General features: G+C 39.8%; 2 protein-coding genes across 2 annotated transcripts in view; one reads left to right on the top strand and one right to left on the bottom strand.

Moving 5' to 3' along the window:
- Window positions 1-19,105, top strand: part of ACE2 (angiotensin I converting enzyme 2) — a 25,028-nt gene extending 5,923 nt beyond the window's left edge. Inside the window, exons 5-19 of the mRNA XM_018084005.2 lie at window positions 1,320-1,432; window positions 1,968-2,076; window positions 2,772-2,869; window positions 4,327-4,496; window positions 5,542-5,768; window positions 6,554-6,698; window positions 8,279-8,377; window positions 9,037-9,159; window positions 9,515-9,687; window positions 10,603-10,661; window positions 14,943-15,043; window positions 16,045-16,161; window positions 17,420-17,614; window positions 18,271-18,396; window positions 18,786-19,105. Of these exons, the coding sequence (XP_017939494.2) occupies window positions 1,320-1,432; window positions 1,968-2,076; window positions 2,772-2,869; window positions 4,327-4,496; window positions 5,542-5,768; window positions 6,554-6,698; window positions 8,279-8,377; window positions 9,037-9,159; window positions 9,515-9,687; window positions 10,603-10,661; window positions 14,943-15,043; window positions 16,045-16,161; window positions 17,420-17,614; window positions 18,271-18,391 (1,850 nt within the window). The 3' untranslated portion in view covers window positions 18,392-18,396; window positions 18,786-19,105. The remainder of the gene's footprint in view (window positions 1-1,319; window positions 1,433-1,967; window positions 2,077-2,771; window positions 2,870-4,326; window positions 4,497-5,541; window positions 5,769-6,553; window positions 6,699-8,278; window positions 8,378-9,036; window positions 9,160-9,514; window positions 9,688-10,602; window positions 10,662-14,942; window positions 15,044-16,044; window positions 16,162-17,419; window positions 17,615-18,270; window positions 18,397-18,785) is intronic.
- A 2,747-nt stretch (window positions 19,106-21,852) lies between these two features.
- On the bottom strand, window positions 21,853-52,916 carry BMX (BMX non-receptor tyrosine kinase). The gene is given in 20 exon segments (XM_018083936.1): window positions 21,853-21,929; window positions 22,924-23,076; window positions 24,943-25,053; window positions 25,972-26,035; window positions 27,757-27,846; window positions 27,848-27,965; window positions 28,817-28,979; window positions 29,697-29,783; window positions 30,182-30,205; window positions 30,208-30,287; window positions 32,527-32,565; window positions 33,336-33,395; window positions 34,724-34,792; window positions 36,759-36,935; window positions 41,449-41,528; window positions 45,033-45,174; window positions 46,430-46,530; window positions 47,506-47,573; window positions 47,740-47,798; window positions 52,909-52,916. Coding segments are annotated over 20 exon segments (1,770 nt in total).
- Window positions 52,917-72,089: the final 19,173 nt, after the last annotated feature.

The raw sequence follows: 72,089 nt of genomic DNA on the forward strand, positions 1-72,089 counted from the left end.
TTTTTTTTAATAATTTCTGTTTTCCATAAACTAGCAAACATACTGCAGTCTTGCACAATTTGCCCAGGAATTCAAAACTCATACATAATTTGCACATAATTTGCTCTTGGTATGCACGTCCCAAAGTAGGACGCAATGCTGACAGATGCCATTGACCACATCAGAGGTTTCTTACCAGCCTGGAACACCAGACACCTTTTTGTTGGCACCCTTCTTTGTGGCACTTTTTCCAAAGGCCATAACGTATCAGTGCCCTTCATTACATACTGTCTTACCCAGAACTACACTGCTTGTAACTTATGGCTAAGCATACTTGATTTGAACAACTTCTGAGTGCTGTTGAGTTTTGGGAACATCTCCTCTTTCCTATGGGCCTTGACCTTCTTTCTGGAGCCACAATCATTGGTAGCATTTATAAGCATTATTCCTGAGCTGGAATGATCAGATTTGGTAGGCCTGGGCCAGCATATGCAGCTGGGTGTTTAAAAAGGATTTTGGACTAAGTGTGCTTCCAGTCTGAGATCTCCACACAAATCATAGGAAACTGTCTTTTCAAGGAACAATGGCAGGTGGCTGCTAATTTTCTTTTGGGGTCTTCTAAGATACCTTCTGAAGTGGCTACATCATCTGTCTTTTGGACAAACTGCAGCTGTATCACCTGCTTTCCTATACTCCTTGTGTTGCAAAACTTGTCAAGATGGAGCTAGAGACAAGGGATAAGAAAATATAGTCCAAATAGTTAGACAGGGAAAAACCCCAAATATTAAGAAATGGTCATTATGACTTTCCTTCATACCACTAAGGAAGAAACTTCAGCAATGAGCCACTTCTACTCCAGGCTTGATAGAGCTCTGTGGACTGGAAGATTTAGTGGAACTGGGAGCTCAATTTCAGTTGTGGTATCTCCATCTGTCCTGGTGGATTAGTTGCTGGAAGAGGAGGCCCATATTTAATGTTCCCCAGCCTATACCTTTGGTGAGAACAAACCCCTTGATATCCAGCCTGAGCAGAGGCTGTTGTCCCTCAGGAGCTTCAGTCAGGAGTGATGATTTCCTCTGACCTCCATCTCCAGATGGAATGACCCTAATTAGCAGAAAACCATGACTGCAATTTCTGAATTTCTTGGAAACCTCCCATACCTGCATGTTCATGGGACAGAGCCTCAGGGAGCTCTCTACTTCCTGCTAGACCCAAACTATCTTGCACTTTGCCTTTTTGCTTTGGGGGAAGGCTGCAGGTCACCATGGGATCAGAAGGGAGCTGCAGACCTAAGCAGTGCCACATGTGGTGTCCTGATGTGATACATCCATGCTTTGCAGATTATTCTGACTATGGAGATTACTGGAGAGCAAATTATGAAGCCAGTTTTCCAAGAGGTTATGAATACAGCCGTGACCAGCTGATAGAAGATGTGGAGAAGACATTTGAGCAGGTAGAGGCAGAAGAAGCTCTCACCTGGGTTGTGTTTTGAAATGGTGGGCTCAGATGTTGATGTTATGAAAAATGATGAGACCACCTCTAAACTGGCTGATTGCAGTCTACCTGGGTTTAACAGATGTTGGGAGACACACATGAGATTTTTATCTCTGCAGCCATTCTAGGACCAGCTTGGTCCCCTTGGGCTGCATTGTCCCCGAAGGCTGAGAGAGGGAGCTCTGTAAGTCTGTGTCTCTCATCCAGGTAGGGCCCATGGCAGGAGGTATGTCTCCTGTGGGGTAGATGGCATCCTTGATACTCTGCATTTAAAGTTAGCAATGCTCCCTTCCTCATACCTGAACATGACTTCTGGGGCTAGGATCTGGACTCAGTGCTTGAGCCCTGAGGCAGGGGGCAAAGCTCAGCTGCAGGTTTGGGGTGCACTTATCTGCCAGGACAATTTTGTCAGAGGCATCTTCAAGGCTTTCTGTTTAGGAGTGATGAGTGGCAAAGTGAAAATAATTAGTTTCCTTCTCCTTCTCTGCCCCCAGATAAAACCTCTGTACCAGCAGCTGCATGCCTACGTGAGACACCACCTGGAGCGAGTGTACGGCCCCAAGCTCATCAGCTCCACAGGATGCCTCCCTGCTCACTTGCTGGGTATGTCAACATGTCCATGTCACGCAAGCCTGACTTTATACTCAGGACAGCCACCTTCGAGGCATGAGGGAAGAGAGTAATTTGATTGTTTAATCACGATAGTAGCAAAAAGGTTACAGATAAGAGAAGGGGAGAGGAGAAATGGAGAAATTCCTGGCAGAGATGACACGAGTGCTTAGCAGCAGAGGCAGGAAGAGAAGGCAAGTTGTCCTCATCCTCACCAGAGCTGGCAACACACAGCTCAGAACTCTAGCATTGGGCTGGGGCATTTCCCTCCCCTTTGCAGCACTGGTCATCCTTAGAAATGAGAGTTTCAGAGAGAGTTGTTTTTCCTTTCAAATCTTAAACTCCCGCATTTCACGACTTTGCTTTCAAAGCATGCAGCATCAAGCTGCTGTAATTGTTGTGTACTTGAATATAGCACGGGAATCACATAGACTAACAACGTGGATGTTCAGTTCTGAAACTATATTGTACAAGAATATCTGACATTGGGTAATAAAAGCATCTTTGATGTGAGTTTGACCTATGCATGACTTCCCAGAACTGCTCCCCTCCACATCTGGATCAGACCAGTTTAGATATATAGAAATCACTATTTATGACACTGCACAATTTATAGAGCTGTCTGGCACTTTTGGACAATACATAATAAATAATTGAAAGTATTTCTATGTTTCTCTCTTTTTATGAAGGTGATATGTGGGGTAGGTTTTGGACAAATCTGTATGCCTTGACTGTTCCCTATCCAGCCAAACCCAACATTGACGTAACTGATGCAATGGTTCAAAAGGTAAGACATGCATTTATGCATTGCATTGTGTAACAAATCTAGACAGTATAAAAATTATGCACCAAGTGTCAGCTGCTCTCTAGAAAACCCTGGCTTCCCTCAGGCAGACACACTGCCAACAAAACATTGCTTTCTGCATCCTTTTTTTGCTTTTCACCTTAATGTGTTTATGCATTTTTCACTGTACCTTTCCCCTTAGCTGTTCTCTTTTTTCCTACACCCAAGGCTCCAAGTCTATTTTCCTCTGAGACATCTATCCATTAAGAGATATATTTTGAACATATAAATATTTCAGGACTCCTGGAGTTGGCCAGTATCAAATATGACCTTTGCCAGTCATTACCATAATAAAATAGTTTGTACATCACAGTTTGTTTCATTTTTGTCAGTCTTGTTTATTTGCATACATCTAGGAAACTGCAATGCTGCCTGTTATCTTTTGATAACTGCATAGCACCATAAGGTCTGTGTTTGAGATCTGTAGTGCTAAAAGCTGCGATGGCACCTTTACCAGACCAAGAATAGGGGTGAAGACAACTCTCTTCAGTCTTACCTAAGCTTCACTTCTTTTAAAAAATAAACAATGATAGGTGGAATTTGATTTTTGAAATGTGCTTATTCACCTGGAATCTAACCTTCTGTCATAGGGAGCACTCCATGCAGATGTTATGCTGATAAAAGAAAAGAAACAGCTAAAGGTGATTCATTAGCAGTTTGCACAAGTCTGCATCATTCTCACCTCTATTTTATGCTGCTGATCCCCCGTCAAAAATCTGTATCTGTTGAAGTATCACCACAAGGAGGGGCAAAGGCTGAGCTCATCCTTGTTGGTTGATGTCCCCAGTTAAGAATTCTCATCCACCTGAGCTGTTTGCCACCTAGATCTCTGTGAAAGCTAAAGTCCAGTAAATGCAGAGCTTCTGATATGTAGGATAATAAAACTGCTGAATGGCAAAAATATCTTGGGCATTACCACACAGTCACAATCTGATAAGCAACTCCCACAGACACATTTGCCAGGTTTTATAGTTCTGGCTGAAATCTGTCATGCTCGTCTTCTGGGAATGTAGCTCCACTCCCTCAAACGAGTTGACCCAAGTTGACCAAGTTGACTGAAGTGGCTGAAGGGTCAGATCCCAGATCTGGCATGCTACTGACAGGAATGTCTTTCTTATCTTACCTTATCTTTTATTGAGAACTTCTCTGGTCTGGGTCAGGTGCTATCAGCTGAACCTCTGAGTGTAGAAACCTATTTTGTTCTCAGGGAAAACACTTAATTCCAGTTCCAAGCAGAATTTCCAGAAGTACCAAAGGCAGACACTACTATCTTACTCTCAGTAAACCAGGTGCTGATCTGAAGTTCCTGGGAGATAAAGTCAGCTGCCCTGCATTAAGGAGGCCATTGGGAACAGGCTCCATGAAGAAGCAGTGGGTATTGGTGGCATTTTCTCTTTCAGGGATGGAATGCAAATAAAATATTCCAAGCCGCTGAGGCCTTCTTCACCTCCGTTGGCCTTTATAACATGACTGAGGGCTTCTGGACAAACTCTATGCTCACAGAGCCGACTGATGGCAGGAAGGTTGTCTGCCACCCAACAGCATGGGATCTGGGGAATAACGATTACAGGTACTGAAATTGCTATGATCCCCTTTTATACCATCTCCTAGAATAAACATATTTTCACTAAAGGTGCAACATTCTGGTTTAAGTTATAATTTCTCCTACTTTATTTTTTTTCTGGTTGATAAGAGGGGAAAGGAAGACAAGATCCTGTAGGACTGTTAACTTTTCTGTGTAACTTTTTCCATGAAGGTCTAAGAACTACTCTCAAATTTTAGCTGAGAAGTGACTATTATTTATATGATTTAGAGAAATAATGACTATATTCTAGGGCTTAAGGAATAAGCATAAAAGCAGGTGCTTGTGGATACCAGTGAGATTTGCAGACAACTGCATATTCTGCATCAATGGCACCAGGTCCCTGGGTAACGAGAAAATCTCCTGAGGGCCCACTGTCATTCTTTAGCAGAGAGATCCAGTTTCATAAAAATCCATCAATCTCTTCCATGTTTGGGAAAGGAGAAGGATGACAAGTCCCCACACAATGAAGTTTTTTGGCAGGAATTCTGTCCCCTCTTGCAGTCCCCACAGTTACCAGGGAAAGAGCCTGGTCCCCAGCAAAGCCTTAGTGAAAGTCATCAGCCTCACACCTTAGCACTCTGGGGAAGGTGAAAAGAAACCCGATTTGGAAGAAATTCCTTTATTAAAAAGTACCTACAAGAGGATGAAGTAGCAGGAGTCACCAACACACAGGGTTTTTCACACTACTATCTCCCTAAGATTGGTGGTGCTTACTCATTCCCACACACACAGTGAGTTTATTGCTAGGTTTCAGGAAGCAGCTGCTTTCTCACAAAACAGCGATTTTCTCTTACTCTCTGCACAATTTCAAGGTGACTGAAGGTGTTCTGCTGAGTTCCCCTCAAAGTCTCACTCTTGCAGGAGGAACTGCACTGCATAGCAGGAGGTAGCAGCCCAGGTTTTGTGAGGGGCAAGGGGCATTAGCAAGCTCTGGAGAGGCTTTGCCCCATGGCTGTGGCAGACAGGGCTGAGGCAGCCACTGCCTAGGCTACTGTCTCTCTAACCACAAGCACTTTGTTCCGGTGTGCAGGATCAAGATGTGCACCAAAGTGACCATGGATGACTTCCTGACTGCACACCATGAGATGGGCCACATCGAGTACGACATGGCATACTCTGCACAGCCCTACCTGCTGAGAAGCGGTGCCAACGAGGGCTTCCATGAAGCAGTAGGGGAAATTATGTCACTTTCTGCAGCCACTCCTGAGCACTTGAAATCTCTTGATCTCCTAGAGCCAACCTTCCAAGAGGATGAAGGTAAATAAATGCATAAATATTATGTATTTAAATGAAAGGACTTGCAGGCCTTATTATGCCTGTGAACTCAGCAATCAGCTGAGAAGCTTCTGAAAATCTTACTACACTAATTTGCCAAAAATACTATTTTTTCCCCAAATCACATTGTAGAGCAAGGATCATGGCTTTACAATGATACTACATAATTCAGAAACAAATAGTTAGCACTTCATTATCTTCGATACTGAATTCGTCCTTAAATCTTCATAGTTCATTTAGATGAGTCTCCACAACACTTTTCAATTTTTGTTGCATGAATCCGTACATATCTCTATCAAGGTATGTATTTAGCAGTTCAAATGAAACTGCAACCTTGAGATTTACATCTCCCATTTGAGTGAATATTGAGTGATAACATATGTCAGCTCTTGTTATAATGCAGTTTGTCTGGCTTCCCTGAGTATTGCCTTAGAATGAGGATGTACATTTTTGACATTTTTAGATGTCTTCAACTCAAAATTCCCCAGAGCCTGGGAAGGCTCTCAGTGAAGGATAATGAAATGCAAATGCCAAAGGCCAAGGTTATTTAAGAGGTTGGGTGAAAGAAAGAGGGATAAAACTGCATACAATACGTAAGGATTTTACCTTATGTTTTTTCAGTTGTATTCTTCCTTCCATGTTTTCTTTAGTGAAAATCTGTGATTCAAACAAGATGTAAGCATTAGCTGTAAAAGGAAGCAACTTTAGCCATCAAATCAGATACTAATTGTTACCATAACCATTACCTTAACTGCTTCTCTCTTCAGAAACTGAAATCAACTTTCTGCTCAAGCAAGCACTAACAATTGTTGGAACAATGCCTTTTACTTACATGCTTGAGAAGTGGAGGTGGATGGTGTTTAGGGGTGACATTACAAAGGAGGAATGGACAAAACGGTGGTGGGAGATGAAGTAAGTTTGTGAAACAAAGAGGATTTTTTTCAAATGAACCTGCAAAACCAACCCTTCATAGTTACTCAACATATTGAGGAGTTTGTGCCCCCATAGGGCAGGATCTGTTTTTCTGGGTGTTTCTACAAATCTCTGTAGAGTGCCAGCTAGAAACACCCAGTGTGGTTCACACAATATCTCACAAGCCACGTATCCCCATTATGACTGTGTACAGCCCCAGGCCATTTACCTTGCCTCTCAAAATACTTTCCCCACCATTTTTAACGTCAGTTTCCTGATAAACACAGCACACGGGATGTTCCAGATCAACACTGCTGTCCCCCTGATTCATGCCCCAAGACATCTTTGTAGCTTAAGTACTTAAGTACAGCCCTTCCCTAAGTCTCATTGGTCATGTGTTCTGGTGTGCTCCCCACATCTTCAAGGACAAGTGGAAAGTGAAGTTCATCACACTTGCCAGCCTCAGAAGCATGCAGATCTCAATCTACCAACTATCTGTGCACACTTCTTTGCTTTGTGTTTCCTCCCCACTGTCTAGTGGGTTTGGAGACAAATTGTCTGAAAGGTTCCAGACTGATTCTTTCCTTTCTTATATATTAAGATCCCAGCTTTATTTGTCAAGAAAATACAGTTCCCTTGGCAAATAACATCCAAAAGTGCATTATCAGATTACGCCCACCAGTCAATCTATTTTCACCACCTTGGAGCTCAAGATTTAAAAGTAGTTTGATTCAGACTACATTTTGGAATTTCCCAGGTTGGTTATAATATGGGGACAGAAAAAGACGAAGAAACCAAACAAGCCCCACACTGAAAATGGAGCTTGCCCTCTGACATGAACATGAACACTAAGCCTCTGTCAGCAAACAGAATCTATAATAAAACTTGATATATGCAAGCTTCCTGACCTACTGTAAAAATCAATCAGCTTCAATGTATTCAAAAGTAGCAGAGATGTCAGATAAACAGAGAATGATAAATTGTTCAGGGAAGCTTATCACATCTGTTGCAGTGGCACCGCAAAGCTCTGCTGGAACAAGAACTTGAAATATGAGCTTACAGAACATATTTCCATGAAAGCTTACTACCATTTTCAGAACTTAGAGCATGGGTTTGTTTCTGTAGTGCTGCTCAGGAAACACACTTTTAGGAGAGGAAAATAAAGAGAAACCTCCTCTGCAGCCCAGTGGCACAGGAGGCCATCCACCTTTTGGGTCGCCCAGTCTCTGCATGCACTTACCCAGAGCAAAAACACAGGTCTCAACTTGGGATGGCCCAGGGCATGAGGTGTGTGTGTGAATCTCATCTTGTAGATTCTTTTATACCACTAATTTCTCCTGCACACCCTGCTATTATACAAATAATTTCCTTGCACTCTTAGTTTCAAAGCAGCTTCCTCTCTGTGGTCTCCAGCTGTGGACCAAAACTTGCTTGGGGTTACTGGAAGCTGTATGGAATTCTTCTGTTTGGAAATGAGAGAGGTGCCCATACATAACAGACAAAACAGAAGAAAAGCTGAGTTAGATTATTTTTCTTTATTGTCTCTTAACAAAAACCCTGTGTTTTTCCTTCATCCCCAGGAGACAAATAGTTGGTGTTGTGGAACCAGTCCCTCATGATGAAACCTATTGCGACCCTGCAGCACTGTTTCATGTGGCCAATGATTACTCCTTCATAAGGTAGTGCAATGTTTAATTCATTACTTAAATTCTGGCTACAGAACAAGCCCCAGCTACCTGAAACATCTACTGGAAAGTCTCAGGACTGAATCTTATTTTGTTTAAAGTCCAGACTGAAGGTCACTGATTTCAATGGAAGTGTTTCTGTGGACATCAAGGGCTGCTCCACAATAATCTCTGAGCAGTGAGGAGGCTGCTGAGCTTCTTGCTGAGCAGAGAAGCTTCATGCTGCCATCAAACCAGCAGAAACATTTCTGTATGAGGTGTTTACCTCTTGGGGAGTCACAGTGCTTTGTGTCACTTGGGCCATGCACATGCAGCCCTGAAGCAACTAACTCTGAACATCCCTCTGTGTCCCATCCATTACATTTTAGAGGGTTCAGCCAGAGTGGAGAGCTGGGCTTAAAAACCTTACTCTCTCCTGTTTTTTGTGGCAACAAACAGATCTGGGGCTCTTCTGCTGCACTTGATCATGGCATTTTGTTAGACTTGAGCAAGCTTAGCCTACAATATCAGCTGGCCTCTCTCCCTGCAGTGCAGCCCTCCACGTAGGAGTGATGGCTGACACAGCAGAGCTTCTCGAAGGCCAAGGGCCTGCGGGCTTCCTTGACAGACAACTAACAAAACCTGTGCCTCCCTTTTCCTTGCCCTTCCTTTAGGTATTACACCCGGACCATCTATCAGTTCCAGTTTCAGGAGGCACTTTGCAAGGCAGCTAACCATACTGGCCCTCTTCACAAATGTGATATAACCAACTCCACTGCAGCTGGTGAGAAGCTGAGGTAATGAAGCAAATTTCTCACACGTGTAAATCAGAGTATAACAAAGCCTAAGTCATCCTCGAAAGCTTCTAGAGTTAATGGGGTTGCATCAAGAATGAACCTAGCTTGGAAATTTAGCGTGTATTTGCTTAGTTCATTTGGGCAAGTTGACTAGATTTATGTACACTGATGTTCTAAACGTTGAAGGTTTAATTAGCTGTTAATGGAAATAAAATATTTTTATTAATAGGAATAATAGGAGAAAAGAGGGAATTCAGAAGCAAATAAGAAAATTTTTATAGTGATCACAGAGTATTTTGCTATTCTAGATGGAATGTGGCAATAACATATATTACCTCTCATTTCACATACACAGACAATTGCTGTCATTAGGCAGATCCAAGCCCTGGACTGAAGCACTGGAAAGTGTAACAGGAGAGAAATACATGAATGCAACACCTTTGCTCCACTACTTTGAACCTTTATATGAATGGCTGACAAAAAACAATTCTGGAAGATACATTGGTTGGAAAACAGACTGGGCTCCATGTACGTATGGCTTGTCAGTGATTTAAGGACTCTTGTTAGTCCTCACAACTCTTGATTAGCAAAGTCCCTCTCTCTTGTAGCTGTTGAAGGCTCTTCTCCATAGAGAAGAGGGTTATGGGAAGTACAAACCAAGCAGTAAGTTTTACTCACAGGAAAATGGACTGGCTTCCTCATGGCCAGAGCTGGAGAAGTCATCACGAGGTTTGTCAGAGCCCCGCCCAGTTTTCAGAAATTGAGGTGGATTTGGTTTTTTTTTTTGTCATAGAGGCAGCTCTCAGAGTGTGGGATGGCTGTACAAAAGGAAGAAAGATCAGAGGCTTGGACTTCTGTGGCACTTGCCTGAAAGCAGCGGGCCTGTTTGGTAGGGCTGGCAACCACTGGTCCTGGGAGCCAGCAGACCCTGACCTGGGGGAATAGGGACAAACCAGTGCCAAAAAATTAGTACTGTGTTTTTTTACTGTCATGTGTTAGTCAAAGATGGGAGCTCAAGGGGAGGAAAAGGAGAAAAATGCATTTTTCAGCCTATTGTGGAGACAATAATTGTTGAACCACTCAGGTTATATATGTGTAATCACTATCTGTACTTGAGAGTACCATAATTCTTACAATGCTGTGCTAGTCGCTAATGCTGGGATTCACCTAACCAGACATCAACATCTGCATCTAAGCTGTTCCTCCCCAGTGGTGGGAAATAGGAATTTTTCTTCTGTCTACCACAAAGCCAGGCTTGGGGACTGAACAGCTCACATGCATGTCTGCAGTAGTGGTAACTGAAAGGAAACAAGATCAATCCCACCAAGCTCTCTAGGAGAAGCAGGGGAGCCCATAAGGAAACTTTAGCCACCCCAGTGTTTCCCAGGGACAGACTTTCTGTTAATGCAGCTCTAACAAGGCCCTTGTTTCTTTTTAAACCAGATTCCAGTGATGCCATCAAAGTGCGCATCAGCCTGAAGTCAGCGCTGGGGGACCAGGCGGTGAGTGTGTTTGTGCTGTGGCTCCCTTCCCATTGCTCGGGCAACAGGGATGGTGTACTAATGGCTCTTGGAAAACAAGGCAGGATATAGCTGATCTTTGTGTCTGAAGAGTGGCATCATCTCAGGTGAAAACTTATCACATACAAGATGTCTTGTCTGAGTTTCTGGTCAAGGCTCCCTCTAGAATCAGTGAAGGGACTTTTTCCAGAAAGTGATCTCACCCATTTTAAGAGAGACATCTCAGCTAGATGAGTTACTCCATGGAGATACCAATCACAGTTATTCACCTGCTACAGGACAGGCCTGGAGGGCTAACATAGGGAAACCTGTAAGCCTGAAAAGGGCTGTGTTTTTCCCTGCTATGTTGATTTGTCTAATAAGGCCTCTACCTAATTTCTTCTAATATTAGTTATCGTGGCTATGGTGTCTGACTTCAGAAGTTATTCCAGCCGCTACTTCACATTTAATGTGGGGCTAAAGCAGAGGGGTTGATTACAACACTCTATTCTTAAATGCTCTTGACTTCAAACTAAAACACTGCTGTCAGCCTTTCTTTGTAGATTTTTCTTTGCCTGTTTGCTGTAATCTTTCTGGGCCCTGATATATTCGACTGCCTCCCTGCCCTCCAACCCCTTATGCAGAGACAGCTTTGTTATTGAGAGGGGGAGAGTGCAGTGCAGCTGCTTCTCTTTCAGATGAGAAGAAGGGCTTTCATTCCCAAGAGCTTGTCTGCTTTTCCCAATTATACCAGCTGGTCCAATAAAATGTATTAGAGCAACCAAAAAAACTCATCAAAGCCAAAGATGGCTTTTACAATTTTAACAGAGCATTGGCTTAGCCCATCTGCTTAACCCAGGCTGAAAATTTGCTCCTTATTCTAGCTGTTCCTTTATATGCTAATCTCAGGGAGGCAGTGTAGAAGGCTTAAGTGGAGACACTTCATTCCTCTTAAGAGCCATTTTCACCTTGCAGAAAATTAGTAATTTTCCAAGAATGAGTATGTCATCCAGCAGGTTATTTAGACCTGCGTGTTGGAACCTATTGCACTAACTAGGACACAATAACATGAGCTCATTTTTCATATGAATTGGTGCTCTTGCTTCTATCGCTCTCTCATATGTAAGCCCTACTGGAGTTTTATTGCTTCCTAGACTGCTGAGTTGAGTTAGATACAATTCAAAACTGATATCAACAGCATGAAAAGGTTCCATATTAAAAGACATTTATTACTCATTATGGTTAATGTTTAGCTTAATACCATTTTTATGCCTGCCTTTTGCCATCATAGTCTTTTGTTGTGCAATTGAGCAGCTGTAAAACAATCTCATACAGATTACTTAATTTGAATTCTTGTATGGACAGTAGGTTCGTAAGCTATGAAAAGCAAGCCATACATTTTCCTCTCAGAGCCTGTCCACATCACCAACTTGCAAAAAACCTTTTCCATTCCATTTCTTTCTGCCTCCTCATGATTTTCCCTTATGCTGGGCCCCTGGGGACATGACTGAATGCTGGTATGTCAGGAGCAGGTAGTGGTACATGCATGAACTGGCACAGAGAAAAGGCAGGGGGAATCTCGGTTAGGAATCTCAGCCCAGCTACACAGAGCAATATGTTTTGGCTGCTTTACATGGCTCACAGTGCACAGAAGCTGTGAACCCAGTGCAATCATTTGTCTAAGATGAATTTCGAGTTGCTTTGCACTGTCAGGGCAGTAGAAAGCACTCTGAGTATGCCGGTAAACCTATTTGTATTTCTGCTCTGGAGAGAGCAGAAAGGGAACCATTCCCCCCTTGAGCAGAGGCAGAGCTGCGCTGGGGCGGCTGCAGGGGAGCTGCAGCTCATGCAGGCAGTTCTGTGCCTCTCAGCTACAGATCTCGACCCTGGCTGCTACCAGCAGGAGAGTTTCAATAGCCCAAAGTTCTGGCAAATTAAGCATCCAGACTCATGGATGGGCTTAATGCCAGCTGTACCAGAGCGTGCGCTGCCGCAATTACCCTGCTAATTGTTTCCAGGCCGATGAGATTAGAGCTGCATCACTGGATCACCAGTGTAGCTGATGAGTCTGAAACACCCATGGCTTTGCTTCAGCTGGGGCTTTATGGAAGTGTCCTCCTAAAGGAACCTGCTACAGGATCCCCACTAAATCTCTTGGATTATGTCTTATTTAAAATAAAAGTTTCCAGGAGGATCAGTCCACCGACCATCAGTCCTGAAAACAGGACTCCTCTTCAAGCATTAATTCAAAATTCCCCACTGGATCAATGCCATACATGTGATTACATTGTAAAAGGCTGGCACACAAGACAGCATTAGGGAATGGAAAGCTGTCTGCCTGCAGGCATTTAGATGTATTTTACAATGAAAAATCCTTTTTGAATCAGAGGCCAGAGTTACACGGTCTTTCAAGTCACACGTGGGATATTGGAGGGAAAACAGTAGGAAAGAGCAGAGGCACTTGGCAGAGTTTCTTTCTCTCTGAAAGCAAAGCAGCTTCTGTAACAAACAGTGTAAGGTGTGTTTCTGAGATGCCTAGGGAAGGAGTGTGGATAGTTTTTACTCAAACACAGATCAGAAGCCAGCCAGGTACTTCCCATCCACACAGCCCATAATGTCTGGGCATAAATAGAAATTTGAGAAACCCCCACGACAGCATCATAGGCTGTTATGGTGAACAGTGCCAGCTGCCGGAGACAGCAGAGGTAACAAGAAGTGCTTCAGTGCAGGGCTGTGAAAGCAGGAGAAAGCCAGGGGCATTTGCCTGGCAAAGGTGACTCACAGCCTCAGCCCTTGCTGGTGGGAGCAGCCAGGGCTGGCACAGCCCTGCCCTCTGAATGCCACGGGGACTGCTCTGATTGCAGTGGCTTTGGGTCACCTGCACCTTTCTTTCCTGGTCCATGATCCTGCATGGACTGACAACACCAGGCTCTTTCTGCTCTTTCCTCCCTAGTATTTGTAGAATCACAGAACAGTTTCGGTTGTGAAGAACCTTTAAAGATCATCTAGTCCAGACCCCCTGCAATAAGCAGGGATATCTTCCATTAGATCAGGTTGCTCAGAGCCTCACCCAGACTGACCTTGAATGTTTCCAGGGACTGAGCATCCACCACCTCTCTGGGCAACCTGTCCCACTGCTTCACCTCCCTCACAGTAAAGAATTTCATCCAGTAACTAAATCAATTCTCTTTTAGTCTAAAAATCTTACTCCTTGTCCTATTGCAACAGACCCTACTAAAACGTTTATCCCTGTTTTTTTTATGTTTATACATATTTCTCTCTCTTCATTTTATATCAGTATCAAGAGGAGGATAGGATTGAAAACTGTAGCTGATTTTTATAAAGCCTGTTACAACAGAGCTGCCTTCTACCACACCTTCCTGAATGATACTTAATAAGGTCAGGAGCTGTGTAAAACTATCAATGACAGCATTTATAGGCATTCCTGCCCAGGTACCATAAACATAATCAAATCTAGGCCTTAGGGGGATAAAAAAAATTGCCACAATTTCAGTTGGGAATTTCCCCTTTGTGCACATTCACTGTTGCACAACAGACCAGGCTGAATTATCAGCTCCTGTGGTGGTTTTTGCCCCCTGTACAGCTCTTAGTTCCTGCTTCAGAGAAGCTATTTTTGACTTCCACTGCAAATAACTTTGGACTCATAAGGTAGGCCAGGAGAAGCCTGCACACAGGCAGTACATTTTTTATATCACCTATCTATTCTCCAGGGAAAAACAAGAAATTGGTGCCTGCTGCAGAAATACAGATGCAATGAATTTTTTTACCAGAACAAACCCTCCCAAAAAATCCCAGCTCATCAAGCAAATAAATGAGCCACCTTCGTATGACACCTCCACCCCAAAGATTCTCCTCCTTAAAAGAACAGAATAAAAGAATCTAAATTATGAAATCATTAGACTTCAAAGAGAATTCACAATATTTGTTAGGAATAGTGTTGCTCCTGACGCCTTTTCTCCTTGTAAGGCAGGGAGATGTGCTGGCACTGCAGCATCTTCAGCAACCCCATGTAAACTTACCAGAAATTACAGAAGGCCACCATGATGTCTGGCAGCAGGGATGCCTGCTTGGTTATTCTCCTGCAGAGAGCCAAGATTAACAGAGCTAAAGTGTTTGGGTAGGTTTCTGATGTGCTGTAATGGTACAAATAAATAATACTGAAGTGCATGCCAAGCCTTACAATTGCTATTTCTTTTTAGAATGATTTCTTAGTGTCAGATAACTTGCCGTCTCTGATGAATTTCTCTTGTGCTGTTTCTGCAGTATGAATGGGATGACAACGAGCTCTTCCTGTTCAAGTCATCCATCGCCTATGCCATGAGAAAATACTATGCAGATGTGATGAAAGAGAACGTTAACTTCCAGTGAGTGGCTTGCTTAATTATGCCAGCTATGTCTACATTGCTTCTGGTTCACTAAACAGCATGGACTGATGGAATTAATTGTGCCTTCTGTCAAATGTAAGGTGATAGCAAACAATGTCAAACACCAGCTGGTTGCAAAAGGCAAGATGCCAGCTTGGGTACATGGTGTCTTTTCGCTGAAGAGTCTGAAGTTTAGGAGTAATATGCTAAAGTTAGATAAGAAGGCTTTGACTCCCACGGTGTATCAGCAGTGCAGGTGAGCCTTGAGAATTTGTGCCCAACACCTGCATGGGAATATCAGGGAAGGTACATTGATTGGAAATAAAAATCTCTAGCAATGTATGTGTTTGATACTGGATATCCAAGAGGTTTTGGGCCAAGAAAAGATAAACTTGTTGATTAAAAAATACTAGAATTTGGTGCAGTTACTAATCTTATCTAGATTCAGTTACAAACACAAAATCTTTCACATGAAATTGATTTTGGTACGAAACCCAGTCCTTTTTATTAAGTATCTTCAAAAATTTCCAGAAGCTATCTACTTAAACTATTAGATATTATTCTATAGAACATCAGTCATGTAATATCTAGATATTACTTTATAGAACATCAGTCATGTTATATCTAGAATCTACTCCCAGAAGAAAATAAGGAAGAACACTTTTTTTTCCACTTGGTACTTCATAAATCACCTAATTCGTGAGACCAACCCCAAACACTTTCTGTTCTGCAGGTGATTATGTGCTGAGGAAAATTACACCAAGGATTATCTTAGGTATGGAGTAGATGCTCTCCAACTAAAGTTACAAATTAACACGTAGAAAAAGAAATTCTGTCAGGAAAATTGATTTCACTTCCTGGTTGATTTCACTAGAAAGTATTCCCTCAGCATAAACTAAGCCCCTGGTACTGCCAATCAAACACAACTGTTCACTTGCCTGAATTTAAAGCTAATGTATCTTAACAATGAAAGTAACCTTTCTCTTCTCTTCCTCCTTCAGGATTACAGACGTTCATGTTGGGGAACAAACACAAAGGATCTCTTTCTATCTGACTGTCAGCATGCCAGGTAACATCAGTGATACTGTGCCCAAAGCTGACGTGGAAAATGCCATCAGGTGAGATTTTCCTCTCTGGGAAAAAAAACCCCAACAAAACAACCAGACGAGAGGGGGGAAGGGGAAGCAGTGCTCAAGTCAGCTGAGACAGAAGGGATGACAAGAAAGTCAGTTATATAGTTAAAATAGAAATAGTGGGATGAGAGAAACTAGGATGAGAACTGTTATGATAGAAAGAAAACAGTCCATCTATCTGATGTGTCTTGGACAACAGCCAATGTAAAATGCTTCAGGGGGCATGTAAAATTGCCATAACACATCTCATTGCATCACACCTTGCTGGAAAATATCATTGCTCAAACTTTAACAGGAACTATGTTATATTCTGAAATACAGAATACAGTAGTGGTGTGTGCATGCACACGTGTTTTCTTCCTCTCAATAATGAAAATTCAGTGAAGGAATTATTGTTAGCAAGGACTCCAGAATAATGGTGTACTAGGACAGCCAGATGTATTTGATTATACAGAAGAGGTCAGAGCAGGAGCTAGTTCCCACTTACAGGCCAATGAACAGCTCTTTTATAGCACAGTGTGACACCACTGTAAGTCATTGCTATAAAAATGATAAGTAAAACTGTAACTCTGCAGATGAACGTGAATAATGTACAGTGGGAAATGAAGAGGGCACATATCTAAAAGCAGCAGCAACATGAAATGGAGTTGAGAAAGCAGTGAGACAAGTTGGTGAGCCAAGGAAGAAGAATATGCCTGTGAAAGTCACTGTCCAGTTAGCACTCAATAGCAGATGTGGAAGTTCGGGGAAAAACAGGGCACAGAAGATACACCAAGGAAAGGGTGTTTAGGGCAGTGAAAAACACAAGATTCAAAACTGCAGAAAACTGTAGGGGGGAAACAGGTAAAAAAATGTCAAAGCTGTGGTTTTATGTCACATATCTAAGACACTTTTGGATAGCCAAAAAACTTAGGGTAAAGAGAATGAAGAGCAAAATGCAAATAGAGAGGGAGACCACAAGGCTGTTTGCCTCATTTTGATAAATGTTAAGACTGAGTTTAAGAGTCCATACAGTGTCTGATCATGTCAGTGAAGCTGCAATAGGTTAAGGGTTTAAGTTACTGTGGTTGTCACTCACCACCCCATGCCAGAAGCAATATAGATTTAGCAGTACCTCCTGTGCATCCTTTTCAATTGAGCAGTTCAGAGGATGCTTGGCACACTAGAGATTTAGAAAACAACTGAAAACTTTCTTTTCTTCCAATAAGTGTGTGAAACTCTTTGAATTTGCATTTGATGGCAGGATGTCTCGGGGACGAATCAATGAGGCTTTCAGGTTGGATGATAACACGCTGGAGTTTGTGGGCATACTTCCAACCCTGGCCGCACCTTATGAACCACCAGTCACCATCTGGTTAATTGTATTTGGGGTGGTCATTGGTCTGGTTGTCATTGGAGTTATTGCCTTGATCATCACTGGCCAAAGAGATCGCAAAAAGTGAGTAATATATTTTGATACTACGATTATGACGACTGGGAGATGTCCCAATAATTGAATCATTGGGATTCTTACAAACTGGGCTGCCAAATCTAACTGAAACAAGCTAAAGAATGAAAGCTTATTATCCCTCTCCCATCAACAGGGATAGCTAAAGGTTCAGCCCCCTGCCTTTCACTGCACGACAGCTTTGGTAACTCAGTGCAATTCCCCCATCATGAGCAGTTTAACCAAGGCAGCTGGATGCTGTGGCCACAGGGAGCTGCAGGGTGGCCAGGCTTCTGCCAACCCTGCTGCAAGGTGGATGGGATGTCCTGCTGGGAACACAGTGCCTTCTCTAACAGCAAAGTTGTCCACATTCATCAGCACCTCCAGTTTTCTATAATCTTATTGCAGGCTGTCCAGTAATGTCATTTTCCTTAAATATTATTGCATTAGCAGGAATAAAGCTTGATTGGTTTTCATGTCTCTCCATTAATAGGGTTTCCAAGAACACAGTAGTTTTACTACAGTTCCTCTTTAAAGCCAACACAATTCTTTTTATATAAATATTCCCAGTTAAACACAGTATTATTGACACTGGGGGTTGATTGTGGGTATTCAGAAGGACTTGAACAGAACAGAGACCTCTACTATAAAATGAATTTTCCTTACAGGAGAGCAAGAGAAAGTAGAGTTGAAGCAGGATCAAACCCTGAAGCAGTGAACCCTTATGCTGAAGAGGGAAAAAGCAACCTGGGCTTTGAGCCATCTGAAGAGACACAAACATCATTTTGAAAGATGTGGGTACACTAAGGGTTTCTGTTTTTTTTTCATTTCACTTTTAACAATAGTGCCTAGCAAAGGACTAAAACACTATGGGATATCTTCAAACATAATGTCTTCTGGTTGACCATTAATCTACTGATTCATGGCCAGTAGCAACTAAATCTGCTGTTTATGTGGTAACTAGAAAACATGCAAAAGTTGAAGATATATATGTCTTGTGGCTTTTCTATGAATTATGTACATAACATTACACACTCTTCGTGCTGCTTTTCATAAGTGTGCCAACTTCTCCTTGTTTCCTCTGTAATGAGATATGACAGCTTGGAAGTATATGGCTGTATAGAGATCAATACACACATGAAAATAACTCATATACTCCTGAGGAACATCTTGATCTTTCCAGATGGAGACCTCAAAAGTGGATCTGATAGGCAGTGAGGAAAAGAAAACCACCTGACCACCAGAAGAACTTTAGTGATAAAGAACTCAATTTGATATGAAATAACTGCAATTTTTGCACCTTCAAGAAATCCGTATCAATGCAAAATGGATACTGGATGAAGACTAACAAGTACTGGAACTTTATTAGGAAGTTGTAACATAAATTATTTTTCTAACTGTTTGCTTGATAAGTATTGTAGAGACCAAATAGCCCATGCTCCCTCAGAAAAAAAAAAAGTTAAAATATCGCTGCGTTATGTTGTCATTAAAAATGGAATAAAACTCCTTAATACTATATGATCAAATTTGTTGGTTTTTCTTTCTATATATTAGTCATTGCCTTCACTGCTACAAATACTGCATTACAAATGCTGCATACAACAAATACAACTGTGCTGTTACATACAAGGGGAAGTAGATTCAGGTTTGGGATGTTGTGATTGCACATGAAAAATAAAACCTGTTCACAAGGAGGACAGTGCAGCGCTTGAACAGGTTGCCTCTTCTATTCTCTAGGAGAGGTTGTAGGATCTCCACATTTAGAAGTGTTTAGAGATCAGGTCGAAAAATGTATGGCTGATGGAGCAGTGAGGATAATCCCACTGCAAGGGAGCAATTTGGCTAGATGACCTCCAGAGGACCCTTTTACTCAGGTTTTTTATGATTCTAAGTCTAAGGTCCCATACCATAGCTGCCACCTTGCCTATATGTTTTTTCTGGACACACCAGTGTGACTGAAAGTCACAAGGATGTGATAGTCCTGGATTGTGACAAAGAGCCAGTAGCAAACATGAACCTGCGCGAAAAATGTCCAGCAAATGCAGGGACTCCTAAAATCATGGGCCTCCAACATGATCAGAATCTGCAGAAAGCAGTCAAATATATATCTAAAAACATACAGTTGGACTATACAGGACCACAAAACACTATCATAATGCTCCGCATTCATTTCCTGTTTGAGACAAGACCCTTAAATGAAGCAGTTCAAAATAGTAGGCAGATGATACTGATTAACTGCAAACTAGACAGGAATGCAAAGGAATGAAAATACTTTTTATTTTAAGTTGACTACCTATACCACATATTCTATTGCCTTAATAACCCCAAACCTTAGTCCTTTAGCTGAACTTTTGAGATAACTAATTCAAGTCTATGTGGTCTTCCTTCCTACCTACTGTGCAGTAACACAAAAAGGGAATGGCAAAGCCTGAAACAATCAAATAATGCAATTAGTCATGCCATCCATCTTCAGATTGGTTGTTAAGATTAACTTTTCCATTATGACAAAGCCTTCATATCAATCCAATTAATTTTAAAAGTTGTGTTATGAATCAAAAAACACCATTCACAATTGTCAACATATAAAGCCACTAAAAAAATACAGTGGGATGTTGGAAGAACATAAATAAAAAGACAGCATTTATATGAAAAAGGTCAGCTACGTGCATTAGCCCCACCCACAGCTCACACCCTCTGTGATAGGGGCTCCCTCTGTCTCCTACTTTCTCTGTGTCTGCACTCCTTCTTAACCCTTTCTCTGGGTCAGCACTCCCTGACCCAGCCTGGTCCTCAGGCAGCATCATACCATGCCCTATCTCTCCCTCCTGCATAGCCTCCCGTGGCCCCCAGGCCTGCATAGATTCCCACAGTCATTTGCATGACCCCAAATGCTGCTTTGCCTCAAACACACACAGCTCCCCACGTAGACAAGGATGTGCTGTCCGAGCCATCTTCCAGTGCTGGGACCAGGCAGTGCCAGCAAGCACAGTTAGCTCTAGCTGGCCAGAGACCTTCATTTCTTTCTCCCCTTTCCCCCTGTGTCTGCCCCCTGGATTTCTTACTCCTTAGGTTCAGGTGAGCTTGAACCAGAGCTGCAGAGGGGTCCCTGCTAGGGCTGGGCCAGCTCCACCAGGGAAAGGGCAAGCAGGCACCACTTGGACTCTAAGAGACACTGCATGCTGAACTAGCTCAAATATAAGAAGAGAGAAAAGGATTATTTTTTTCAGAGCTTACTTTATTTTAAACCTTCTTTATTTTATACATATTAGAGCAGCGTTTTACAGCTCTCTGTGTCTAAATGCCTCTGTCATAATTATGTAGCTTCAGATGTATCTGGTATCTCTAGATTTGCTGAAGTTAGCACTAATTTTTGTACTGCTATGCACATTTGAAAGTTAGGTGTTCTTATTTAAATGCTAACATGAGGAGCCGAATTTCAGATCCTCAGTAGTAAAATATTTGGCTAAGCAATTATATTAATAGCATTTTCAGTTATCTTCAAATTTTTGCTCTTCAGGTTTTATAGCGATCAGCAAATTTACCGTTTACTATTGCAATGACTATTTTTCTCTTTTACCTGTAGCAGAAAGCAATAACACTCTAGTAGATGCCACATATGTTGCTAAATTGCAAATATCCTTGATATGTAGCTCAGAGTGAATTCCAAATCAAATGTACACCCTGAGGGCCAAAACTAAAGTCAATAATACTGGTGAGAAAACAGATATAATATTTCACCAGTGGTAATTTCTAAGTAATTGAAAGTGAGACTATATCTATTTATGTCGCTGTCACTTGCAGCAGTTCTAAGTTTGACTTCAGGTGTCAACTTCAAGTGATTATGAAGAAAAAACACATTCAGATGAGTTATGATAATCAGAAAACCTAACAAGCATGTATTTCCCTGTTTACATTACCAGTTAAGGCCAAATAATGACAGCTTGGAAGCACTGAAGGAGTGCACATAATTGGTATGTATACGTCTCAATGCCTGAGAATTCTTTTGAAAAAATGCTAACGAAATGAATTATATTCTTCCACAGTATCCTTCCAAATTCCGCCACCCACAGAGTGTCATGAAAGCTTTCTCCATATGCTTCTTGGTCAACTCCCTGATTAAATGAGAAGAACACTAATATATAGCATAATAGGCATGGCTAATGGCAGGCAGATTTCTGATGTAGCTCTTGTACAGAAGGCAGGTGATATGGAACCAGTATGCACAGTCATCTGTTTCTGAATCTTCTTTTTCAACCTCTGTTTCCTTCTCTCAATGCCTCAAAAAATGGTAAGAGCTGATAAAAGGTAGGGCGCTTTTCTGGTAGTTAAATGAAGCGAAGATGATGGATATAGTTGTTTCATTTTAAAATAATTCAAGTACTGTAATTTGCATTGGTTTCTCTTGATTTTAGCATCCAAAAATTTGTAGACAGTGATGTTGCTATGAAATTCTGCATGCTAAAATAAAATTAAAGTTACTTTTTATATATATCTTATGTTGTGATAATTTAATCTGCTTTACTTGCACTAACATGCCCTCAAATATAAGTCACTTTTCTCATTTTCCTGACAATTATATTAAAAAACCCAATAAAACATCATGGTCATTTCATGGTATCATCAATAATGTGTAAAACAGTTCTTTGTTGCTGGTGAGAAACAAGTCATGGTCTACAGACAGGTGATTAAAATTTACATGAAGAGGAACAATAAATCAGGATCATTTTTGGCACAAAAGATGTAGATCTCTCAAAATAAAATGAGAATGATCAGCATTTGACTCACAGCTCCTAGACTCATGGGTGGGGTAACACATTTCTTCTCCTTCTAAGGGCAGAGTTATTTTACACCTTACCTATCTAAAAAGGTGGAGGTCTCTTCTACATCTGCTGTTTAAGATCTCTGTATAGGAAGGCAAATATCTTTTATTCTGTGGTGGCTAAGAGAGAAAGGACAAATGACAGATGTACCAGTAATGGTCCTGTAATCATGGAAGAAATTTGGACAGTTAGTTTAGCTCAGTCACAATTTTTAATCCATTAAAATTAGGTGAGAAGAATCTCATCACGTTTATTTTGTTGATGTTGAAGGGTATTATGATTAAATACACGCTTCTGAAATGAAGTCAATCTTCCTTTATGACCTGTTTCCTGTATTGACAATTTCCTGAGCTAGATACGATATAGAATGTTCTACATACAAGCAGTGGCTTTTATAAAGGATATTTTTCCCTGTGAAATTCAGTTCAGCTGTCAGCAGGGACTCCTAGTGGTTCCTATTATTTTGTTTTCTCCAGTTTGTATGAGCAGATATACATACCTCATTCCAGCAGTTGTCCATTATCTAGCAGATGGTGTTTGAAACCTGTTGTGGTCTATAAAATCTGTATCCATGAGAAACTTTCTCAATCACTGGCATACTATATTAAAGCTCATAGGGCTGCTTTCCCAAAGTGAACACCTCCCACATTAAGACATGAAATGAAAGTCAAGTAATGCAAGGTAAGTCCCTTTTCACAGAACAAGATACACATGCAAGATACAACTGATCAGACTCAGAGAATATTGTCCAAAGAAAAGTATCGAGGTAACTGAAAAGTGTGATTCTATACACAAATGTAAAACAACTCCTACTGCAGAGGAAGATGACGCTAGGTTATAAAGTTAGCTATAAAATATATTTAATGTGGACAATGATGGACTGAATTTTTTACAGAATATGTGTAAATATCTTCTTATATATGCCTGTGTGTGCATAGAGAGGGAAGGAAAAACAAAATGACAACTACAGGTATCCATGTTTTTATAAAATAATAATAAAAAGTTTACTGTGTTTTCTGAGTGGGACATATCCCTTTGGTATCAGAAAGTTTAAAGTGTCAGCTGCACATACCTTTAAAAACTGGTTATACTGAAGCAATAGAAACACTGGATAATACCATAATCATCAATTCATAATTAAAGCTTTTCAAGAAACAATTTTGGTTGTAACTGAACATGTGTGAGACTCATGCCTACCCTAAAGTAAAAAACAAACGGTGAAATATTTATTTTAAAATGATACATAATACTAGCTGCATTTTTTTTTCTTAGAAATTTTTGGGATCTTTGACTTCCCTCCAGCTTGAAGACTGAAGCATTGTAGTGTCACAGTGAGATCAGAATAAAATGGAACATGAATCCCAGCTTTCCTTGATGAGAACATTAAAACCCCCAAGATTCTTTCTTCTTTGACATCTGCTTTTGGGATATGAATACATCAGTTCACTTTTTAAAGACTGATTAATTAATAACAACCAAACAAGAACTGACAGATCCCACTCTCCCCTTGCTTCCACTGCATCAATGGATAGTGTTAAAATGACAAAAAAATCTTCTACGGAAAAATAACATTCTCATTGAAGTTAATGCCAATATTGAAGTTAATGACAGTAAAGCCTGGGGCCAGAATTTAATCGATAAGAGCAAAAAGAAAACATTATCACCAGAAAATCCAACTTCTGATATATTTGTATAAATGTATAAACAACTTGTAAAGGGCATGAAGGAACTCTTTCTCTGCCAGAGTCATTAATACTGGGAGACTAGTTGAGGTTAAAGATAAGAAGCAGCCCAGCATTTGGAAACACTTCTATCTGCTTTATTCACCATTGTTCAATGTCAAGAACAGAGGGTTGCCAATCTTTCATCAACTTGATAGCTGCCAAAATTTTCCTGCTGGAGGAGCAGACCCAGATAAGTGGAATTCAAGCCTGTTCACAAAAGGTTCCCTTTCCTTTGACACCTTCTGCAGACTTTAAGAAACACTGAACAGACCCCAGGGATTTGTAAATCATAGCTTGAAACCACTGAAGTAGAAGTTCAAATGTTCAAAATTCCTGGCTAGAAAGTGATCTGCAAACAGATATACTTTTTGCTGAGATACAGAGTCCCAGCTCACACAGGCTGTCTCCCACAGATGGCTTATGTACAGAGTCCACTCTGACCTCTGGGACAAACAGAAAAGCCCTTTTGACTTGGGCGGCACTGATTTATGGTCTAAAGACACCAAAGATTACACTTGATCTCCACTGCCAAAATTTACTTTACTATATTAAACACATATGTAGCAAATGGGGAGTGGGCAGAGTTTCTATTTGCCTTAAAGAAAAATCTAAGGGCTAAAAAATTCCAAATAGGATAGGGCTTGTTTGCATAAAAATATTAAACAAGAACACAAGCTGTAACTGCTTTTTACAATCTTTCAGTGTGTTAAATGTCTAGAATTTCTGCTTAATAAGCTGATGAAATCCAAATGTAATGCCATATATACATACAAATTCATGTGTCAAATTCCATACATACCAAAGGCCCATACATCTGACTTCGTGTAATGAAAAACTTTGGATGCTGACCACTTCACTGGAAACTTGGTTCCTAGAGACCTTATATGCAGATCATCCAGAACATATCCACAAGACAAGAACCAAACTTGGTTGTGATTGAGTTACAGTGAAAAACTTTACTGCTTTCTTGTACACCACAATGTTCCTAAGAAAACCCTAGGCAGAATCTTAAATTTCCAAAGAATACCTCATAGAGGCATTAGCTATAATCTAGAACAGATCATTGCTACCAACTTACTAGAGAAATAACTCAGAATCATAGAAACACCTGTTGTCAGGCCATCTAGCCTGGCCTCCTGGCCTCCTGCTCAAATAGCATGAGAGCAGGTCAGCCATGACTCTGTGTTGCTAAGTCTTAAAAGCCTCCAAAGATTACCATCTTGTAGTCTCCCTGACCAGCACATTTCAGTGTTCCATCACTTTCCTGGAAAAACAACTTCTCTTACTATCCAGCTTGAAGTTCCTGAGCTGCAGCCTGTGGCCTGTATATGCTGTTATATCACCTGGCACAGATAAGACTTATTTGCTTCATTGGCTTTGTAACTTTAAGTAGTTACAGGCAGCTTTTAGATACCCTCTTATCTTCCTCTTCTCCAGGCTAAGCAGCTTGCTCCCCTCGGCCTCTTCTCAGAGGACATGCTCTGTAGGCTGCTCACCCTTGCCATTGAGGCAGCTATTAATCACTTTATCTGATTAAGCTATTTGGTCCCCAAATTAGGTGAAAACCTCATACACAAAAAAAACTTTGAGATTTCTTTACAAACATGACTAGTGAAACCTCTCAGCTGCGATTTGCCTTTAAAACTTAACTTTTTGAGACAGCAGAGTGACCCTATTCTTCTTCTAAAATGTCTTACAGTCATTAATGGAAAGGAGACACAAAGAGCTGTATCACACTCTTTGGCTTAACTTTCCTATCAGCCAGCTGATCAATACCAGTAAACTAACATCAGAGCTTTACCAGGGTCCCAGTCTCTCACTTACCGAGTCATCTTGAAGTCAGATACTTTCACAGTAATTTTGCTGTCAACCAAACAGTTCCTAGCAGCCTTTATTGGAGAAATGAGAAGAGATGAATGGAAAGAACCTAAAGAGGAGCAAATAACATCAGGTATTTGGTGTTTGCTAATAATGTCTGCCCTCTAGCATTTCAGTGCATAATGACATCTTTGATTGACACAATTAAGTTTGAAATGGTAAGGGAACAGTAAGTGGGTCTCTTGTTTCACCTTTTGACTATTGATTGAAAAACATTCTGTACCATTATCCCAGCTTTACAAATAAGGACTTTGAGGGATGAGGAAACAGAGGTGAGAAATCCACATTCACCTAGGAAAACAGCAACAGAGCCAGGAACTAAACTCTGTCTTTCAAACGGCTTCCTAACCTGGGCCCTTTTCAGTCGTCTCGGAATTTACCAAGGCATCAAAAAGTGGAAAACATTGATTGGATTATTTGCAATGCACTAAAACCAGAGTGGAGCAATGAAAGGGGACTGTAACAGCTTGATTTATGAAAAGTTCAATAGAAGCCTAGTTGTGTAAATGATCACTTGAGAACATTTATCTAAGGCTGTATTCTCTGCATGCATGCTCGTTAACTTCTGTGATACTGTTTGTATCTACAGTTTTCAATCTGAAATCAAGCTCCAGTTTTATATCTGTTTTCCCATGTTTTCCCATGTTTTCAGGAAACTGACTTTATATTTAAAACTTGAATTCTGCTACTTAATTTGTCTGATATTCCTGATTTCTGAATTGAGCTGTGAAAATTGGTGAGGTATGGATTTAACAACTGTGTTTACAAATAAAGACAATTCTTTGAAAGCATCAACAAGACAGTTAAAGTGCAACTAAACTTCCATTTCCCCATTGGAAAATGAAACAAGTCTGTAACATAAATAGTCAAAAATCTACCAACATATTTTTATCTAGAGTTAGAAGGCAAAATATTGCTACTGACTCTGAAGCACAATGCACCAGAAATTTAGTTAGGTTCACTGTTAATAGGCCAATAAAAAACCAGCTTATTTCCCCAAAGAATGGCAGCATTCTTGAAAGGTAAGTTTTGCATAAATTTTAGGTACAAGTCCATGAAAGGACTGATCCCCTAATCAAAAGCAACTTGAAATACTTGCTTGAAATCTGGCAGATAAATGTATTTTAAAGAGCTGGGCAGTTGCAGACTTTCAAATTCTCTTCCTGCTTATAATGCATCAAATTCCAGTTTATCCTAGTAGTGTTCACACTCGTTTTATTCTAGCAGAAATAGTTCCCAATTAGATAAATCCCTAACTCATTAGAAACAATGTAAGTGACCCAAATCTTTAACATTGCATTTCTTTCTCCTGGAGGACTACAGCATCATTGGACAGAACCCTTTATTTCAGTGGGCAAATTTTCCAGTTGGATGTCTGTGCTGTGTACACATTAATCCTTGAGCCCAGAGCCCATAAATGCAGGCAGCACAGTATGCAGTGCTCTAGAACCTGTCAGCTCTGCCCTGAAGCAGAGCACATTAGAGTGTATAATAGCCTGAGTTGGAAGGGACCCACATGGGCAGTGCTGTTTACATGTGACTTTAGTGCTGCTTCTCCAGAGCTGCCTTGTATTGAGCCAGCTTTGTGTCTCTGTTCAGCACACCACAATGCTTTTTGGGGTGAGTGCCAACAGAGCCAGTGCATCTGTGGCTGATACTGAGGCGTAGAACTGACTAATGTCGGGTCATGCCCCTGCCTTCCCTGTTCCGCTTCTCCTGTGGGATAGATTACCAAGTCTCCATGTATGAACTGACAGATCTCCAGAAATGCCATAGCATCACAAACATCATAACATACTTTCAAAAAAGCTAAAGGGTAGGAAGGGTTCCTTTCCATGACTCCTTAGGTGGCTGATCAAATAGTCAGTCACTAAATAGGCAGGATATAATTTTGAGCGTACATTGTACAGTCTAAAGTGTTTGGGATTATTATTAATTTTCCTGAAATAAAGAAAAAATAATTAATAAATAGATATTACTGTACATTTCTCTAAGTTTTGTTCTTCAAATATCAATATAATGTATTGAAAGAAATTATTGAAACTGGATACAGTCCCAGCTCAGCCTTCAAATACTCCATTTCAAGAAGGACTGAGTGTCCTTCTTATTATTATTTTGAAACTTGGTATTGATGACAAACAAAAGTATTGATGAAAAGACAGTATTGTAGCCAAAACCTGAAATAGGATTTAGCAGCACAAAAGTGTGGCCTTACAAAATTTTCACATTCAGAATCCAGATCCTATCAACTAGTTAATTGTCAGGAATGTAGTGCCTTCTTTCAGGATACAGGATATCCAAAATATTCTTGAATTCATATGCTTCAACTATCATCTTGTGGGACTTCACTGGAAATTCTAACATCTTTAACTCTTTGGAGTCAGAGACTGAAACTTCAAGTCCCATGGTTTTGTTTCTGGTGTTTCCTGGTTATTTGTCGGTCTCTCATTCCTACCTGTGGGATCTCATTCCTGCCTGTGGGATTGCAGGAACAGCTTTCTAACTGTTTATGTATAAATGCTAATGAAGCATAGTTTTACGTGGCATATGTGAAAGCTCTGAAATTATGGAAGAGATGTTAATTGAAAACTTTGTAGATGACCCTATTGATCTTTGAAAGTTCCTTTGATAATACTTCAAATATCCTTTGTGACTCCTTTTAGCCTGTTTCTAATGTACTCACCATTACTTAATGCTATTTTTAAGAACTCTTTCCTGTGTGTGTTATACATTACTGATTAATGTTTGGAGAGATCATTATTTCCAAATTATTAAGCAATGCCATAGCTTACATCATGGCCTGAGCTTCTATGAGTTCATCTTCTGCTCCCTCTTTAATCCTCTTTATAGCCACTTCATATTTTTCCTTCCACTTTCCCTGAAGCACCACTCCAAACTGAGCACTCTCTAGCTCTCTCAACAGGACAATTTTTTCTCATTTCAACTCCCAAATTCCTAGTGGGAAAAAAAAATCCTTTAGTGAAAAAACAACAAACAATGGACAAATGCAGGTGCAGCATCCCTCCCAGGCAATGCTGTTTTCCCTGGAGAGTTGCAGCACTGGAGTAACATACCTGTCTCTCAGTTTTGTGTTTGAGTTATGGAAATTTCCTAAGAGTGTTGTTTGCTAGTGCTTAAATTTGAGCTTACGTCTATAGATTTATGCATGAAATCACAATGTGTTTTCATACAGGATATTGGAGAGCAAATATTAGTGTGCCAGGTGATGTGGCAAAGGGAAAGAATGGCCATGGCTCAGATGGGCTGGGGAAGGAACCTTGCAAGGACTTGCACAGTTGACATAAGACGTGGCATAAAATGCCTTAAAAAGGGCACAACATAAAAGCTGCTACAAAATGCCTTTGTACAAAATGCCCTGAATGTGGACAAAATGCACTTGTAGGAAGGGATACACTATTTCATAGAACCATAAAATCTCAATGTTACTCTCTGCAAGAGAAAATTTCAGAAGGAACTATTGACTGAAAGACCAATTTCACCAAATTCTCCCATTGCCTCTTGCATGGACAAGCAGAAATGGCCACCAAACAAAGATTCTGTAACCTCCTGACTGTAACTGCAAGACTGAAAGCAGTGAGGGTCATTGTTCTCTGGTTATTCTTTTCTTGGCGGCCAAGACACCAGTTTCAAAAAGGAAAATTATCTTCATACAATTTCCTGATGAAGCTGTGGTTGGGACCTTATTTACTTTTGTAGATACTGCATGCTGGAACCTTGTCACATATTTATAAAGAAAAACTGTTAAAGGTCACAGTATATACATGGGTTTTCTGAAATAAAAGAAAATAAAGGGAAACAAATACCTCCCTCTCCCTACCATATTACAACCATCCAGGTAATGACAGAGAGTCAATATTCAATATTCAGCAGCCGCTGCATCGTGACACCAGATTGAAAATTTTCTGTGCTTAAGGGCTGTTTCAGCAGATGGGGTAGTTCAATACCAAAAAACCATTGTACAGCAAAGTTAAGCAACTACATTGATTGTGAATATGTTAGATCAAGTTACACCTAAACTCTCCCAAAAGATGGTTCAGTATTTGGAACGTTCAGTATTGGAAGAGATTCACCATAATGCTGAGAAGGCCAGATGCCTAAGCCAAAACCAATCAAGTAGAAAGAGTCCATAGGATAACTGGTGAAGTTGTGCTGATGGTAGTCAGTTTAGGAATTGATTCAAAACAATAATTTTCAGCAAGGTAATACTTGTGCTCAGGGGTTTTATACACATGTAATATTTGACTGTTCCTTTTTTACTTATTAAAAACATCACAATATGCAGTATATGTCAAGACCTTGCAAAGTGCCTTCCAGTCCAAGTGTTAATAGATTAGTTGTCATGAGCTGCAACACTTCAACTGGCCAAATAACAAAATATGTAGTAAATGTCTCCAGGAAAATTGTTACATTTGCCTCAACCTACTTTCCTCTCCTTAGCCCCCCCTGGCTATGCAGTACAGGCTCAACCCATTGGAGACTTCTGTGATACACTTTAATGTAGTCTGATGGTTAGGACTTGTCTCCCAACAGTTACATCTTAAACAAAAGACTTTCATATTCTGCCCCTGCAATAGTTCTTACATCCAATTTGGAACATCTTCTCTTCCCCTACTCCTTCCCATTCCCTCTCCCATTCCCTTTTCCACTCTCTTCCTTCTCTCTCACACTTGAATCTCTGCTGTTCCCCTGGATTACGTGCCTGTTACACGGCATTGTTCAGATGAGAAGATTCTGGACCTCTGTTGCCCCATTCAGGGAGCCACTGGGTTCATTTTTTAACACAATGTAGAGATTGTTGTTGACCTGTCACAGCAAGCAGCATGTCCATAGCATGCTCATAGAAATGTGACACTTTCTTGGGATATCCTCTCAGGAACCTTGCTGAATACAGATGTAATACACATTCCTGCTTTGTAATACATTTGGCTAAACTTCAAAAGATAAAAGCACCTTCTTTTCCCCAGTTAAATAAAAAAAAAAATTAAAAAAAGAATGAATAATTTCCAAGAAGCAACAAGGTTGGGATTAATTTCAGTGAACTTTAGCCTTTTACACTGTAATGTCCAGAAAGGAGATATGACTCATCTGAACTCCTTTAAGGACTTCATTAGAACAAGATGAATAATGCATGAGAAATCTTTCTTTCCAGTAAAAAGAGGGTTTAGGTAACAGGTTGTGGTATCCCACTATAAATATTTAAAATTAGGTGAGTTCTACTCCAGCCCAGACATGAAGCCAGTCATCTGCAATTCTGTTTTGGTGCAGATTTATAACTGGGGAGATTGAGAGTTGTTAACCCCACCTCCTTCCTCATGTCCCTTCCAGAGGCTCTATGTGTCATAAGACCCTAACACTGACACACACATTTCCTATCTGAAAAAGAGTTCTACCCACCACACTCAGTTCCTTTACATGAAGAATTAGACTGATACATTTTTTATTGCCAAAGTATTTCTGCATTACTGAGCAAATAAAAAGATTTTCACTGCACTCTATTATAGTTGCACTATTTTTAGTCTATGTGGTACTCCAGTCTTAACTTTTACTCTCCAGTTTTACTTCTCTTAATGATTACCATACTGGGCTGGAAATTCTGACTTTCAGAGTTCCTTAAACAGCTACACCTCTATATTGCAGGGAGTAAAGGAAGACATCTAGAGGTTCACTGCTGTGAAGTTTGAAGGAAATTTCCTGTCCCCTAAGTTAACTGGACTAAGTGTTATCCAGCACACTTGGGGACTGAAATACAACTGCCTTTCTCCAGAGTTCATCCACACCTGAGTTCCATTCCTGAACCTATGGTGCAGGTCCAAGGGAAAGGACACTGAGTCAAGGCTCCCAAAGGATCATGTTCCATCAAAGTTGTTAGTGGCTGGGTACCGATAACCCTGAGTGTGAGAAAGTAGCAAGCCACAAGAGGAAAATGTTTACACAGCACATCCAAGAGGAAAAAATGTGTGAGGCTGTGTCTCCTCCAGGAAAGTATATGGACAAGTATTTCCGCAGTCATCTGATTGTACCCCTGACTATGGTGCTATCCATCCTGGCTCCTAGTCAGCTGCATCCAGTCAAGACTCAGTGACTGCATCCAGTCAAGACTTCCTGTCTGGGTGAGCTGTAAAACCACCACTGAGGATTCCTCTACACTCACCTACAGAAAAAGCCGCACTGGAGCAAACAACACAGGACCAACAAAAGGGAAAAACAGAGCTTTGAGGGGAAATGCACTCAGTGTGGCTTTATTCCAAGCCTATTTTAGAGGTGAGTCGTTTGCTCATTTATGTGGAAGAAGCATTCTTTGAAATCTGTTTATCCATACCAAGTTAGGACAAGGATTTCTAGCACTTTATAATACTACAGCTATTTGAAGAGCATCAGCATCCTCTAGCTACACTGTATAGCAAAGACAACAGACACAGAAACATTTCTGTGGTTGTTGATATACAAACAATAAGGGATGTGTAGGACTTTCAGACAGAGCAGCTACTCAGACTGGGCACAGGAGATATCAGCATCCCAACTATAAAGAGAAATATTGGGTCTGTTATTCACAGGCTGGTTTCTGAATAAGATTCAGCAGACATATGAAAAATCCCAGCATTGTAAAAACTGCTTTTTAAAGTCAGAGGATAGACTTGGGACTTGTCCTGTATATGTAATTATAGGCCATGAGATAACAGGGAAACCGCTAGTTCCCATCTGCTTTTTCTCGTCCAGTGGCTCTTGTTGCCCCAAAATAGCTGGGTCTACTCTGTAACACTGACTTTTTACAATAACTCCTTAGAGGAGGATCCCACTGCCTAAAGTTCTGCCAGGAGCTCTATCAGTAGTTTGCTCTGTCTCATGCAAACCATGACGTAGTTGTCTGCCCAAAAGCTGGGAGGTACATAATTCTCCTCTAAATTTGAACCTTCTGTTTTCATAATATTTAAGTAAACTGAGAGTTCCCCGATGGATGAAACAAGCCAAATGTGCTTTGTCAGATCAGTTCAGGGAGTACCAATGAAGTCTGTTTCAATAGAGTTCCCTTTTATGAAGCATTACTTTAGCATACAAGAGGCTGATTTGTCTAAATGACTTTTTTTTTTTCTCTGAAAGTAAATATATTTATACCTTCAGAAGTCTGTGGGAGGTGATATTGCTGATGAAAATACCTATATTTATTATAATTATTATGACGGTCATATGTAGGATACCACTGCTGCAGGTACAGTGGACATGTAGGGTGGAAAGACAATCTCTGCCCAAAGAATCTTTTGGTTCTCAAGAAGACCTGTTCTACACGCTCACTTATGCTTGGCAATACTCTGCTCTTCTGCCAATGTCTGTTTGCTGACACTGGAGTTTTCCCTGCAAAGACAAAACAATATGATAAAACTGTGAAAACCCAGTGGCCTTTCAATACTTCAGGGGCTTATAAGACAGATGGAGACATACTTTGTACAAGGCCTATTGTAATAGGACAAGGAGCAATGGTTTTAAACTGAAAGTTGGTAGATTTTGACTGGACACAAGGAAGATATTTTTCACGGGGAGGTTGGTGAGACACTGGAACAGGTTGCGCAGAGAAGTTTTGGATCCCCCATCCCTGGAAGTATTCAGTCATGTTAGATGGGGCTTTGAGCAACCTGATCTAGTGAAAACCGTCCCTGCCCATGGTAGGGACTAGATGATCTTTAAGGTCCCATCCAACACAAACCATTATAAGATTTGATGATTCTATGAAAAATTCCTTCCTTGGGTTAAAAGTCATGCTACATGTATTTTTTGAGTAGCTATGCTGTGGTCTAAGATGAGTATTTAAAAAATGTGAGACATATGTAATTTTCTGGATTTTTTAATCACTTGGTAAATACTTAAACAATCTTTCTCCTCCACTGTGCAATGTGTTAGAAAGCCAAATATTCTCTGTGCATACTGTAACAGGCAATGAAACTACATATGCCTTTAGTGACCTTATGCAGAGATTGCATCTACATTTTCAAAATGTACATGGAAACTTTCCAAAACTGCACAACCCTAGACTTTACAAATAAATGTTCTTAGCATGAGAGACAACAGGAGTCCATATGGCAGAAAAAGAAACCTCTAAAATAACCTCTTGTACAGAAATAATGATGATTCTTATTTATGGTTCCTTTCACAGAATACTATAAAAGTAGAGATTTTTTAAGGAAATCTCTGAATCTTGTCCAGTATGGTTTATTATGATAAAATATGTTATATTTCTGTGAATTTTTCATTCAAATAGCTTGGCATGCATTTAATGCTTACAATGTCACGTCATCTTACTAAAAAGGGAAATATATATCTGATGTCTCACTTTGACAGACCTGGACTCCCTTTATCCTGTACCAGACTACTCACAGACATACAAAGGCCCAGGAGTGCTAGGAAGGGTGATTTAATGCTGAAATAAAAGTACAAAAATTGAAATACCAGCGTCAGTGAAGTCAGTGACAAAACCCTTGACTTGATTTAAATGAAACCAGTATGTTTTTCACATGAATGTATGAGACAAGAAGACAAATTGTATCTGATTTTATACATTTCAGGAAACCTTATGCTTAGTACTCAGAATGTTATTGAAAAAGAAAAATAATCCAGAAAAACTGCCTAATCTTTGCTAGGTTAGTGTGGAAAACATTTAAGGAGTGGATGGCTGCGTATTGATTAACCTGGGCTTATCATCATTCAGAAACAGCTTTCTCAAGTAAGTGCTCAATACAAATCCTTTATTCCCACAAAACAAATAGTTCACAGTTTAGCTATTGTACATGACTGCATCTTAAATTTGGTCACTTAGGAAAAGGGATTAAACGGAAAGTCACTTTTCAGAATGCCACTAACAGAAATGCTCATGGTTAAAACATTCCTGCTTTTACTTACCACGCAGAAAAACACAGAAGCAATTTGTTTGAGAAAATTACATTTCAGTGGAGTACTCTTTCTGCTACTCATTGAAATGGTTTCTTCCTCCGTGGTTGGTTTCATGTTATGGAAGGTTGGAGCAGCTGTTCAACAATATCATTACATTCTGTCTCAGTCGCTGTGATGAAGGATGCCAGAGACTAATGGATGCCAGCAAACTGTCCAAGATCGAACACAGAGTCAATAGGCAAGCTCAGCACTCTTCCTGACACAATGCCAGATGAAACTGAGAAGCTAAACTAAGTGAACATGGACAGCTGAGCTACCACTTACAGCATGGCATGATGGATTAAGTTATGGGGGCCAACAGACATCTGTAGTTGTAAGGTGGTGGGCTGTATGTTGTGCCTATCAGAAAAAAAACCGAGAGAAATAAATTGTATATTTGAGTACGGATGGACAAAGAAAGGAATCTTTAACACAGATCTCAGTAGCAGAAGAAGAAAACTGAGAGTGCATTAAAACAGGAGAAATATGACTCCTGATATTTGTTCCTGTTACATTCAAGAAAGGAAGATCTTCGTTCTTTTTTTCAAGCAGAATTTAAAGCTTTTGTTAAGATGTATATGTAACTTGTCCTTACAGAAGCAATACTGCAAAAGTCTCAGTTTCTCAACCCAAAGGGAAAAACCCGTAAATGTCCCTCCTTTTTCTAGATTCCCTTTGCTTCTTTATTCATGATAGAGCCCTCTGCTCAGGCTCTATAAGAAGAGCTGCCTGTATTGTAGGTTTTTACATAATCATAAGTGAGGGCATTCAGGTCCATATCTCAGCTTACCAATTTACTATTTTCTTCAAGTTGCTGGGGTTGTGTGCTGCTTTCTTCATCCAGAACAGTGTGTGATCTCCTTAGTTATAAATTGCAAACACTTTATGTCAAGTTAAGGTTGCTTTATTTGTTGATTTTCTTACAGTTGTAACAGTAGATAAGTAATTTCAGTCTGTTCCAAAGTAATTTGGGCATCCCTATCTCAAAAATTCTTCCCTTCTACACTTCTATCAAGTACATAAAATCAAACTCATCTAGTATTAATCATGAGACAGACAAGGAATCTTATCTCTTCCAGACAACTCCTGTTTGTTGCACTGCCTTCACCTCCAGTACCTCCTAAAACCATTTCTCATTTAATGACTTGGGAAGAGGTGTTTTTTTTCTGCTCCAACTTGATATTAATGAAAAATATCTTTGGTTGCTTAAGAAGATTTCTCTGCTTGTAAAACTCAAAAAGAATAATTAAACCCTATGCAGGATGGGGCTGCCCTGTCTTTGTGCAAAAGTATTACTAAAGCTGAGGAGAGACCGAAGTGATAAGGGCTTTGCACTGCAGCACTTCACACTGGTCTCCCACGGTGTCACTGCTATTGCAACTGTGATGGTGGTGGTCTAAAGAAGGTTTGTGCATACACGAGAGACAACATTTGTTAGGAGAGATTTTATCTTTTTGTCACTTAAACTAAATACTGAAAAAAAAAATGGATAGCTTCTGTGTACACAAGCCCTTCTTCAGGCACATACAAAAATTAAGGCCACTGAATACTATCTTAGCTATTATACTAGGCAGTGACTGCTGTAAATTTTATTCAACCTGCCAGCCAAGGATGGTAATGAAAATGGAGTTGTACAGAGACAACGAGGCTTTTAGAGTAATGTTTAAAAGTTACCAAGGTAATTCTAACATAGATCCTGAAAGATGCCAGGACTGCCTGCAGTCTTGTCTTCAAAGATGAGATATGTGGAAGACCACGATCATGGAACAAAAGCATTCTGCAGGGCATACTTACCCTTCCCAATCCATTATTTTCCACCAGTCAGAATATTTTTCTTGTGATACACAATATTTATTGCTTCTGACAAGCTGGATAGCTGAATTACCTTCAGGTTTGTAGTTGCCTTGGGCCACAGCCACATTCGGGACTGACTTCTCTGGTGATAGTCTCTGGGGCAGGCTTCCACGCTTCCGTTTTTGAAGACAGAGGAAATAAATGATAAGGAGATAAATGATAAGGAGATGTAGAACAGGCTACAGTAAGAAATAACACATGGCATTTATGTAATCAGTTATATCTTGAACATTTATAGTGATATTAGGCAAATTAATCAAAGTTCAGAAGCTCAAGGCACAGACAGGCAGTTTTTTCTCATCCATTTAAAAGGACAGCCTAGACACTGTTGTCCACATTTGAGAGACAGGTGAGAACAGAGCCAAGTTCTGTGATAATGACACTAGCAGCAATTAACTCTGAGTGGAGGCTGACACTGCTGTAATAGGAAGCTCTCATTACCAGAATTACATGATAGACCTGACTTGTATCAAAATCCTGACACCTCTCTGAAGCTGATACTACTTAATGAACAGTTGCAATTCCTGTGCTTTGGACACCACTTGACCAAGTTGTTTTTTACTGTAACTAATGTCCTGTTGTATCAAAAGATCCCATCACAGTATTTTAAAAATAACTTTGAGGTTCTTTTTAATGGTTTTTGATCAATAGTAACGTTACCATCAAGCACAACAAACATTAGTCAACTGTTACTACTAATCACTGAAAGCAAAATAAAAGCTATGCTAATTCTAAATTATTCCTTTTTCCTAACATACTTTTTTGATGTTTCTCAGCTAAGCATGTTGGATATATGTAATCTCACTCCTTGGTGCCTCACTTTCCCTGTGGAGAGCTGAACACGTGTAGGTATGCAACCACGGGATTCATCTTATCAGGTTTTAACCCATGTCTTCACGTGAAATATGTCATCCTACAGGAGTGTCTACCTCTCATCATGGGTTGTTGAGGATGTCTGCAAAATTACTTGGATGAGAAGCCTGGCATTAAAATTAGGTGACAACAATCAGATCATGGACAGAAGAGTATCTAAAATTAAGGCACTGAAATGTGTTTAGAAATCAGGGAATGTCATAACTGAGAAAATCTGGGCATCACAATTCTTTATTAAGAGGAGAGAAAGATACACTTGAAACACTGACAACTAAGGATGAGGAAAAATAAAAATGACTTATAAGAAAAGGCTGCAAATGGCACCTATTTATTTACGTATTACTGAAAACCACTGTAATTCAATGCCAGTAAATAATGGCAAGTGTCCTGAAGCAGGCTATGATTCCTTTAAATCAAGTCCAAGTGACCATGTCATTGTGTGTTTACTTGTTTTCTATATATTGGCATTCCTTAATTTAAGCAAGAAGAAAACATAGAACCACCTTATTAAATCCACTGAGCCAGAAGACATACATGATCTCTTCTGCACACACAAAACACGTCAATCTGAGCTCCATTCCTTGAAGAGGTGTCAGTCACAGAAGAGTCCTCTTCATTTGACGAGAAGTAGTTCTGTTATACTTTTTGGTGCTTTCTATTGGCTGTATCTGATTTTAGTGGAGAGAAGCTTATAGTTTGATGGCCTGAGTTAGGCAGGATTCTGGTTTTACACTATCCATTTGCTTTGTGGAATAATGACAGAACTATAGTTGCCTGCAGATTTCAGAAAGATGGGGAAAAAATATAGTACAGAGATTAAACTCTTCTCTCTTTAGAGCATCTAGTGATGTTAGAGCAAACTGATATGCAGTAACATGCTTATGAGCTGGTGTGTACCTCTGACATTTGATCTTGGTAATTTTGGAGATTAAATTGCTCCTTCATTTCCTGAATTTTTTTTTTAATTTGTTTGGGTTTTTTTGTTTGGTTTGGTTTGGTTTGGGTTGGGTTTTGTTTGTTTGTTTGAGTTTTTGTTTGTTTTGTTTTGTTTGAGTTTTTGTTTGTTTTGGTTTTTTTGTTTTTCTGTTTTTTTGTGTGAAGTGATCAGAGTGCCATCCTCTGATGGAGCTGTCATCTTTTTGGGTGAACAGAAGAAACTGCAAAGCACTGGCCAAAATAAATGAATTATTATCATGGAAATTAATTTTGCTTTGTCCAACCTGCCAGGGAAAATAACCAGTCCAAGCTGAGCACATCAGGTTTGTGTTTCACTGCTGGATGTATATTTAACTGTTGCAATATTTTAGACAGACTTCATCTGTAATCTGGTGGAGATTATTATCCTGATTTGTGTCCATACATACAGCTTTCCATGTCCAACACTGGCTGAAAGCCCCAGAACACTTCCTAAGAGTAACTGAGTGGATCTTATTATTTCCATTATGCTGGCAGTGATATTTTTGTGGGTTTTGTATTGATGATCGTGTCACTATCATCTAAAGAGAGCCATAGGGGATGATCTGAGGTTCAGCTGTGATGTGCACATGAGGAACAGTTCCTATCTGCAGAACTGTACCCCTATCATATGGCTGGAAGCATGTGCTAAATCACTTCAGCTCCCATAAAGCTTGTCCAATACATACTAACGAGAGAATATGTGTGTGCACTCAGTGATCTTCCATCTGATCTACTGCAGTGTTGGTCTGACCTACGTGAGCCATTTTCCAGTGCAAAGACAGTGGATGTCAGGCACCAGCAGAGGTGAAAGTATTTCTCAGGCAGAAAGCTCCTGCTTCCTGCTGTTATCAAAGCCAAGAGGAAGTGCCCTCTGCTTCCCATGAAGTGACCTTTTGTGCCCAATATTCCTTATAATGGCATCACGCTTCAGGAACCAGCTCCTCTGTGGGAGACTAGAGGTATAATGGTGAACTGATGAAAGAAATAGAGGTATCAAAGGTGCAGGACATGAGTGTGCAAAGGTAATGCCTCATGCAAAAGTAATATCTCGAGTCAGCTGGGAAGCAAGAAGGGAGAAAGCCTTGCAGAGGCTGGAGAGGTGAGTGACATGAACTGAGGTAGGCAGAAAGAAGGCTGGGGGCATGGTGATACCTCTGATGATCAAAATGAGTACATGAAAGGAAAAGTAAAAACGTGCTGAGAGCTTATAGAAGCAGTTCTGTGACTAAATATAGACTGTTCCTCACTGTGAGAAGTCAGTATTGGCCTTCTTAACCTGATCGTATCATATGGCTTGGGAAAATGAAGTCAAGTTGTTCTACCCAGATGTGGTAATTATATCTTCATTTACTGAACCTCTTTTAGAAGTACCCATCGGAAAACTGTTGTGCCCTGCTTTTTAAATTTCCTCTTCAAAATATGTTCTCTGAACTGAAGCACATAATAAAAAAAAATCATAAAGGCTTAACGGAACCCAGAATGTTCAGCAGCAGATTTGCATGACTGGTGATCTCTCCATATAGACAAAGCATCTCCTGATGAAACCCAGGCATAACAGACCATGATATTCAAAACAAGTTATGCTGCTGCGTGTTCACAATGCTATTGCTTTCAAATCTGAACATCAGAAAAAAAGTCAAAGTCTTCTTTGTTCCTAGCTTCTTTCCAAGGGTTTATTATTATTTTTTCTTAAAGCTCCATTGCATAGCTCTTGTGATTTGTATCTTCTGTCTCTTGTCAAGCTATGTGTTTCTTAAAGCCCTGGCTGTTCATATTAACTCCATACATAAAATTCGAGCTTTTCTTTCTTTTTCCTTTAAGTTACTTTCTGATTAACAGAGAGAAACTAGGAAATAGATCCAGATCTAAAGATATAGAACAGAAGACAAAATAAAGCAGGAAATATGGATTTAAAAATCTCATCATTTGAAACACAATTTGGTTTAATTTGTTAGAGGCTGTGTAACAATGTGTGCATACACAGTCAGACCATACTGCTAGTCCTTTTTTTTGAGAGATAAAAATATCATAAAAACTCACACCACTTTGGTGGCTTCTCTTGTCATTGTTGTTGTTACCTCCTTCCCACCTACAAATGCCAATAATTAAGTTGGGCAGTAAAACTAAGGTCAGATGTTGCATTTGTCCAGGAGGAGATAGATGAGCAAATAAACATAGAAGTAGATCTTCCAGTTTACTTTATTCTTAACCCTGACAACTCTTGACCTTCTTTATCAAGCAACTGCTGTGCTAGAGGACTCAGGTTGAATTGAGCACAAGTAGTACTTTTTGTCATCCTGATGTCCTGTTTGTCTCTTTAGGTCTGTGAAAGCCTGCCTTTCTCAGATGGACAGTAAGGCCCAGTGGGTGCTGATGGGACACCACACTCTTGGTTTTCTGTCTGATATAAAGATATAAGCAGGAGCACATAAAGAGCTCAGAAACACTTTCCAGTTCATTACCTTAGAGGCTGCCTCTGGGAAGCTGGGCTAAACTGACATTCCCAAATAGATATCTGACCTCTTGACCCAACCCCAGAGCAGCACAACTTGGGACTTGCCTGAGAAAAATGCAGTTCATCACCATTTCTCACCCAGGCAGAGCAGGTGTATCTGTTCATATTGTCAGTTACCATGTTTTCTCAAGCACTGTTTTCACCGAGGAGGGTGGTGGAGGGAAGATCTAGGATCTCCTGGAATGGGGACCTCCTACACACTAGATAGCTAATTTTATTGGTATTCCCTGATCCCACTGGACATAAGACTTTTACTTTATAGACGCTTCTACAATGGCTGACATAAAGAGAGTTTGAAGGACTGGAGGCAGTGGTTTCACAGACCCAGTTGTACAACACAGAATCCCATCTAGAAGAGAGGAAGACTTAAAGAAAAAAAGCAGGAATTTAAGTAATACTTTACCTCTTGAGGTTGTCTCTCTTGCAGATTTATACAGTGGCAGCAACAGCACCATGACAGCTGACATTTCACCTCCCTGAGGTATCAACATACTTTAACTCTGTATTTTCCAATCTTGTTTTAATTTAAGCACCATCTCAATATCTTTACAAACCCCATCAATATTGTTTTCATTTATGCAAAAAATAATCCATGGAAATTTGCAGTTGCATTTAGCTCTGTGGTTTTCCCAGTTTATTTAGAATCATGGAACATTTTAGGGTGGAAAAGACCTCTGAGATCATCAAATCCAACTGCTAACCCAGCACTGCCAAGTACACCATTAAACCATGTTCCTAAGCACCACATCTACATGCCTTTTAAATACCTCCAGGAATGGTGACTCCATCACTTCCCTGGGCATCCTGTTCCACAGCTTGACAAACGTTTCCATGAAGAAATTTTTCCTAACATCCATCTCTACACCTCTCCTTGTGCAACTCGAGGTAATTTCCTCTCACTGTGTCACTTGTTACCTGGGAGAAGAGACTCACCCCCACTTGCCTACAAGCTCCTTTCAGGTAGTTGTAGAGAGTAATGAGGTCTCCCTTGAGCCTCCTTTTCTCCAGGCTAAACAACCCCAGCTCCCTCAGCTGCTCCTCATAAGACTTGTGCTCCAGACCCTTCACCAGCTCCACTGCCCTTCTCTGGACATGCTCCAGCACCTCAATGTCCTTCCTGCATCAAGAGGCCTGGAACTGGACACAGGACTCGAGGTGCAGCCTCACCCGTGCCCAGTACAGGGGGACAATCTCTTCCCTGGTCCTGCTGGACACACTGTTGCTGATACAGGCCAGGATGCCATTGGCCTTCTTGGCCACCTGGGCACACTGCTGGCTTGTGTTCAGCCAGCTTCTACTTTGTTGAAGTTTTTCTCATTGGCACTTTTAGTCTATGAATCAAGACATTATTAAGAAATACTTCTTTCAGTTACCCAGTGGTCACAAGTTCAAGGCTGTTTGGATCCATCCCGACAGAAACAGTCTCCCTGTGCTCTATGCATCTCTGTTAGCAACATCAGGAACTTATTTAGGAACAAATTTAGAGTAGATGCAGCACATTATCATGCATGTTGTTATCTGACATAAACAAAGAGTTCAATATACAAAAATTCTCTTTTTAGGTCTTCTCCCAACTAAGCCATCCATGACTGGTAATAAGGTATTTTCTTTGTCCTTGCAACTGGCTGGGGGTTTCATGGCTCTTTTGCTGCTGTGACAAGTGGTTTTGAAGCTACATGAAGGTGTTCAAATTAGTGTTACAAATCAGTTGATAATTCTGTACATTATTAAGTGTTCCATAATGATGAAACCTGTGGTAGTAGTAGATAAGCCTTCATGATTAATTTAAATTTTCAAAACAAATGCCTGATACAGGCAGTCTCACAATTCTAAATTAGGTTCCTGGTTGCTCACATCTACATTTTTGGATTAATTTTTAATTTTGGGTTCATACTTTTTAATTTTTGACTATAAATTACTAAGACCAAGCTTTAAAAAAATCAAGCCTTAAAAGGTTGAAGCCCAAACACTCATAAACTACTGTTCCCTCTACCAAACACGGTCTTTCACTGTCAAGTATGTACACAGATATGAGAGAATTCCCTTCTGAAAAAGTTGCACCTAGGAGGGTACTATTGTACAAATTTTCCTGTCTCAGTCTTTACAGATAAAAACTGAAATCCTGCAATAATTGCAACTAAATTCTACAGAAAATATTTCAGGAAAACATGTTATAATAAATTATGCAAAAGAAATAACATTGTTTAGAGAAAATATATTAATATAAGACTTAGCTTGTAAAATTGTATTGTTTTACACTCATCCATATATTCTCTTGTGCTGAATTTCTATTATCGCTACCCACTCAGCTTATGGGACATAATCACTAGAATGGTCTTACAACAAAAGACTAGAATTTAGCTAGAGATATTAAGAATAAAGACAAAAATAATTTCATCTAGTTTATTTTTTAGGTAAAAACATCACTAACTTTTTTATCAAATACAGCAGATATAATTTAGTGTATTATTTCCCCCAGTTATACTGTAAACTACATTGTATAGCAGCTATGATGTTAAAAGAAGCTTAGCACATACATGGAAAGGTGTAAGTATAAATATAAATAATATAATTATGTACTTTCTTAATCAAAGTATCCTAAAGAAAAGCTGCAGAAACAAAGGATGGCATCAAATATTTCCGGATATTCCCATTATCTGTGTACAAAAGACCTTAGAGTCCACATGTAAACTCTTTCTTTCCACTACAGTTTTTCCATGTTCATCCTCCAGCTTCTGGCTTGTTTTACACCAAGCTTGTGTTACTCCTCACCCAGTCCAGGAGCCTGTCTCTGACAGCATCCACTAACAAATACTGAGGCAAAGTATATGCTCAGGGCAGCTGTACAGAATCAGAGAATCCTGATCCAAAGGTGATGCAGTTATACCTAATGCCCTTTGAGAGGTATATTTCTTCTGTTAATTCATTCAGTTGCCTTTTTAAACAAATAATTAGTATCTATAACATCCCTCAGTAAGTAGTCCTACAGCTTAACTACCCAATATGGATAGTCAGCTTGCTTTGCTATCTTCCTATCTTCCTTTGATGCCTACCGAATAATTACTAACATCTGCTTTGCTTTTTAGATCTTGTTTAGTACTGGGCTGACTCTGTGTATGTGGCTGTGTTAGGTTAGGGTTTAATTTCCCTTATGTACATTCTTTTCAGTCATCTCCACTGAACTCTGAATTGCTTTTGTTATTGCTTTTGTTTGTTAGCCCAAAGAGCTCTTGTTATTAAATGTTTACTCTCACTGGTAAGTACACACATCTGATCAATTTGCTTCCTGTCTCCTTATTTAGTTAAATGATGGAGCCCTGTGAGCTTTTCTCTTTACATGTTATCCACCCATCTATTAGTCATTGTCAAGTCTCTCCTTTGACCTCTGTTCAGCTTACAACATCTTTCTTCAATTATAGTCACCAGAACTAGACACAATATTCTCCTGGTGATCACAGCAGTGTCAAAACATGTTGAGTGCTTTTACTCAATATGTGCCTCTTCCATGTCCAAGGATGCCATTAGCTCCTTTGGCCACAGCTTCACAGTGGAAATTTGTGTTCAGCTATCATGATCCTAAAGGCTCCTTTAGAGATGCTGTTTTGTGAGTCTCCCATCCTAAAACTATAGCATACACTTTTCCCCACTTAATTGAATTATGTGCTCCTGACATAAATACACTGATTTAACATACCTGTGTCATTCAGTGACACAACATAGGGTGAGGGAGAAGGGAAAGGAAGATTGGAATGACACCTCAGATCAACCAGGCCGATAAATGTTACATACTTGTCATGAGGTTGCCCTTGGGCAAGTCAGTTCTTGCAGGGTCATGAATTAATGCGTTATTTAGCAACGCTGTTACTCACTCTAGCAGCCTGCTGCTTGCTGTGGCAAGGTTTGTCCATGGCACTCCAGGAGGGGATCTTTGGCCACTTCTCACATCTGCATGTCCCGCTGCCCATAGAATTGGGATTGATGGAGGCTCTAGGAGGAATCTGAGCAGGACAACTGAAAGAGATGAAAGGGAGCAAATTTAAAGTTGTGCTTTTCTCATGGCATTTAATTCTTGAACAAGTATAGTACTTTGTGCAGCTGCATATTCTGATATAAAGCACAGCCTTGGATTTCCTGACTGTGGCACATTTGAATGGTAATCAGGCAGTCATGGGGCACAGTCTGCTCTTGGTGTTGTGGCCTAAAAAGAGAAGTAGAATGAGACAGTGAGAATTAAAATAAGAATTTTACATGCTTAATTATGCTTTAAAATAAGTGATAATCATACATATGTATTCCAGATAATATTAAACCAAATATCTTGTAGATTTTTGAATGTAAAAGAAACAAGACTTGATCAAAATTCCATCACGGCCAATTAAAAATATTCCAGCAAAATCACAGCTTCAGTAATAGGGACTGGTTTGGTATTTGCTGTAAATATCACAGAATCACAGAGTCATTTAGGTTGGAAAAGACTTTTAAGACCATTGTGACCAACCTTAAAGTATCAGTATCAGTAGCACTCATCAACATTAGGTTAGGACAAGAACACAAAGTGTAACCTTAGGATGACTGACACATTTCTCAAGAAATGTAAATGAAACAAATTTCATGGTGTCCTAGTTAGGACAGCTGAGATCAGTTCATCATGGTGGGTGTAACCCAAAACTGTATTCTATAGCCTTCCATGTCATTTCCCAGAAACTAGACTATTGTTGTCAATAGACTATTCGCACCCTCTGCCCATAGAGCCTGACTCCTCAGGCTATAAACTAGGTGTTAAGAGGCCTGTGAGATAGGAGGATGTTTCTGTCCTCACACCCTTTGTGAAACTCCCCGCCCTGAGGGGAGCACTGAACATTCCTGCCTGAACTGGAGGATATATAATCTTGGAGTTTTGGAACATTTTTCAACCCACTCGTGGGATCCAGAGGACGGCTGCATCTCATCGCTCTCAACCAGACTTAGACCACCACTGGACTGCGATCACCAGTTCTGGCCAGACTGCAGCAGCTCTCCCACCAGCAGGTTCTTCCCCTCTCCCTTTACTTTGGACTCAAACAGGGCCCAAGGAACACCACTTTGTTCAGGCCCCAGGGTACTGGGTTACACATTTGGGTTTTTGTGGGTTGAGACCAATTGTTTGTTTGTATTATTGTACTTACTGTATTATTTTAATAAATTGTTATTCTGACTTATAATCTCTCCTTTGAGTTGAGTTCATTCCCCCTGCTGGTTAACTTTTAAACCAGCACACATGGTTAACCTGAAAAGCCTTGCAGGAGGTGGTGTTGATTCCTCAAGATTCAGTGTCTCAAAACATCGAATTTTCTCAATCTCAGTTGATCCCCTCTTGCTTCCTTTTCTCTAAGAGAGAAAAACACAGCAGACTGTAAACTAATGGTAACACAATATACAGTATTCTAGTTTGATGATTTTGTACAGTTTTATATTTCAAACTGTATATTCAGGCTTGTTAAATTTTGAAAGAAAGGTAGTAAAAACCTCCTTGGTGCACTACTTGCATCTAGTATATGGAACAAATTCCTTTCTAAATCAGCTACAAAAATAACAGAACACAGCCCTACATCTGAGAAAGCATCTGCTGCAGCTGCAGGAGTACAGGCCAGAAGGGGGGACTAAGAGGAAAAGAGGGAGGAGTTAAGAGGAGAACACCTTAAATGCAAACCAAAAGCCTGGCTGTGACATTCATAATTTTTTATGGTAATGGAGCTTATTCTCACTGAGCTTTCCTGCAGTTTTGGAATGGGATGTAACTTACAGAATGAGTCCTAAAGTATGAAAAGGAGGGAAAAAAATTAAAGTTACCTGAAACATATATTTGCATTCCCAACAGGAGATCTTTTGAAAAGCCACCCTTTTGTGATATACAGTCACTCCTTAGGAAACGAGGATACTTTAACCATCTGCTTTGTGCAGCTGAGGGATGAGATTCTGAACTAATTATGCCTCATACAAGTAACTTCTGATGCCAGTTATTTACATCAGTTCAGAATGAAGCCTCAACGAGGAAAACATCCCTATTCAAGACAGTGTGTAAACATATGTCAATGTTAATTACTTGCCTAAATTCTCTTTGGAAGGATGCAAACAGATGCTCAATAGCAAGCACAACTGTGAGGGTTGTTCTGAATATAAACACTCGTAAGCCTGTGGGTAAGTGTTTTCTTGAACTGAAACTAGAATTTTATATCCTGTAATTCTACTCAAAACAAAGTACGCATATTGTTCTAATACATAATATCCAATCAAGTTTCACAGAAGAAAACTGGAGTGGCACTGGACAATCTTAAACAGTTTACTTAAAAAATTATTTCTTACCCTTTTGTCATGTTCATAAGAAATGTTTGTCTTTCACAGAATAAACAACCCTTTCTTGTAATTTAATGACCACATCACTTCACAGAATCACAGAATATTCTGTGTTGGAAGGCACTCACAAGAATCATCCAGTCCAGCTCTTAAGTAAATGGCCCATACAGGGTTGGATCCCACAACCTTGGCATTATTAGCATCAAGTTCTAACAAACTCAGCTCATCTCAGGGTCTTGATCTGGGTTATTTTTTATTTCTGTTGTGACTTCTTTAAAAGCAGTTCTTCTAGAATTTTTTTTCTCCATTATACTTCCCTAAAATAACATCACAATTACTTTTATTACTGCTATTAATTAACATAACAACACCAACTATAGAGACTGTAAGATTGTCCTCTATAAGTTTTAAAAAATTTTATAGTAATGCATGTATATAAAGGATGTGTTTAATACTGTTTAAACAAATGAAGTTGTTTAGCTTATTCACTTGGTAGAAACAATCATAGTATACAAAAATTAAGCTACAGATATACTGTAGTTCTAAACAAGACATCTCTGTTACTTTATCGCCTGAGGATCTCTCCTTTTAAAGCCATGCACTCTTTCTGGCAAAGAGCACAGCCTGCTTTATCCACAAATGTATTACATCTGCAGCATGACACAAAAGTCATTACAGCAGCTAAGAGAATAACAACAAAAAAAGAAAACCCTTCTATTTACAGACCAGGAAAACATATCTAGTGCTGACTATCTGTTCCCTGCACTGAAATTTCTCATTTCTTTCTTTCCAATGAAACAAATGCACATTTACGAAACTGTGATATGTAGAAAAGATTAAAAATTAAAAATGTTCTTGCAGGATGTATATATACACATATATTTACATCTAAGTATTTTTTCTTAACCTTGGTAATCATAGAGTAGAAAATGCCAAGAAGGATGAAATCCATCATATCTCTACAAGTCTAATGCAGCTTCAGGTTATCTTACTCAAGTGTGAAGGAAGTAGGTCATGTCCTTTGCTCTGTATTTCTGAGGGTCCAAAGGGAAGCACTGTGCTAAGTACCCCCCTTTGTTATGTTCCTGTTCACTACTGAGAGTCCAGCAGAAAGAGAAAATTTGCATGAGGCTCATCACACTCACTTGATCTATCCACTGAATCCTACCTGAACCCGGAAAGTAGCAAGTATTTCGTAGAAACACCGTGAAGAAGAAAAAGGGGGGTGGGAGGTGGGGGGGGCTTTGCTCATACTCTGCGTGGGTATCTGGCTACGCTGTCTTTGCAAATAAAATATTAGGTTTGATAGAAAATATAAAAATATAACAACCTTGTCATTCCCACAGCGAAGCAGTAAGACCTCCTGTGTTTTTTAAGAGCATATGTGGTTTTGTTTCCTTACACTATGAGACATCCAATCTTTAGCTCCAACCCACTTAAGTTCATGGGACTCATTGGAGTACTGGAGGCCAGGAAAAAGGATAAGTGAGATGGAATTTCAGCTACTTTATTTTAAAGCATTGTTTGCAGGTCTTTTTTCTGGGGTTGCCACTGTGTGATCTTCACAAAATTTCTTAGCCTACTGTTGCTTGAATTAGTCAGAGCAATTGCCTGAACTACCAGGACTGATAACATTACTCATGTGAGATTAGATGTCTAATCCACATCAGCTCTAACACTGTGACCATTGAGAGCTCAGAGAGGACCAGCTGAAGCCACATGGAATGACTACCATCTACTCTTAGTGGGGCTTAGAAAAAAGGCCAAGTACTTCCGTTTCTACTCGTGGAAACACTAACAAAATCATCTCTGGATTTGACAAAGTTGTGCTAAGAAATGAATAGAGACAAAAGGATTTATCACAGTATGTAATTTCATTTAAATATTAGAATGTTATGTTCTTTAAACTGTACATTGCAACACTTATTTATTAATAAACACTATTAAAAATGCAGGGATATAAAATATATCAAATATAAGTTATGAAATAATTAGTAAGTGCCTACAAGTTTTATTAAATCTATTTATAAAATAAAATTATAACTAGAGTTAAATATAAAAGTTAAATTTTTTTCTTGATATGGGAAAAGACACATACTCTTTGTTCTAATGTGTCTGAAAACAATATTCTGTTAAATTTAGGTACTCAGTGTCTTTGGATATGTCCTTGCATAGTAAATGATATACTTGATTACCTTGTGATCTAATAGCATGCCTTCTGCCTCTGTCTGTGGACCTGTGGCAAGCACGTGACCTAATTCTAGGATGCAATAGAAGGTTAAAAACACAGGCTAAAAGAAACACCTAAAAGACTCAAAAAAGCCTATAAAAGTATTACATCCCTTGGTTCTCTGAAGCAGAATACTGAGTATTCAGTCTTTGAGGGAGCAGTTGCTTATATTGCAGCATATATAAGCCACTTCATTACTGGAGTGCTCTGGCTCAAGTTTAAAAAAATGTTATCCAGATTTTGACTTCTCATTACAATTCAAGAGAGAAAAAAATTCCAATCTCTAAAAAAAATCTTGACAGTGAAACTAAAGTACTTCCTGGCCAAATCCACTGCACAATGCTCTTCTTCTTTCGCCTGTGGAAAAGAAATCACAACAGCTGAAATTATACCAAATGAAATGTTCAACTCTTTTTATTTCTGGGGTTTTTTTTTCCATTTTTAAATGAGGTTACGTCTCCAGGAATAAAATATGTCTGTGCAGGCTGCCCTTCCTCTGTGTGTAGACTCACTTTGCTGAGTCAGTTCGTGCTTGCACTGACCACCCGGCTGTGCTGAGGGGATGGATGATCCTTCAGGGCAGAAAGTGCAGAGAGTGGCCTGTGCCGTGTACAAATTTCTGCCTACCTAGAGAATTGCAACCCCCCTTTTTACTGGATGTAGCTCAGTTCCTTCAACTGTGAAATCTAATTTCTCCCTGAAAGAAAATAAAATGCCATGTGGAATTAGCTGTAAACATTTGTTCCATATGATTTGAAGAGACATGAAAGATCTAAGGATCTTTGATTATTTTTCCACGCTTGAAACTGTGCTTGTACCGAGAGTTGTTGCATTTTCTTTGCTTTCTGTAACACAGGGACAAATAAAAAAGGTTTGTTACTCCAACAGATCTTAGAAACAGGACTTGGAAACTTCCCCATGTTTCAGAAAGAGGGCTGTTGTGAGACAGTTCTATTGAGTTCATTGAATCATAGAATATCCTGAGTTGGAACTGATACACAACAATCATCAAGTTCAACTCCTGGGAACAAGCAAAAGGGGCTAGGACATCCTGGAGGCTAGAGGTACTATCTCTAGCATTCTCTAGCTGCTGCTTCTGTTTCCTTCTGTAGTTTGGATGTGGTGGTCACAATAAGCATTTTCTAATGGCAGGCTGTAATGCAGGGTACTCTGGCTCCTTCCCTCCTGGTAACCTTTTTCTTCAGGAGACTGAGCAGATGGAAAACTAAGATGGGAAAGGAGAGCAGTTATGACAGGAGAAGCTTGGAGAAGAACCTGGCTAATTTATGGTGGCTGAGGAAATAGCCATGTCAAAAGCATGATTCTTCACTCAGCTCAAAATGCTGGCAAGGTGGAGTTCCTGACTCTGAAAGACACAGAAACATGTCCTCCACCCAGATGAAGTAAACAAACTCGTTGGGAAGTGCTTGTCATTGTGGCTTGGCTCTATATCCTCAACAACATGAGGCAGCAAGGGTAGTCTGGGGAGGGTGTGTGTGTGGTTGTAGAGGGACCAAGGCAGGATGGTGGGGTGTGGTGGGCTAGGGCAGAGCAGGGATAGTGACAGCCCTGGTGGAGAAGTCTGGACAGCAGGGAGCAGTGTAGGGTGGGGAAGATGGGAGAGAAGACGAGCTAGTTACAGGAGCAGCTGTCTACAGCAGGCAGGGGCTGTGGGTGGGGGTAAAGGCAGGGCCATGGGCATCTGGTGGGCAAGTAACACAGTCCTGGGTTAGGCAACTGGCTGGGCAGAAGTGGGGGTCAAAGCAGGCAGGAGAGGCATCAAGCAAAGGGCACTTGTCAGTCAGGACAAGCTGTTGCAGAACTAGAATACTCTCATTCTGCTAAGTGGGCATCGTTGAGGAAAAAGACTCCACAATCTCCCTCCACCCCTGCCCCTCAGGCAGGCCTACTGGTGTGAGGACCCCTCAGCAAGCTGTGTTGGCATTCCCTGTACTAAATATGGCCAAAGACCACTTCATTTCATAGAAATACCCTCTATTTTTACTATACCTTTTATCATTAATGCCTTTTACAGGCATTCTTCCATGCAATTTCAGAGAGATGTTTTTCCTTCATTTCAGGTGAACTATTTCAGCTCAGTGAGCTGTTCATTCAGAGCTCTGAAACAACACAGAATTTGGAATAATACAAATTTTCTTTCCAGTTTCAAATAAAGTAGATGTAGAGGGCAAGAGCTACTAATTGTATAACTTTCAAGTCGTGGATAGACATGCAAAACCAATCATCTCTACTTACTTACAAATTCTATTAGCCTTCCTGGTGAGCCATAAAATTTAAGTTTGAATGTTTTGATAAACTGACCTTTTTACAATCCACCACACTCAAAATACAATTTAGTTAATTAAACAAGTTGCAAAGCACTATCTTGGTGTTTATAATTTATGATTAAGGTGATTCTAACTCAGTGCATAAAAAGCTATCTGAAATGAGACAAGCAATCTATTTTAATATGACAAAATGTAAACATAAAAAGTTCAAATGCATTTCCATCAAACCATAGTATTTAAATCTCGATATTTATAATGCATCCTTTTGCTATTCATTTTAAGAAGTCATATTTAGGCTAAGGGATGGAACAGTTTTCTGACCCTGCTGTAATGGAAACCAGTGAAGGAGACAACTGCAGGACACATGGAAAATGTAATAATTCTAATCTTTTCTGTCTTCTAATTTTAGAACCTAATTTTAAATGGTGCTTTAAATTATCCTGCATTTCAGCCCTTGCTTTTCAGTCAAAAGGGCATTGTGTATCTTTCCTCACATTACAAGACGTGCAAAATTATACTTACTATTTTGTACATTAAATGGCAGTCTAATTTCACTCCATACAGCAAATTTATGTTCCCCCACTTCCCCTGAAGCTCTCTCGTTCCATCAATCTTTTTTCTGTGCCATTAAAAAACTGCTGAGGGACAGAACTTTATGTATACAGGATAAAAAACCAAAACTACTTTTTTGGGGCACGTCACAATAATTAATTGTTTATAAAGGGGATATTAGTGGAATCTAGACTCAAATCCCTTAAAATATGATCACCAAAGTGTGTTTAAACATGGATTTCATTTACCATGGTTTAGGATTAGCCATTTGTTTTCTATGTACCAGCTAACTTCTATGTGAAGTGGGATATTATTCCATAGGGTGACAAATTGCAATCCTACTTGTTCATGTCGTGATGCAGCTGCCCACAGATGGACCTATACTTTGAGCAAGAGGTTGAATTCAATGACTCCTAAAAGTGTCTTTCAAAACTAGACTATTCTGTGCCTGGTTTTGATTGTTGCCAACATTATGCAAACATTATGCAGGAATAGGTGAAAGTCTGTTTTCTTATTTGAAGATCTCATCAGCCCTGCACATGGTGGCATAAAGCTGCAGCTGAGGTCCAGACCTCTCCTACAGACATTTTAGGAAGCAAGTCCATGTTACTGTCATTTGAGCACTACTTTACTGTTTCTGTGACCTGAGTTCCCTCTGAAAGAAGTATGGACTTAATATATGTAAATTGCATAATCTGTAATCCTGATAATGTCTTTAGATCACTGAGGTTTCATAGTATTTTTTAAGCAGTCACTTACTTAGACAAGTAAAGTTAACAATGTAAATTATATACATTTGTAATATATATATCAGGTAAGAAATAATTTCTTCATATTATTGCCAAGCAATCAAAGTATCTGTCAGGTATCAAATGACTGTAAGATTAAAAACAAAGATAGATTTAAGGCTTATTTTTTTTTATCACCTTCGGATCTCTTTAAATATTTTTACACAAACTTGAAAGCTAGTTTTAGCATAATGAGAACTGGTTATTTTCACATACTTACCTGCTGGCTGGCAGTGACATAGCTCTGTGGCCAAGGCCCTGGAGTTCCTGGTGGGCAGCAATGAATATGACTTGAGGGGAGGGGAGGGAAGGAGAGGGAAGGGATGGAGAGGGGAGGGGAAGTTTTGGGGAAACTAGTTCCATTCTTCATATATGAAATTAATCAGATATTAAATATTAAAAGTTATTCCTAGGGAAGGTGGAGGCAGTCTTCAAAAAGATGCAGAACGACAGAGCAAGAGGCAACAGAGAAGTTGCCTCAGAAATTCTGTCAGTATTAAGGAAAAAATACTTTACTGCCTGAAGAATTATTAATGAAGTTCTCCAGTGTCATGCTGGATTCTGCTTTGCTGGAAACAGCCAGGATACGTGCAGAGCTATTCTTTCTCGCAGGAGCTGGGACTCGGGAGGTGCCTCCCAGCCAGACTGTGTTTCTCAGGAGAGCCAGAAGGTGGCACGGCTCAACAGCAGGAACAGTCCGCAGGCTGCACGAAGGGTTGTTATGTACTGGAATAAATGCTGGAAAAACATGTTGATTTAGGGAAAAGGGGCTCAGTAAGAACCAATTCTAGTTCAGAGAGGGTTACTCAGCATAATTTATGAAAAGAGTTTATTTTTTGGATAATTTTGTATTAAGAGTGTGTCCTGTGCCCGTGTGCCCAAGCCAGGTAACACCACCCTGTTCTGGTAGCCCTTCCTGGCACAGAGTTACCCTGCAGCTTAGTGGTGTTTTCCCCAGCTTTCCTCTTCTGACAGGAAGGCTATTTGACCAGTTAAGGAGCACCTTAACAGCACCTGTAAGTGCTTTATAGGTAGGCAGTTTCAGCATATTGTGTAATGCATATGTTGAACGAATGAAAAACGTGACCTTCCAACACAGCAGGGACACTAAAGGCTGCTCCTCAGACAGTTGCATCACTGGTGACCAACAGAACCAGAGGAGTACTGTACTCTGACAGAAGCCATGAATATATCAAAACCAATGTAACAAAATAGACTATTTCTGTCGATGTAAAAGAATTCTGGTTGAGTAATATTTGCCTTAGTAAACAGAAGTGGATGAAAAAAAGTGAGGGATCACAATGTACCTTGTTCAGGTACATCCTGAATGTTGGAGCTGGAAGGTTTTCCCAAGATCTTGTCAGCTTGTGTGTATGCATTACCTTAATCTCAGGAGGAGCTCAAGGAAATGAGCAGTCATGTAATGTAAACGGTTTTTATAAGCTGATGACTACTTGCACCTGAAGGCTTTGGGATTACTGTCAGTTTAAAAATCTTAGCTGAGTGCTTGGAGTAAAAGCTGATTAATCTTTTTAGTGTTGGATTTATAGTATTGAAATGCCATTGCTCCAAATTACAGGACAAAGAGGCAGGTCCAAACGGAACAGTTTGAAGATTCTTAATATGATGAAGTAGAATATATTTGTATGAATGTTTAAGGGGAACAATCTGAACTGTCAGAAGTGGTATTTGATGGATTAATGGTGGCAATGGGGTAAATTTGATGAAACTTGTTTAAAAAAAATTCAGAAAAAAATTTCAAAGGACTTAGTGTTTGCCCTGGAAGCCCACAGGGGTCAGAATACTAATTTTGAAGAGTGGGAGGAAAAAGAGCACCTTTCCTTAAGTTACTTCTTAGCCACTTTTGGGAGAGATTTTGAAACATGGTCCTGTGGAGCTTGTTTTGCTGTAGGCTGCAGAGAATTCAGGGTGGTTTCTTCTGGTCTTTGAAACTGCTTCTCTGAAATATGTACTGGATTAAGAGATGAAACCAAAACCTCTCCAAAGAATTAGTTTATTACCACTACATTGCCAGTCTTTCTCACTGGCCAGTAGTTGTCTGGGTACTGGAACTGGTGGAAAAGGATGAATGTAATGGGTCTCCCCATTTGCTTGGAGTAGGCAACAAAGCTTTAGTTCAAACTTTTACTCACAGTGAGGCAGAGAAAGTGAGTGAGATGCACTCCTCTGTAAAGGTGCCAAGACTGTGCTATGGGAGGACATCAGAGAGATTTCAGGGCTGTTTCTATGTCCACATGAGTTTAGCCTTGTATAAAATGCCCACAATGACTAGCTGACAAGGACTGTGTCCGGGTTTTTTAATGTTACTTTTGCCAAAATCACTATTTTTAAAGTTTTGCATTAACAGAAATGGATTTTTGTTTTTGTTTAGCCACAAAACTGGGGATCTTGCATCTTGGAAACACCATAACTGAATTCATGTGGTGCTTCTCAGCAAAAGTAATTAGCTTACGAATAGTGAGGTTCTGATATAACTACATTGCTGCTTGTTCTGGAGCTCATTTATTGTGTGACAGTTTGAGGATCTCTGTGCCATACTCCACTGCACAGTGTAAGGGTGCCCTCAGTCATCCTAATGTCTTCCTTATGTCTTGCTCATGCTTTCACTTTGATAAAAAATTACTGCTTCTGTTCCTCTTAATGTTTAGCGCTTACTGAGTTCAGCAGACAAGGTGGGGCTTCAAAATTCAGTCAGTTAAATTAATTGATGGAAATTTACAGCAGCAGACGTTGTCTGGTGGCCAGAAATGAAGGTGAAATGGAGAAGAACAGAACATTTCAGTCTAGCTTCATCATGGGAGTAGAGTCGGGTCACTTAACAGCCATGTGCTGAAGTAGGAAGCTCTTTGCCCTGGGGGTGTTGGAATTTCAAAAGGTTTGTTTGTCATCAGCTTGATAATGTCAGAGCTCTGACACCAAGATCCAGCCATAGCAAAGGGTCATGCAGAGTAACATATGGTTATTTTCAGTCTAAATTGCCTTAAATGTAAAACCAATGCCATTAAATAAGGCTCAGAGTGAGGACAGAAAAGGGAGAGGAGGGGAAATACTATATATCCTCAGACATGTGATTCAGAGCACAGGAAACACACTCATTGTGCATACATACACTCTTTCTGTGGTATATGTGTCCATCTTTCCACCTTCCCATAAGGATGGCAGTACATGTGCACAGCAGCAGCCCTTTCTAGAGGAAGAAAAAAGTGTTAATCTGTCCTTTAACTTATCCGTGTTTTCTTGATCTTTAAACTGTGTGAAATGACAAAGTAATTGAAAGGCCTTGGATGTGCTCTCTGTTTACTGAAATGAATCTCTGGATCTGCACTTCGTACAGGCAGGATACTGGTGTAATCTGTATAAATGAAGGAATGCTGATGTCTGAGTAAAAATGCTTAAAGAGCTCAGAGTTAGGCTCAGGGTTTCTCAGTGCTAAGCAGTGTATAACCACAGAGGTAGGCCAACAGAGCTCTTACTCCTAAAACCACACAAGGAACTCCATTATTGCTCCATTATTGCTCTACAAAGTGCTCTGTCTTATTCCTGGAGTGCTGGTTTTGCTCCATTCCTTTATGAAACACAAGTTGAAAAGTTTAAAAGCTTAGATTTCAATTTATGGTATTCATGTTTTTCCAGACTTTCTGTGCATGTTAACAATCAAATTTTGTCATTCTTGTTGACTCTCCCTGGACTACATCAATGTCCTTTCTCTGAAAGGCTGCCAAATATTTCACAGAGGATTAAAAATATTTTAAAAGAATAAGATTTAATTCTCCCTTCTTGTTTATTTGTAGTCATTTGTTCTTGTTGATGGTTTCATGAGTCTTCCTCACAGCCAGACCATCCCTATGTATTTGTGTAATATAAGGGGTTCAGCTTTCACGATGTGTGCAGCAAATTTAGGAAGCAATTCTGCAGTTAGATTCAAATTCTAAATTAGGTTCATTAGGTATAAACCCATATAAAGATAAGGCATGAAAATGTGCTGAATCTCATACAAACGAAAACTACATAGTGCTGCACATTGTTGTTGATGAGGTTTGAAAGAAAGTGCAACATCCCACTAGCTGGCTTATTTGAATTTGATTTGTGTTTGAGAGTTGAAAGTAAGTTGCATAATGGCTTTGTTGAACCAAAATATTTGCATTTATAAGTCCATCCTCTGAAAGAATTCCTGCCATATTCTTCATTGCACGTGTTCCAACCATAATGCTGAAATACATGGAATTAGTACTTAGAACAAAAATGACTTTTATGACCTATTCTGAGTCAAATCTGAGCCTTATGACTCAGAGCAGTGAAACTGTGAAAGATATATTGAGCAAGGGACCAGTCACTAATGTATCAGGCCATGCATTCTTTGTATCCAAGACAACCTTAGTTATTCAGATATGTCTGCTTTATTTGAAGGGCTGCAGGAAGGTTAAATGTTAAAGCTCAAGATTCTGAGATAATAACAAGAAAAAAAATCTAGGAAGGGTTTCTTGGGTTTATTTTTAACTACCAGAAAGTATAGTGGAATTGTGTGATCTCTTCCCACCATAAGAATAACTTATTGATGATTGTTCAAATCGCAGTTTTTATGCAAAAAAATACTAGATGTCTGATACCTCTGCATTTGAAGTTTACACATTTCACTTGAAAGGAAAGTTTTAGGGGATGAAAACAAGATTCTATGGAGAGAGCAGCTTTTGCTATTGACTGATCTCAACAATTCCTGATGTGTATGTCTCCTGAAAACACTTAGAGCATCGTTGAAGAGAGGGAGTAGCCTTGGTTGTAGCTGCTAAGGACTTTGATAACACTTCCTAGAATCTGAAAGGTTTCATGTTTTTCAGGAAATGGTTTAAAATGAGCATTTTCTTAGCATATCAGGCTCCCAATTGAAGCCAGGGGACCTTGAGGAAGGTGCCAAGTGCCACTCTTCTCCTGTACCTGTCCCATCTCCAAAGATCCAAATTCTGGTTTAAATCTCTCTGTAGAAGTTCTGTTTCTAGAGGGAATATCTGTCTGAGACCTTGGCAACATATAAGTAAAATTTACTTATGTTCAAAATCCTGACCAAGGCATTGAATTTCAGCTAGCTAGGAACGCTGAGTTGGTTATCAGCTTTCCATCTCTTTGAGCAATGTTGTGCCCAAACCTTTTGCAGGTTTACACAGCTGAGAAGTAGTTCTGTGTCAGAAGAACTTCAGCCAGCTGTACAGAGGCTGATATGCCTCCAGACCTGATGCTATGCAACACTAGCTAGAGCCTTGCATATGGGAGTAGCTCACTGCTGGTCATGGACAGTGGGCACACTGTTAGGAAGATATGGATTACCTCTTTCTATTTAGCCTCCAATTAATCCAAATAACTGGCTTCTGGTTAGCCACAGGAAACTGAACACATGGGAAAACAAAAACAAGTCTGGCCAAAAGAACTGTATGAATTTAGCGAACATTCAGAAGAAAAACACCTTTTCTAATAGCTTTTTCTGCATGAGCGTCATTTACAAAAAAGGAAGCTGAGGTAAAGGAGAAAATGATCTATCCAAGGTCACTCAAACTGCTTTCTCCTTGGCAGAAGCTGTTGGTTAGTGGCTCACCTTCTGCTGTACTGTTTTGACTCACTAGAACCACAGAAGTGTCATCATTTTTTGCCAGGTTGTTTGTGTGCATTGCATAAGTTACACTGGCTCACGGAGAACTCTGAGGAACAACATAAAAGCTGGCACAAACAAGGCAGCACAGAGAGTGCAGCTGGCAAAAGCAAGCTCTTATTGTAGCTCACTGTGTCATGAAACTGCTTCCAACATAATGCTGGTGGCAGGGCAGGGCAAAGGAGAGAAGGTGTTCTCAAACTTCATTAATCTGTTTATTCTGTCCGGGAGTGGATTAAAGCCAGTGACCCCTCTTTTAATTTTGTAATATTATGCTTTGTTGTGGGCATGTGCGTGCTAATAGAGAGAAAAGAACCCCTTTTGAGTTATTTTCACATTATATAAAGATGGACAAGTTGATTATTTTGGGGAGTAACCATGGAAAAATTGAGGGAAAGCAACCCTGTGTCCTAGTCAAGAGCACATGGGAGTGTTGCAGGTATAGAACCTTGTGCTCTTGAGTCAGTCCATGAAGACATGAATTCAAACCATTAACACATTTCTAATTTCATGCAGCTTTTTTGCTTCTAGATGTGTTGAGTCATCAGGGTTCATGTTATCAAACTTGTCTCTCTTTCAACAAATGCTTTTGTTTGTTTGTTTGTTTAATGTAAGTGATTTTTTCTTTATACCAGAGCAGAAGGGCTACCAGAAAACAGTTACTATTGTGAAATTAACACTACTATGGCAAATGCAGCTGATGCTGAGAGGTAGCAGATGTGCTCAGCCAAGGCCTGGGGAGTAGTTCTGGAGAGTCAAGAGCCTGGCTGAAGCCAGCTGAGCTCTCAGGAGGGTGCTCTGCAGTGTGTTTTCTTTGGACACAAGAAGTTCTTGCCCTTTCTCATGTCCTGGCTGCTCTTTCCCATTCAAGCAACACTCTCAGTTGTACTAATGTAACTGTGGTCTTTGCCATAAACTTATTGCTATGTGCAAAAAAGAAGTGCATTTTCATGATGAGGGCTGGGAATTGTGATGCAGTGTTAGGAATAAGAATATGAGAAGGGAGGAGATGGCATCACATGCACCTCTTTCACCTACTCAAAACCCCATCTTGAGGTGGTGATGCCTTCCTGCTCTTACACGTCAGAGTAGACTCCTCTAATCCTGCTGGCTCCTGCTCTTTGCCTCCACGTCCCAACCTTGCTTTCTAAAAGCAAACAGAGTCAAAGCAGTATTAGCATCAGACGCATTGGTTGGATTCTTTTACATGAAAATAAATTTTATGGAATTAGTCTCTCTTCATTTGTACCCTGAGCCTTATGTTGTTTCAGTGCAGCAGTACGTGTTTGTAGGAGGATGGTCACAGGGGCAGCGACCTTCAGTTGGAAATATTGTAGTGTGCCTTCATCCTTAGCCTTGGGACGACAGCTTTCTTTTTTTTTTTAATTTTTCCATTCTCTGAGGAGGATCTGATTTCAAATAATGTTAAAAGACTTAGGGTTTCTTTTTTTTTTTTCTTGACACTGCCCCAAACAACTATGTTCCATTGGCAAAAACACTCTTAATTTTTTAGTTACCATTGAAGTGGTTTTTATTCCTCCTTCTCCACCTTTTTTAATCTGGCAGAATCTCCTAGGCAGAAAATATGGATCTGGTTAAGTCTACAAATTGTAGTGTGGGCAAAGCATTCTGAGTTACTGGGACACTTATCTGATGTATGTGTCTCATTTGACTATTATGTAACAGAATTTGTGTGTAAAACTTTATTCAACTATTTAATGAATAGCAACCTCTCTTTGGAGGTTAAACTGATTCATTGCAGTAAATGCTTTGATTAAAACCAAGCACTGTTTCAGGGTGAAGAATTGGCTCTATCTGATGATCACTATATGGCACTTGCTTTAAATGTGGAAGATGCTTTGCTAACAAGGGTAAGTGGTGACCAATTCATCTTTAAATTGTTCTAGTTGTGCATTGCATTTTAAATTGCTTGACCACAACCAGTAGTAACCCTTCTTGCAGAGTTAACAACTGTGGAGGAGCAATGGGTGCTTGATGTTATCCTTGTAAAGTTCTGAGTGTCTCTGCAAGGGAGAGGTAATATTTGCCTCTCTCTGTTGCTTCTCTTCTCCACTGTTTTATCTCAACAGTATTTTATTTCAGCAAGAGATCCAGAGTGATCTGCACAGAAGCATGAGAATCCTCTTTTTCTGGGCTTCTGGTAGCATTCACACTTGGATGAGCAGCCTCTGCCAGTGGCAGCTCTCTGAAACTCGCCTTCAAGAGGTGATCCAAGGGTAACTGCATTGCCTGTTCCCGTAGTTCAGACACCTGGCAGCTCTTTCTTTTGAATTTATGCTCACTATCTCTAGATTGATAGTTAGGTTTAGTTAAAAATCAAGCTAGGTCTTTAAAAAAAATCTGCTCAAAATTGTTGCAACAAAGTCTAAAGCAGCTTTAATTTTTCTGAACCTTTTTGTTATATAGCAGAAGGAAAGGGTCAAACAAAATCTGTACAGAAATGTTTGTCACAGATCTATCCATACAACTTTTCTCTTGTATATGTCCACTCAAGTACCTGACACAATGTCAATTTTGTAGTAATGTAACACTGCTGACTTTTTCTAACTGGAAAGTTTCACACATAAAACTAAGTGCGTTAATAGTGAATAAGAATAAGTAAAAGAAGAGCTCTCCTCGTGCCTTGGGAGAAATAATAAAATGCTGGGTTTAGCTGATGACTGACAATTAAATCATTCAAACATCAAAGGAAACATATATTAACTAGATGTCTTAGAAATTTAAGGGCAAATACGTTGTTTTACAGAGTGGACAAGACAAGGCATCCAAAATTCAGGTGAAAAGAAGTGGAAAATCATTGGGGAAATGCTGTTGTTAGATCACTAAATTGGCATTAAATGAAGATGCAATATTACAGATTACAATTCATAATGAAAATCATTGTTTTAACTAGGAGATGATAAACACAAATTTTTTGTTTTGAAACACTGCTTCTAAGTTTTATTATATAATTCAAGGCAAAGTAGTGGGGTGTACTGAAAACCACAGAAGGTTTAGAGGGTAACTTGTACATAAAATAATGAATATCCTGCAAAATGGCATTTCACTTGATGAATGGTGTAGCACCAACACCATAAATCCCAAAATTCTAACTTTAGAGAGCTAAAAATGTTAGCAATACCCCTATAGTTGAGTTATACATTGAAGTAACTTTTTATATATCCAGCATAAAGGTTGGAAAAAATTCAAGTTGAAGCTCTTGATAAAAGGGAAGAGAGTTTTATATATATAGTAAAACTCTATAACCTCATATACGAATTGATAAGAATATTAATGTGGGTATGGAGATGGATTAACTATCCTTAAAATTTGACTTTCAGCAACCTTTTTATACAAATGCTGTCACAGCTGTACAAAATAGCTGTACAGTCAGAGCTGTACTAAATAGTGCTGCATACAAAGAAATCTGTGTCTCCAAAACAATACAGGTGTTTTTGTTGAGGTTGCAATAATTTTGTGGACACCTGCAAAAACTGCTTTTTAATGTTTTGAAAGTACTTTTCTTCATCTTCATAAATTAAAAAAAAAAAATTGTTCTGGACCAAATTGACTCAAAGCATAAGTAAGCAGTGAGCATATCACTTTTCTTCTCTATGATGTGTATCTGTGAATTTAGTCCAGTGATACTGAGACATCCCTAATTTACATGTAATTTCCTTATTCCTACCCTCCATCTCCCCAGTTTTATTTCCTCATTCAAAATAACTGCAGAATTCCCATCACTTTCAGTGGAGTCAGAATGGCAGGATGGATGTCATTTATTTTAGTAATTTAAAGACACTTTCAACGTATTAGAAAAAACCCCAAACACTAAAACAACAAAACAACCAAACAAAGAAAAACAAAAAATAAAACCTCGTGATGGGCCTGGATGGGTGAGATGCAGGGTGAGAGAGATGGGGCAATGCATATGTGTAGACAGACTGAGGAGATGAAGGAGATGGCATGTGAGGGGGCATGAGAAGGCCCATGAAATAGATAGTACAGGTGAGACTAGAGGTGACAGGAGAGGTTGGCTAAAATACCCACCTGCCTAGTGGGGAGGTTTTTGGTATAATAGATGCAGCTTCCCTCATATGGAGAGTAAGGGGCTGTTAACTGCTGCTTCCTTTTTGTAGTGACTATTGAAGTGTTTACTTACATACTGAAGATAGAAGGTTTCCTGGAAAAATAAACTGACACAGTAGGCAATGTCTATATATATATATATATATATTTTAGAGCAGCATGATTTCTGAAGGCTTGACTTGTGGTTTATAGATGCTTAGGATGGGCTGTATTGAGGCTTTCACTTGGAGTAGGTGGATAGAGGCTTTTTGATAATCACTGTCTGTGTCAGTTCCTGCATGGAACATTATATCTGGTTTCATTGGCCCTGTATTCTAGATGCCCACATATACTGCTTTAGATTTGACTTCTGATCTCCTCCCCTCCTATCTAATTATACTCATGGACTTTCTCAATTCTTGGCTTTATTGTCCCAGATCTGTAACTGGTTCCACCTTATTATTGCTCAAACTACAACTTCTTTTTGTGAAGCTGAGCCAGAGAGGAGACAGCACAGCACTGTTTTGTAGCTTCAGATGTTGGGGCTCATCTGAGGTGAGCAAAAGCAGGTGGAGAAATGTGTGACCCTCTGTCCAGCTGGCAACTGAAACCAACTGAGGCCCAGAAATGCCTGTCCAGTGGAAGGTATTCTGTGCCTCAGCAGTTACAGTCCAGCTAACCAGGGAGTTCAGCAGCTGGTTCACTCAGATTTAATTTTCAGTTCTTTGAAAACCTCAGAGTGAGTATTATGTGCTTGTGGGAACAGCCGGATCTGCACACTCCTCTGCAGATGTCTTGGCAGTGCTTTCTTCAATATGTGGTTGCAGGAAAAATTGACCATGGCTTGTGTTGTGGTGCTTCTCCTTCTGCTTTCCTCATTGAGGACAGTCTTAGGAAAATGTGGGGTTTTTTGTATTATCATTGTACCAAAACCTGTGGTATGCAGGTTTAAGTCCTAGCTAATTTCTTCTGCTCTTTCTCCTGTCCTAGAAACAAAACAAAACAAAACAAAACAACAAAGAGGAAAGTTTAAAGATAAAAGAATGAAGAAGGCAGAAAAGGTGGAAAGGTTTGAAAAAAGAAAAGAAATGAGGAATGAGAGGAATAAAGAAAGGAAAAATAAAAAGTGTAATTTTTCACATTAGGTATAGAAACTAGACAAATTGACTTCCGCTGTTTGCTGCAAAGAAATAGACCATTTCTTTTATACTCTACCCCTTCTATTAGAGTGTGTATTTTTATTCTTACTGTAAAGTATTTGAGTTTGTGGTTATTTTTAATATAACTAGCACTCATTGAGTTAATCTGTATCCCTTGTTCCTCAAAGTAACTTAACCATTAGAGGTTTTATGGCTTATGAAAATTTGTGTGCGACAGTTAAACTGAAGCTAAGCTATTTACAGGTAATGGAATCTTGACAGAAAGGAGTACTTGATATCTGAGAGTTCCATCTGCCTTCTTATGTGAGTTGATGAAGACATTGCAGCCTAAAAACTGCATGTCTTTGTTACCACATCTCCCTGGTATGCTGCAACCAGCTGTTGAACTCAGCCAAAGTATTGTACTCTGCCCTCACAAATGTAGCATGTTTACATTCCAAATGAATTCTCAACATGCCATGCCTTACTGAGAATCTTTAAATTTGAGCTGCTTAAATTTTCACCAGCAGTAAGTTTTCTTGATCTGCTAACGCTGATTAACATTTCAGTGGTATTTTTCCATGCACCCTTCCAACACAGAAAAATCAACAGATAATAGATATGAAGTTATTGTATACCTAATTTACCTTGAAATCAGGCAAAAGTCTCAGCTATATTTGTCCCACAAAATGCAATTCTAGTTATTTTTCTCCATTCATACTTCCTCCAACATGCTCCCTACAATTGAAGCATAGAACTCACTTTAACAATGTGAGTTTTCTACCTATGTCACCACATTGTACTTTATCTTTCACTATTTTGCTGTGGTCTCTCCTACCTTGCAAAATGCTTTGCGGCATTGCTCTGCTTCTGTGGTCCTGTCTTCTAAAATTCAGTGACTGACTGATGACCCCAAAGCTAGACACAGCAGGTGGAGTCCCACAAGAGTGGAGTAGAAAGGGAGAATCACCTCCTTCAACCTGGTGGCCACGTTGCTTTGGATGCAGCCCAGGATGCAGTTGGCTTTCTGGGCTGTGAGTGCACACTGTTGCGCCATGTCCATATAAAAGTGCCCAAGGTTGTTTGTTCCCAGGTGCAGGACTTTGCACTTCCCCTTGTTGAATTTGAGGTTCCTGTTGGCCCATTTCTCTCACCTGTTCATACCCCTTTGGAGGGTGGAACAACCATCTGGTGTCAAACACTTCATGTTTGTTTACATGTTTTTTCTTTCCTTAAGATGTATAAAGGCTGTTTATAGACAATCATAGAATCATAGAATCGACCGGGTTGGAAAAGACCTCCGAGATCATCAAGTCCAACCCTTGATCCAACACCATCGTGGTTACTAGACCATGGCACTAAGTACCACATCCAGTCTCATCTTAAAAACCTTCAGGGACAGAGAATCCACCACCTCCCTGGGCAGCCCATTCCAATGTCTGATTACTCTCTCTGTAAAAAATTTTTTCCTAATATTCAATATTCAACCTAAACCTCCTATGGCACAGCCTAAGACCATGCTCTCTTGTCCTAAAATGTAAAGATTCATACTAGCATCCAGATGAGAAGACCTTCAGTGTATTTAAAATGTATACATTAAATATATTTCAGAAGTATAAATTCCCTTTCATTGAGCCTCAGGAAAATTTTTTTCTTAATGCATACTTGTACCTCATAGTAATGAAGTTATGGGCATCAGAAAGACATCAACCTTATATATTTCTTTTTAAAACTAGGAAAGAAAACCACCACATTTTTTTCCAAATGTCTGGTCAAATAGGAAATTGTCTTGGAAAAATTTCAGTGGTATACTAGGGTAGTATGAAATGGAAAAATTTAAATACTGGCAAAGAGAAAAAAACTTTTAAGTTTACCTGCTTATGTAATTTCCTGTCCTAGTAACTTTCTTGTGGCAAAGCGTGTCTTGTGTCAAAAGAATGGATGTATGATTAAACATATATCTTGTTTTGTGTTTTACTTGCTGTTTCTGAGTGATTAAAACAAAGGATTCAATCTTTCCTATCTTTTGGGCAAGAGGTTTTGAATGTGAATGAGTCAAGATGCTTATTTTCACTCATAATTTTGGGATTAGAATGCAATGTGTTAGTAGGGATTGATTACACACAGGTCTAGACAGAAAAGTCACTGTCTTCAGATACAAGGTCTAAGTAAGAAAGAATGCCTTTGTGATCTACAGAAATGTATTTTGCCAAAGAAAAATAAGGTTTTGTCTTTGCTGTGAACCAGAAGAATGTTTTCATCACAGAAAGCCAGGATGGAAAACCAAAGCTTTCAGGGCAGCTTCCCAGTGCCCTCACTCCTGTTCACCTGAGCCCACTCTCCTACTCCCAGCTTCAGCCCCAACCTTGGCCTCTGTATTCATCCCCTTCTTTTAACCTGACAGCTCTGTAGCAAGAGTGTGTGTGTCTCTGTCAGGTTTATGTGTCTGTTTGGCAGTCTCCAACCCAAGGGGAGTTCAGTCTAGGTGCCCATTCAGGCAGTGGCTTTAGAGGAGAGAGCCTGCAGAATTAAAAAGAAGATCTGTGCAAAATAAACAGCATGTGTAAGGAAATGGGCTTATCACACTAGAATCATAGAATCATAGAATCAACCAGGTTGGAAAAGACCTCCAAGATCATCAAGTCCAACCCCTGATCCAACTCCAGTTACTATATCATGGCACCAAGGGCCACGTCCAATCTCTTTTTAAAAACCTTCAGCGATGGTGAATCCACCACCTCTCTGGGTAGGCCATTCCAATGCCTGATAACCCTCTCTGTAAAGAATTTCTTCCTAACATCTAACCTAAACCTCCCCTGGCAGAGCTTGAGCCCATGTCCCCTTGTCCTATTGTTGGTTGCCTGGGAGAAGCGACCAACCCCCGCCTGGCTATAACCTCCCTTCAGGTAGTTGAAGAGAGTGATTAGGTCACCTCTAAGCCTTCTCTTCTCCAGACTAAACAACCCCAGCTCCCTCAGCCTCTCCTCATAGGACTTGTGCTCAAGTCCCTTCACCAGCCTTGTTGCTCTTCTCTGGACCCACTCCAGCACCTTCTAATAAACCCTTTTGCTTTCCTTCTTCCTGCTGCATGAAGATGGAACTGTCTGTGATGACTTCTGAGTGCTCTAAATAATTGCCTATATCTTGCTCTTCTGCCTCCAGTTCAGTGAAGATGGATAAGGGTATTTGTCAGACAAATTATATCTCCAGGCTACAACTTTTTTCAGTCAGAAAGCTTGTTGGTTTTGTATGTTTCCTATAAAGCTGTAGAGCTCTACAGAAATTAGTTGAACATCTGGACATCGAGTAATTGGTAGGAAAAGAAAATTCTCTCTCTGTTTTATAGATGTTCTTCAGACCAGACAAACTATCTGTCCAGGTGCTTCTCTTTCTTCACCGCCTTTGCAAAAAATTAGTTAGCAAAAACTTTTATGTAAAAAACAAGGCCTGATGTAGTTTCTTAGAGGCTGCCATTAGACTGGAGGTAAATAATGCAGTGTTGAAAGAAAATAAACTGTATATAGAGAAATAAACTATATATTTAAGTAATAGGGCATCATGACCGTCTTATCCAGCAAGTCTGGCTGCATCTACTAACTCATCTGGGCACATCTACTCAGTGTCTTCTGACTGATGTGGGCTTCACTGTGCACAGCATGTGTGAGCTGGTTCAGGTCTGCAGCAGGCTAACTATGCTATGCAGCTTGGTGCTACGGTCAGGCTCAGGTCATCTGTTTTTCAGTGGGTATACATGGCTTTATCCCTAACACATCTGCTCCATAGCTGGCTTACAATTGACTCACTTTCAGCGGGGACAGAATTCACTGATAACTGTCTGGATAAATGCACCCAGAAAATCTGAGGAGTAGTACAAAGTGTACAGAGGGACTACTTCCTTACTGAGGAAGTGGGTGGTAATGGGTTCCATCTGTAATTGCAGATAGATAAATGAAGAGAAGAAAAAGCATCAGTTGTTTCAGGAATGTTTAGCTTTTTTTGGCTGTTCTAATTTGTTTCTGATAGGCTGATATGAACTAGTATACTGGGGACTGTGGATAGGAAGGGATCCAATTTTTCTGTTGCAAACTGTAGCTTGGACAGGATATTTCTTCCTCTCTAAGTAGTCTGTGAAGGATAATAAGAGTGTACACAGACAAAAAAATGCACAATTTTTTATCACTTGACATCAAGAGTATTATGGATGATAGAAGGGAATTTTGTGGGGTAGCTTTAAAGGAAGAGCTAGGAATCCCGGTAGAGGCATTCATGTTATGAATGAGGTGTTACTTGGGTCATCTTTCACAAGGTGTTGTTGTATTTTTCTATTTATTCTGTAGACCTCTTTCCATTACTAGTGGATGCTGCCCCAATACACTCCTCCACTGTTTCATACCAAGTCCACATGTAAGTGCCATGACTAAAAACAGAAACTCTAAACTGTAGAACATTGCTTCATAGCACAGAGATCATGCCTTTCAATTAATTTGCTTAGGAAAAGTACTCATAAGACACAAATCATTTTGCAAGCAGAAGGCACAGCAGATAGAAATTCCTACCTGTACAAAAGAACTGCTAGATATGAAGGTCCTTATCTTTCAGTTGGAAATATGCCCTGGTTTACACACGATTGCACCAATTTTTTTTCTTGTGTCCCAAAGAGAATAATTACCTGCTGGCAGCTTATTTAGACATATTAGTGTTAATGAAAATAGACCTATCTTTGCTGCAAATCTGATGCTACAACAAATATTAATTTGAAGTAAGGTTATGCTACCAAAACAGCAGAAGCCAGCACTGCTCTTAAGAGGTGCAGGAGTACTTCTAAGTAAAAGAGCTTGAGCATTTCTCTGAACATGTAGTAAAATAAAAGATAGGCCTTGGTACATTCTGATTTTAGTTCCTTACTATCTCTATTTAGCAATGCCTATACTCATCATAGCCTTTCTCAGTTAAGATAAAGAGGCATCTCCAAGCTGCTGTGCAGCCTTGATAACACCAAGTACCACCCCATTCTTTATTGTCTAGGTAAAGTGGATGGAGTTACAAGGCTCTTAACTTTAAAAACTCAGTAGGGTATATAACGAGCCTCAAGCTTGCAAATATACAGGTCATTTGAAATACTGTGACTGAATTTCTTGCAAAAATGGTGCCTTTAGAAATAAGCAAGCTGGCTAGAGAAAGTATTTGATTTCACCTGTGTTGATGGTGGATGATTAGGGAGGACTCTTTTAACCACAGAAGGTTCAGCCACAGAAGGAAATTCAGAAACGACCAGGATTTTAGGAATAGACTGTCCCCCAAGAAGTTCTTCCAATCCGTGTCTGTACTTCTGCAAAAAAAAGTTTTTGCCATTGCTGGTTTCAGTCTTAAAAAACGAACTTTTCCTTGACCTCTCCTCTCTTAAGGAGAAAGAACGACTAACCAGACTTAAAATTATAGGTAACTAAATGTCTTCTAGTACAGATGTAGTGAGTATGTAATGAGCACCTCATTAGTTGTGGGAATAGACAGATGGTAGCAAAAAGGACAAATTGCAGGATCAAGGTCTTTTGCTACATCCAGAATGCTGGACAGATGAGTACTTTCTGGTCAAAACCTCTTCTGACAGAAGAGAAATTCCAGCTGCTGGTCATGTCTCTGATCTATGTTTAGGGCAGTAGCTTGGGACACAAAAACCTATTGTGTTTAAAATGCAAAATAATTGATGAAGATTTTTTATTATATTGTTATGGGTTTTTCTGTAAAGGGAATGTGCAGGTACAATTTTTGGTTGCTGTTTAGTACCACAGATAACTCCCACATCATACTGAATGCCTCATTCCATTTCAAGAGAAGGGAGTTAGTGAAAAGTGAAAAGTTATGTAGAATTTTTTTTATGTATAGAGGGCTAACAAATTATATACAGAACTCCTAGAAGTGAGCAAATAGTGGGAACTAATTTTTTTTTTCCAGATAGACTATCATACTTCACTAGATCTGGGAGCACCTGGTTTTCTGATGTTAAGACACAAAAAGGTGTGATTCGGTGCAGATCTGAATTTTGCAAATTAAAGATTGATGAAAGCTAATGGGTTTTTTTGACCAAAAATGCATTTAGGCTTTGAACTCATACCATAGGAGGTTGTTGATGCTGAGGATGTAACAAGATTCATAAACCATTTGACAGAATTACAGGGTTAATAAGAAATTTCAGAGTTGTGGTGATTATTTGTTTAAAAAAAATGGAAATATCAGAATGCTATTAAACCACATCCTTCAGAGTTTTAGACAGTCTCTGATGGAAAACAGAAAGACACTTAATCTGTCTGATGTGGGATTTCTTACGTTTCCTCTGAAGTGCTTAATGATTGTTGCTGCTTGAAAAAATGATACTGGGCAATTGAATAGATGCTGGACTGATTGCTTTAATAATTCCTTTTCCCTAAGTCTCTACACATAGTATCATTTTCACATACATTTATTTTAAAAAATCCCTGAAACAGTTCAAGGCAGAAGATTTGAGTCTTTTTTCTTTTCTGTGCATTTACATATGAATATGCAATGCCTAGCATGTCATGTTCCTCTTAGCATCCTGTTCTTTGCCAGACCACTGTCACAGTAAACTAAAAAGCAGAGCTCATCTTGTATGCAAAGATTAGAGCAGTGCAAAATCCAGATGTCTGTCTGAATTGCTTCAGCCTCTCATTTCTTCTGTCTCCACTTCTAACAAATTCCTGAGGAACAACTGATTGTATGCATTCAGCTATTTCATAGATCCCCAAATGCTATATGAAGCAGTTTCTCGGTAATGAAAATAGTGATGAGAACAATTTAATGTGGAGTGTAAAAGGCTTTAATGATTGATTTTATCTCTAAGACTGAAGATTTCTGACAGAAGCCTCAGGTGCAAGCTTACTCCGCAGATGGTTCTGTGCATTTTTATGGCTTTGAAAATCCTTTAAAATACAGTCTCAAAGTTCACAAAGCTGAGAGAGGCTCTACTTTTGTGGAATCTCACAATCTGTCTCTGCCTTTGTTTCAGCTGTCTGTCGGGTAGTTAACAGCATCATACAGAGATAATTTTTCAATGGAACCTGGAGAAACCACCATCTCCTTGGCTTGTCTCCCTCTCCCAGCCCCTCAGTGCCCCAGCAGTGTCCCAGGAAGCACGTCAGATGTGTGTGTGGATCTCTCTGCACGTGGAATTCCAAATTGCATCTTGGGTACCATGCTGTAATATGAAGGGCTCTCTACTTTGCAGTTCTTATTACCTGTTTATGCCATTCAGCATCACTGCTACTGTGTCTCCTTCTTATTTAAGTATCAGTTTTTCAGATTACTTCCTTTCCCCCAAATATATATTTCTCCCAGACATGGTTTCACCAACCTCTCTCTCTCTGCTTTTGATCAAAGACTCTTTGCAGGATTTCTCCCTTCTGACTGGTGGTTGACATTCCTTCTGGTTTAGTAACATCCAAAAATGATATTTAGGTGGTATCTGCTTACTTTTCCTGATAGTAAATGGATACCTTAAATAAAACCAGATTTACATTGATCCCTAAATCTTCCATTAGCTGTGTCCCCTGACCTCTGTACTTAGCTATTTGTCATTACCCTTTGCTTACGTCCATGGAGTTTTTCAGTCCACATGACTGTTTCATACTAGTTGGCTCACATTACTTTTGCAAGTGAGATTTTTTAAGGGATATTGCTGTAATGGTGGTACTTGCTGCATTCTTTTCCTCCACTAATCTTGTATTTCTGACTGAAAGCAGTCATGAAGAAACACTGAATGTAGTGCTGAAAGACAGAAGGTGCAGCTGAGTCCAAGATGTGCAGCCTCAGGAATTTACAGACTAATTTGCAGAAGAAATACTGTTCATAGATGAG

This window comes from Manacus vitellinus, unplaced genomic scaffold (assembly GCF_001715985.3).
Source record: "Manacus vitellinus isolate BGI_N305 unplaced genomic scaffold, ASM171598v3 scaffold_7_pilon, whole genome shotgun sequence".
Classification (NCBI taxonomy): domain Eukaryota; kingdom Metazoa; phylum Chordata; class Aves; order Passeriformes; family Pipridae; genus Manacus; species Manacus vitellinus.